At 35.9% G+C, this 65,276-nt stretch overlaps 1 protein-coding gene and 1 long non-coding RNA gene across 8 annotated transcripts; one reads left to right on the forward strand and one right to left on the reverse strand.

The window, feature by feature from the left end:
* Positions 1-9,248: 9,248 nt before the first annotated feature.
* On the reverse strand, positions 9,249-38,046 carry LOC105220001 (calsyntenin-1). 7 transcript variants are annotated; one of them, XM_054235345.1, is made up of 11 exons: positions 37,556-37,882; positions 24,491-24,742; positions 23,780-23,922; positions 23,207-23,707; positions 23,041-23,148; positions 15,517-16,702; positions 14,025-14,552; positions 13,887-13,970; positions 13,681-13,811; positions 13,503-13,626; positions 9,249-10,780 (listed from the first exon to the last, which is right to left on the reverse strand). In XM_054235345.1, exons 2-11 carry the CDS (start codon positions 24,648-24,650, stop codon positions 10,704-10,706), a joined length of 3,042 nt encoding a protein of 1,013 aa, XP_054091320.1. In that variant the 5' UTR covers positions 24,651-24,742; positions 37,556-37,882; the 3' UTR covers positions 9,249-10,703. The 7 variants fall into 7 exon arrangements, with proteins under 7 accessions (XP_054091320.1, XP_054091315.1, XP_054091316.1 ...); XM_054235340.1 differs by lacking the exon at positions 37,556-37,882 and adding an exon at positions 37,889-38,046 and having other exon boundaries at positions 23,207-23,922; XM_054235341.1 differs by having other exon boundaries at positions 23,207-23,922; positions 37,717-37,882.
* Positions 38,047-39,186: 1,140 nt separating this feature from the next.
* On the forward strand, positions 39,187-42,605 carry LOC128922960 (uncharacterized). Its single transcript, XR_008472124.1, has 4 exons — positions 39,187-39,918; positions 39,979-40,007; positions 40,076-40,119; positions 40,501-42,605. It is a non-coding gene; the product is annotated as an uncharacterized LOC128922960 (long non-coding RNA).
* The last annotated feature ends 22,671 nt before the right edge of the window (positions 42,606-65,276 follow it).

The following is a 65,276-nucleotide window of genomic DNA, read 5'->3' on the forward strand; positions in this document are numbered from 1 at the left end:
GTCCGAGTCGATGTTGGGCCCACGAAGCGTACGCATATCAAAAACACTGGAGACATATCGTCCATCTATCACAACTTGATCGATCTGGATGCGAGTGATTTGATCCGGGGACAGCAAAGTAGCTTGATGGATTTTCTTATGATGGAATCTAGTACTACAGACGACCATATTTCAGCCCCCGGCGAAGTCAATCAGCCTCAGACCGTTTGGCGATGTTTCGTCATGGAGACTGAATTTTCGGACTGTTGTGCGCGTTGAAATCGCCAAGCACGATTTTGACATCGTGGCGGGAGCAACGCTCATAGGTACGTTCTAGGCGCTCATATAAGGTACCTTTGATCACTTCGTCCTTCTCTTCCGTCGGGGCGTGGGCGCAAATCAGCGATATGTTGAAGAACCTCGCTTTGATGCGGATTGTGGCTAGACGTTCATCCACAGGGGTGAATGCCAGGACTCGGCGACGGAGTCTCTCTCCCACCACGAATTCCACACCGAATTTGCTCTCCTTTATATGGCCGCTGTAGTAGATGTCACAAGGACCCACATTCTTTCGTCCTTGTCCCGTCCATCGCATTTCTTGGATTGCGGTGATGTCAGCCTTTACTCTTACGAGGACATCAACCAGCTGGGCAGAGGCACCTTCCCAATTAAGGGTTCAGACATTCCATGTGCATGCCCTTAAATCATAGTCCTTTGTACGTTTGCTGTGGTCGTCATCAAAATGGGGTGTCTCATCCGAGGCTGTTGCTTCTTATTCATTGCTTATTAGTTTCTATGTGGTGGGTCCCAAACCCTACGCACAACCGCATAAGCGGGATTCGCCTTCTCACTTCAACTCACTTCCAGACGGATGTCTGTTGGCGACCCAGAGGATACTTGGTCTAAGACCGGAAGTCGTGAGCTGCTTGAGCCACATGCAAAAGAATCGTTCCTGGCCACTCCCAAGTGAATGGCAGTCAGAAACTTTCCTCACTTACGTGAACTTCTACATATGACTCCAGCCCACCGTATTTATGAAAAACCTAGAATTATGTATATGGGCGCTAGGGGAAGTTATGACCGGATTTTAACCATTTTTGGTACAGAGAAACACAATTCGAAGAAAAAGATTTCCTCTAAATTACATTAAAATATCCGATATCCGGAGTCTAGTCAAAGCAAGTTATAGTCTGATTTCGTAAAATTTACGCAATTCAAATACAGTTTTTGTATAAAATTTTATTCCGCTATCTTCATTGATTTTTGAAGTATGTGTTATAAATGGAATCCAAAATTGAGTTATATGGGTTGTAGGAGTGGTACTGAACCGATCCATCGGCAATATCACGATGTAGGAATCGGTCGTGTAGTTTCTGAGATATGATTTTTGAACCATACGTAGGCGATACCACGCCCATTGAAATATTTACTTATACACAACGGCGGTAGTGAATAGTAAACAAGTCTATGCACAGCCATACCATATATATTTGTCTCTTTTGTATTATTTATTTATTAAGAAATCACAAAAGCACATTATGCTAGATTTAAATTAAAATTATAGCAACAAGGTTTACAAATAATTATTATATGTATGTCTGTGTTATGAGTAAGCTCTGTTCACAAATTCAAATTATGCTACATATATAAATATATATATATATGTACGCACATACATACACACATGTTATAGATGAATCTTAAATGCAAAACAAATATATATATTTTTATATATATAATAATAGTATCATATGATTTGTATTATATTAAATTGATATGGTATTTAATTATTTTTATACGAAATCCGTTTCGTATACTTATGGATTTGTATTATTAAAACAGTCGTTAAATAAGCATTTATTTATTTACTGTTCGGGTATGAATGTTTACCTGTTAGTTACAAACAAATTTTATATACGCGGCAAGATCTTTAAAGCATGCAAATGCCAGCCATCAGTGAAATCAAAAATGTAATTCAAATCTCACATAAGTATGTTTGTTTTCTGTAGTTTTTATAGTAAACAACTTTACTATCAAGCCAGGTTATCGCTACATATTAACAGCGTCATATGCTGTTCGATTAACAAATTTGCTGTTTGTTAAATTTATTTCCCAAATACCAATATGCAATAGATAGCGTATAAATACCTGAATCGAAAGGGTTCACTACTGCAGCTAGTCGCATAATGGCTTCAATAACTAACCGTTAAATCTTGTTCCGTTAACCGAGTTGATAGTTTTTAAATGAAATGCACGTGTTTCGCCAAATCAAAATGATTCAATTAGAGCCTGCTCCTTTTCGCCATACCATATGCAAATATACTTTGTTCCTGAAGATATAAATTCAATAATTTAGATTTGTACGCAGTAGGATTATGTGGATTAATATCAGAAACGACTAATAAAGTGGTAATGACTTGTTCATCGATTAATAGCCTTTCGAGCATTAATAGCCTTTTCGCACAGTTGAATATTCCATCAACGATCAGCTCTTATACATTTCATGTTCATAAGAAGTTGTTAAGTTTCATCAGCTGATTGCTATTTTAGCAATAAACACAACCAAATTTACAGCGTGGACAACCACCTGCAGCGCTGCATTCCAGTTTCAACTCGATTTGAATTCGATTAAAAAGTAATGTAGTAAAATTAGATTCTTCTTTTGTATGGTAAATCGATCCAAATCAGCGCTTTAATCGAGCAAAGACCGGTTAATTGCTCAATTAACTACTTGGCGAAAAGGGTATAAGCAAGCAATAAAGAAAAATTTGTTAGTTTTTATAAAGAAAATGTTTGTTTCCTCGCTTATTGATACATTTTGGAGGAAAAAGCAAGCTTTATAATAATACAGGGTAAACCGTAACGGCTAATCGTAACTGTTGATTGTTGTGAATGTTATTCTATGTGTCAGTTAAGGCGATTAGTGAGAAAATAAATTGAAAAATTTTCTACCGGTAAACGAGAGGCTACTACTTATGAAGAGAGAGAGGCTACTACTTGTAAAATTGTGATATTAACACATTAGGATATTCAAAGTGAAACACTTATTTAAAATAATTGCAAGTCCCAAAAAAAATAAAAAATAAAAAAATTAGTACACAATCGCATTTCTAATAAATGCTATTAGTGGGTTTCTGGGAATATAAAAAAGTAAACGTGCTGTAGTTCTCCTAACTAAAGAAACACTGCTAAAATCTAGGTACATTGATCCATCAAAGCCTCAGACGTAATCATTTTCCTTAACAACAGTGCTGTTTAAAAACAAACCGTAATCCGAAGAGCTACGACCAATTTCATCAAATTTTTCGTTTTTAATGTATTTTTTATTTTTTGTCAGATTCTCAAAGTCAACTAAGATGACTCGAAAAAGCAAAACTGCATTAAACAATTACAGAATGTTTAACTTTTCGTTTTTCGGAAAGAGCTGAGTTTGTTATATTTCATTTAAGTAATTAATAGAAGTAATCGTAATCGCGTAAGGGCGAAAATGGGGAACGAAGTAGTAGCGGGGATAAACTGTCCGGAGTTAGGTGAAAGGCATCCTTTCAAACTCCCGCATCACTGCAGCATATTTCAAGCGGAGGTGTTTGCAATTATCATTATCCTTAAACGCACCACCAGGTTACTGTAAATTAAACATATGTATACGTAGACAGTCAGGCGGCAAACAAGGCAGTATCCTCTTTCTGCATATCGGCCAAAAGCGTTTTGTGTGTATTCACTTCTACCGGGTAACAGGCCACGAGGGTAAAGAGGTAGTGGACTAGATTACCAAGAGAGGCGTAAAACTGTCAACTGAAAACTTTACCGATAAACCCATGCACTGCCTATATGATGATCTAGTCAGAAACTTGGTAAGAAAGTTCAAAGCACGTTGGAAGGTTCTACCGAGTTGTAGAACCGTAAAAGTATAGCTCAAAAGTACACGATATTCCCACTAGCGTTCGTTAGAAAGAAATGTAGGATGTATGTGTCGGCATACTCACTGGTCAGAGACTGATGGTGGCGCACGCCTACAAGTTGCGTCTTTCAGTTCGAGAAGACTGCAGGAAATGTCAAGGGCAAGGCAATGTGTTCAGTATTTGGGTGCTTCACAGTACGATAATCTGGAAGAGATATAGTTAGTGAAGCCACATCATCTTTTGAAATTCGCGTCAAGCGCAGGCATCCTAAAGGATGACTACTCAATGTACTAAATGTCATTTGTCAATGTGTGACTTTCTGGCCTACCAGACTAACCTAACATACCTATTTTTTCAATTGCAGAATCCGTTAAAGAAAACTTTACAACGGGTCATTCGAAACTCCCTCTGTGCTCGTTTCAGAGATCCAAAAGAACTTAAAATAATGCTCGAGGTGTGATCCTTCGTAAGGAAATGCAATGTTAAAAAGTAGTATTAAATGCATGAGGCTTGCAGATTTGTGGCTTAATCGCAAATGAATCTTTTAACTTTGGTTAATCCGATTTTTTACTAGGAAGTGTGGATACAGTGTTTGGAACAAGTGTACTATAATGTATGTATGCGTGTCTGTGAACATGGTCTGCTACTTCTATGGCGTGTTGTCGTATACAATAAGTGTTATAATTATAATAGTTGTACGTAAAAGTGTGAGCTGCTTTGTTATTATGTTATATTGTCTTCACTGATATTACGTAAATATTTCATGTTAATGCAACGTGCCTATTGTTTCGTTAATCCTTATATACTTGTGCATTTTGTATTTATATTTTTTATTTTTATATTTATTCAATACTTATTTGTTTACAAATTTCTGCATTATTTCATTACTTCATACATACACATATTTTTTGTCTACGCATTTTATGTATATCCAAAAAAATAAGTATTTTCTTATATTATTTTTACTTTATGCATGTGCTTGCTTGTTGTTCGTTTAATATATTTTCTGAAGCATCTACCATAAATATATAGTATTCATCTCTAAATTGTTATAATTTTTACTTGCTTGTTCTTAGTTTAAGCATAAGCTTATCTTACAAATGTTTTGCGTTTCACTTCACTGCAATGCTGTTGGCTTTCGTATTATATATTTTTTTATATTTTATATTTATAGCATATATATAGTTTCAGTATTTTCAATGTTTAAGTTTATATTTTTAAGCTTAAGCATTAGTTAAATGGAAACACAAGCAGTGACATTACATTTCATACATAATAAGGTGCTGAATAACTAACTAAATAGTGTGAAAAAGCATTAGTGGTGCCTTATTATTTAAATACTTCCACCGTACGTCGCTCCGAAAGCGTTGACATATGTGATGTTTATTATTGAATATTGGAATTTTATTGCTTGGCTTATTTACATACAGTATACTCTCGAAAAGTAAATTCTCAGAAAGTAAATAATCGCGGAAAAGTTAATCACCTTTAAGATTACACATGCACCTCGAAAAAGTAAATTTTTTAATTTACTTTTCAGAGAGTGTGATAAAAAATTCGAAACGAAGCAAGCAGCGTTTTTTACGATGTTGCAAAAACACTTACTCTCTTGTTTATCGCGTCTTTTTAGTAAATAAACTCTCCTACTTGATCCACTGGTTTAAAAATGAAAACAATGCAAATCAGGTGTCAGACTTTTTGAATTGTCGTACAAAAATGGTCAGAAAATATATTGCAAAAGAAAAAAAAACAAAAGAATATTCAAGATTTTTTCTCTTCATAGTAAATACATATGCATGTATGTAAATGTAAATATGTTTTTCATGTAAATCCATATGTTTTATTGAAGCAAATAAATTTATGAATTCTTTAAGTTTAAAAATGCATTTAATATTATAAAAACAGATAATTATGTATATATTTGGAAAAGTAAATTATTCGAAAAAGTAAATTACCCAAAATACCAATCGATTTACTGTTTGAGAGTATACTGTACATGTTAAAAAACGAAAATTTTGCTTACAACAGCACATTAAACTCAAATTTACTATTTCTGAACACATTCCCTACACAACTTATGCAACTAGTTAGAATTTTCAAAAAATCATTTTTTTTAATTTCATTTTCGAAATGTACATTATTCAAGTAAACACCCTGAAAATTTCACGACGGTTATTTTTAAAGTTACACCCATTGGAAGTCAGCGCAGTAACTAGTAGGCCGATATGGCGCCTTGTTTTTCGGAAAACTTTTGAAAGTCGCTGACCATGATTTCCCAGAAATGGCGGAACCGTTTTGCGACTCAAAGTTTCAAACAGGCTTCTGAAATGTATTTTCTAGTGCTTAATCGCAGCTTGCAGCCGTCATTTTGAATTTTCAAAAAACCGACACCGGATTCGTAATCAGCTACTATGAAAAACCCCGAGTAGCGAGTTTCAAGCGAATCCGATGACGTTTTAAAAACGATATCCGTCATATTGGTTTTCTGGGGTTATGTCAAAACCCTGATCTGATGGGGTTAAATGTTAGGACATGGTTTTTTTTGTGTGCCTGTTTTATTAGTCACAACTATCAAAATTTTTATCGAACTTTTTCAATATAAACCAAATTTATCAGTGCACAATAATTCTCTATTTAACTATTGCAAAATCGAAAAAAAGTTTTAATAAAGGCTCCAATATCAAAGTGTCTTTTTAGTAAAATTTATTGCAGTTTTTTTAAATTAACTGTACGAAAGTTAAACTTAAACTGCAATTTTTTTCACGGCTTGAGTTGTAAGCGATAACACCGAATTGCAGAACTGCAATGCTGGTTACTTGTACTTAATTTACGAAGCAGTTTGACAAAACAAATAAAAAAGAATTCGTTGGTTCAAAATTTAAATTAATTAAGTAGTTTTTATTAAAGAAAGAAGATAAAATCGAAAGGCGGCATTTATGAGACTATTATACCCTATCTGCTTAGGATGACACGTGCATTTTGCTAAAACTTTGCTATTAGTCGACTTGAATTGGTTTCTTGCTTAAGGTGTATTAAGTAAGCAGGCATTTTTAGAAATTATCAACAGATTCATACCCTTAGTCAGAAAAACGTCTATAATGCTCGTTTCACGTGTAGTTGGAAGAGATACCGATATTGCTATGGGTAGAAGCACAGTATCAACAATTATTAATATTTTGTGTCATAAGTAGATAAAGCTTCAAATGTCAGTAGTGGATTCCAGAAAATCAAAACATTAATTTTGTGCAACAAATTGGAATACCAGCAGTGATAGTATGCATTACTGTAACTCATACAGCGCTGGTAAAATCCATTGTGAATGAACAATTTTTTTTACAGAAAAGGGCTTTTCAGCATATGCATATGCTTTGATTGTACAAGAGCATACTTATTGTGTTTCTAAACTTCTGTTAACTTTCTGACCCAAAACTGCGAGAAACTTGAATACTCTCAACAGCCGCGAAAATTCCACAAATCATGATTTGCTGATGTTCGAAAAAACAAACGGAACGATTTACAGAACATGTCAAACGATTTGAATACGAATAATGTGAAAATATTGCCCAATATCAAGAGAGATAAGATAAATAATAGGTTAGGTTAGGGCCGGCATAGACCAGTTATGGGCCTTAGCGACCATTAAGTAAATGTGTTTTGTTTAGCTCAACACTGAGCGTATTATTATGAGCTTTGTGGCGTACATGAAAATATAAAACAGCAATAAAAATAGCAACTATGTTACTTACAAATTTCTGTATAATTCAGCATTATTATGAGCTTTGTGGCGTACATGAAAATATAAAACAGCAATAAAAATAGCAACTATGTTACTTACAAATTTCTGTATAATTCAGCATTCAGCAAATAAATAGTTTTTACTACCACATCATTAATAGTTATTGTTAGTAATTTCATATTTGTTTTTTTTTTTTGGCATACATACATAAGTACACATGTATATCGATAAATGTCATATTAGCAACAAGTTTGCGACAGGTGACGCGGCAAAAGGGAGAATATAACAGAAATTTTTAAAAATAAAATATTCGGTTGTTTTTTTTTAATAAATGCTTTTTACTGTTGCCAGCAGAAATGCAAATTAAAATGTGCTGTGGTTGCGCTGTTCTCCTACTCGTGATGACGTCACAACAAACAAAAAATTATACTATACGACAAAAACACCTTTTTTTGGGTATAATAATATTTAATATTTCCGGCAGCGTGAGACATAAGTACATAATTAAAAAATTGCATTCTCCGATTTTCAAAGTTAGCCTGCAAAATCGAAAAAATTGGTTACAAATTTCGAAAGAAGGCTTGGTGTATAAAATTTTTCGTTCAAGCTTATATGACACATGTTATGAATGGTCAAAGTTTGTTCTTCGAAAAATATATAACAATTTTATATCGAAAAATACTGGACCCCTTATAACATCTGTCATATAATCTTAACGAAAAAGCTTTATACACCATTTAATTAAGCAGATATTTTAGATTATATCTATATTTGGGATTTTTAAGTAGCACATCCTGTAACTCCTTTTTTCGAACTTCGAATACAAATATTTCGAATCGATGAATACAATTATTTTACTTACGACGTAATCTCCCAGAAAAAACTTTCTTTGATATAATACCCAGCGGAGTGTTGTACAGGGCTATTATTTATACTGACATTCGTGGTTGTACGATTTTTATTTTTTTTTTAACTATACACAAATTAGTAGTGCTAATGCAAAAAAACTTTAGAAACCACAGTAAGTGCTATATGAATGCTTAAATGCAGTTGCGTACTCGTACCACAATATGACCTTCCATCTTGAATTGCACATATGTAAGTTTTATACATAAACCATAAATTGTTTTTGTTTGGTAAAAATTACGACATTAATTACATAAATGTATATACATAAATATGCGTGTTTTTTTTTAATTTTCCATATGCACTAATTAGGCTTCGTAGTACAACGAGTAGTCCTATACATATACGTCAGTACATACATACATGCATATGCACTTGTTAGTTGTACATATATAACGCTTAAGGACTCAACCAATATACATAAAGTTCTGCTATATATATTATATAGGGTAGTTATAGTATATATATGTATTACATATGTATATTGTAGCGATAACTACAGTTGCCTTGTTGGCTATAAGATGACGGCATCGTTTTATCATGTTTTGTTGTGTATTAGCGTGCATGTTTTTAAACTTGTTCAATTATATGTATGCAATATAATTTCTCTTTTGACTCTCAGCCATCTGTGTTGCTAGTTTAAAACAGAAAAATATTATTGGCGAAACCACTGTTCATCTTAACTATGTATGTAGGCCTTTTATTTTGAAATGAAACGAAATCTGTTTGTTACATAATCATCTTGAAGCAATATTTGTCTTTGTTTGTTTATTCATTTTTATTAGACTACTTATACACTTGTACGTACATACATGCACACAATCTTACGTATGTATATAGACTTGTTTATTTACCACATATGAATACAATTTAAATAAGTATCAATTATTGACCGTTATATGTACTTTCTCTAACACTCTTACTTTATTTCCTGTGCATCTTTTACATGTTAAATAATTATTATTATTATATATGTAATACAATTATTTTAATGTATATGTGTGTCTGCAATGATTACAACAAACATATGCGCTACACAATGATTTCATCGAACAACATAGCATTTTACCAACTGTGTAGTCTTTAAAAGTGCCACTGTGATATTCGCCCCTATTCCCGTTGTCGTTATCGTTTTAAAACGACTTAAGAACGCCTATTTGGCATTCCTGTTGGCGTTAACGAAAATAAATTGAGATTCCCCAATTTGCAACGACTATAGAAACGACATAGAAACAGTCGTTTTTTTGTCGTTGCTTTAATTGTGAGCGTCATAGAAACGACGCGGTTGTTTGAAGGAATATTTGAAGTAAAGATGAAAATTCCAAATCGGAAACAGTTTGAAATTTTAATTTCTGAAATGGAAAAATATCCTGCATATGCCAAGGACTTTAGAAAAGGGTTAAATCCTTTAAATTTCGATTTCTTGGGTGGGATATTTTTTTTCTCAAAAAAAAAAAAAAAAAAAAAACTAAATCCATTCCACCGCTTTCTCGCGTCGGAAATAGTTGGCATTAATAAAATTGCATTTTTATATCTAAGAGTATATTTAAGATATGAAAGGTCTAAAAATTCAAAACGAAGAAAAAAATAGTACTCCAACAAGACGAGGAGTTAATAAACACCTACCCATGTCTCCTTTGGCTGGACCACTAGGTAAAGTAGTCGGATTAGCCAGAAGCAAGGAGCATGAGACGCTGGAAGTATAACATATTTTAGAAGAAAGTTAGGAGGACGCAGATGTCACCACTACTTCTTTTAAAAAATCAAATAAAGATGGAAGACTAACATTGTTGTACGTAAGTACAATAATTACAGTGATAACGTTGTTTAGAGTAAATAGAGAATAGCATAAAATCCATTAAGGACTGCTTTAAAAATTTTTCTTGTTACATAAGAAAGAAATTTTTATATGGGAAAAGAGCGCCTTAAAGTATACTATATAAAATATGTAGACAAATTTCGATAACTTATCTTAGGCGTTACGATATACTTCAAGAATACCAATTTAGGAACGAAACGACGACTTAGAAACGACTATCAAAACGACACCGACAACGGGAATAGGGCCGATTGTTTTGCAATTCTTTCATTCAATTGGCTTTTTCGCTTTAATAACTATATATATTTATATGCCCAACCTGCCTTGGCATGCGTAAGCCACACAAAATTTAATTTTAGTTTTAGTTAACAGCCGAGGTAAACATGTTCGAATTATCCCACTCCAACTGGCTGACATTTGCAAACCGACCTTTTACCACTGAAAACAGTTAAGAAAGACCAATGTTAAAAATATATTTCAAACACAAACTGCAAAAAAAATTTAAAAATTTTGTTATTCTTGTTGTTATTCTTGTGAAGAAATATTTGGCAGGTTTCAATATATTTTTATGTTCTATTTGCTGGAAACCAAATCAAGCGTTAAACAACTCATTTATATTAGGTTGGCAAATATCTCCAACATTTAGTCTTTTAAAATTCGCGGTTATGTATAAAGCGCTACATATCTGGCAATACTATACATCTTTGAAAGGTCTTGACATAACCTACAAAACGACGCTATGCATGATTAGTTTGGATATTGCGTTCAACAGGTATTATAGTCGTGTAAACATGGAGTTCACTAACGCCACGCTATTTTAAAGTTTTCCTTCGTTAAAGGCAAATCCGCTAGAGAAACGTTCCGTGAGATTAATGGTGTTTTGGGGGATGGTACTCTATCACTTCGAACTGCGGAGGAATGTTTTCGACGATTCAGAGCGGGTGAAAACGACACCATGGATAAGCCAGTAGGCGAAAGACCTGTGACGGCGAATACCGATCAAATCATGAAAACATCGAGTTAGACCGCTAGGAAGATTTTGCTGTGTGTTTAGTGGGATTGGAAGGGAATCATACAGTATGATCGGCTCCCATATGGCCAGACCCTTAATTCTACCATCTACTGCGAACAACTGGACCGCTTGAAGTAGGCGATCGACCAGAAGCGTCCAGAATTGGCCAACAGGAAGGTTGTAGTATTCCATTAAGGCAACGCCAGACCACACACTTCGTTGATGACTTGTCAGATGCTACGGGAGCTCGGATAGGATAGCGCCAAGTGATTACCACCTGTTCCTGTTCAAACTGGCCGTCAGAGTTCTTCGCAAATAAGAAGGGGGGTTTCCACGAGGGGGGTATTATGAAGTTGCCGTCTAAATGGGAACAGATTATCGAACGAAACGGTACATATTTGAACTAAATCCGATCACTGTAACACTTTTTATAAAGCATTGAATAAAGAGCACAAATGCTGAAGGGAGATATTTGCCAACCTAATATGTAGTCTTCTCTGCGACAGATCTGTCGTAGCCGAGTGTGGTAGTGCACGTGCAATCCGTAAGGTAAATATGGGTACGCCGCAAGGGTTAAAGAAAGTGTTAAGAAGGCATCGGTATGCCTTATACTGTTGAAGAGGCGCTATTGGCGCCGCTCATCAAAGGTTGTGACCGGGCTTTAGTCAAGTCAATACTGTTTTACGGAGTATTAGTCTGACTCAGGAAGCCTGCACTTGCTAAGCAGTTAGGACTACACCGCTATTTGCACTCAATGCCATTCTATGAGGAGCATCTGTTGATATTGCGGGTAGGTGCATTGCCGCTAAGGTGGCTATTCGACTCAGAGATGCTGGTCCCAATAATGGACATTCTGAAATTCTTGATCACTTGGAATGCATCCCTCGAGATCTGGATTACTGTGTTGCGGAGCCTAATCTTCCCGGTCCTTCTCTGTCCGCATTCCTACGAAAGAGATGTGTGCGGAACGTAGCCGGTGAAGAATAGCCGCGGTGATGTCTTTCATTAAGTTCAGAGATCTTTGGATCTAAGTTCAGAGATAATTGGAGGAGAAATCGACGTCCTACCTCTGTCACTCGGATAGTAGAACGGTAATCCTGATCATGTGATCGCTGACTGCTTAAAGCTAGTCAATGAGTGATTAGCCCCACTATCAATAGCTTCCAGCTACTTGAATATGTGAATCGATAGGGTCCCATGCCATAGCGGTATCGCTGGAAGCTGCAAAGCATATGAGCTCTCGCGTAAGGGCATCCAAGCTGCAATTTCGTCAGATTGGGAACATGCCTCTTCGCGTTGAATCAGTGGTTGTCGAATGAACAGGGTAGGTATTGGACAACATCCAGTACCTGTGCGACTGCGAGATCAATCTCCCCAAAGGTGAATGGCAAGCGAACCACTGCGCTATTTGCTCTTAGTAAGGTTCAGCTGGCCGTAATGATAACAGTCATTACAAGCCACTGCCCGATGGTGTTAGATGCCATGAGGCTGAATATCCTGGCGGCTGTAAATTGCCAAAGATGCATGGAAGAAGGGGAGATTAAGACAACAAGACACTTTCTTCTTTATTGTCCAACTTTCACTAAACTCCGGCTGAAACATTTCGACAGGACAAACTACGGAGATCCAGCTGAACTGTCATGATCACAAATTAGTTGGCTTCTCAAATTCGTGAAAGGTTCAAAGTCGTCACTTGAGTGTCTTGAGGATCCATTTAGAGGAATTTGCGGCATCACAAAGGACTGGCTTGCTGTGGTACAGGAGATCAACTCCTTTTACCTAACCTAACATGATTTGCATTCTGTGAAGAAATATTATATTTTGTATATAGTTTCTTTTCTAATAGCCATCGAAACTTTGGTAGGCAATTACAAACATTGGCATGTATTTCTATTAACTTATCATGAAACCCATAAGCGCTTCCGAGTCGTTTTTTTTCAACTGGTTTGTAAACGAATTACATAGCTTATTATTTTAGGATGCATCTCTATTGCTGCACCCGTGTAAGGAACCAACAAAATCAACGATTTAGTGAGACTATGGTATTAAACTTAATTAAGAAAGCTGCAACGAGATATCTACATAATTTTAAATATAAAACATTTCATTTCAATATAATTTGTGAAATTGGCAGTGTAAATTCCATACCTTCTTCATCTTCAGATTCTGAGTTCTCCGAGTCAGAACTATCTTCCGATATGGCATCAGTTTGCATAGGATTTATTGTAATCGTTAACGCGGAATCGTCCCAGACCAAGCTCTCATCGGCAATCTAAGGAATAGTAATATTATGGAAACAGGAACGGTTAAAATGAAGAGTACCAACCTTTGGACACGGCTGTCTTTCTGTGTACTTGAGGCTGTTGTTTTTTAATCGTGCTATCGATACTCCGCATAGGAGGATCACCAAAAATACACAAACCAAAATGATTAGCATTGTGGGATGTGCACTCTCGGCTGTGTGTAAAATAAAATAATTATAATATAATATCCCGCTGTATATACATATTAACACTTTCAACTTTTATTTACCTTTGTGTATGATGGAATGGACATGTACTTTAGGTTCTTGTACATCGTGCGAATGTATCATAGCATGTGCAAAGAGTCTGTTATCTGTAACAAAAAATTATGTAACGATATAAGACTTTTGTATAATATGTAATTTACCCGATGACGTTGAGCCTACAGCACCGCCATTTACACCACTGATGCCATACAGCGGGTTTTCGCCGCCACCAAAGATCGACGCTGGTGCCGTTGTAGTCTTCGGTGCAAGTTTGGGATGCAATACCGTTAAAGTCAATGTAAATTCTTGACTCTTGAATTCAGAATTTAACTGTGTACAAGCCAATTTGAACACACGATTTAAATAGTAAGCCGGCTTTTTATTACTATAAAGCAGCGCCTTCAAGACGTCCAAATAATTTTCAATAGCATCGTTGCCAATCATTTCCACGCCGTCTTTATTGATATTGGTCTTTATGTCCAGTGTTGAGGATAGCGATTCATCACCGTCCACTTGTATTTCCTCATGATCCGGATTCAATGAAGGAAACACGATAACACTGCATGAGTCCAAGTTTTGCATATTCGGCACGATTTTATTGTTTGCGTTCACCACAGTTATGTTGATATTATCAAGTATGTGAACACCGCGTTTAATTTCCGGATATGAAACCAAGTTGTTTGTGTTACCTAAAATTAAATTATACTTTAGAACGGTAAATAAAACCAACTGAATAGAATCAATTTAAGACAAAGTAAAAGTACATTTGTGGTTGAAGACACTTTCCGAATTATAAAAGTATCGACATTGTACTGTGTTGCCACCTCTTGGTGCACCGAGTGTTTTTATACTTTAGCAACATGTTGCAACTGTGCTCTGGTTTAATACTTTTGTTTCCGTGACGGTTGTTTGTATGTCATAAAACTAAACGAGTTAGTTAGTATTTTATATCAAAATGATCAGAATGACGAGACTAGTTGTTGAGATCCGGATGCTTGTTCGTCCGTGCAATGGATAACTTGAGTAAATATTAAGATATCCTGGCGAAACATAGTACACAACTTCTTTGAAACTCTGGGAGGATTGCTATTGAAAATGGACGTAATCGTTTCACCACCTCCAAATAGGTTTTTTTATATATCTCCCATACCACTAACATATGTAGCTCAGAAATTACTCGACCGATTTCTAAGGAAATCGGTACATAATGTTTTTTGATATCCTGATATTACCAATGGAAATGGGCGAAATTCTTTCACTACCACGACTACATTATATATAACTCAATTTTGAATTCCATCTAGTTCCTTTATTTTATAATACATATATAAATCAAGAACCAATGAAGATAGCTGAATAAAACTTTACACACATACTGTATTTAAGGCATCACTTATGGAAAATTGTCGAAATCGGCCTATAACTTTTCAAGGCCCCGTACATCGAACATGCACTCAGTTCCTAAGCGTAATTCTTTCCCGAAAATATCTGTCAAATTGTGTGTTACCTATCTTAATAAAATGCCAACAATAAATTGCGAAAGTCTAAAATGTTCGGATGCATCCGAATTTTGCCCTTCCTTACAAGTTTACTTTATACCCGTGTTATTTAATTATTTAGTTACACATCCTTACGCACTATTTGGTCGCTTACCATTTATGATAATCTTTGCTTTTTCCTCACTATTCATGTTCGCTTGCTTGTGCTGCCCCTGTTCGATGCCTGGTTTACTGGTTATAGGAGAAGTTTTTGAGTATGGCGTATCTGTGGCTGTCTTTAACTTGTCTTTGAATTCACCGACATTCATCGCACTGTTGTCTGCAATACCTCCTGGCATGACCAATTGGCTGGGTTCATTAACCATGATGTACGTCTCAATGGTGGGTAAACGTGTGGCGCTTTGATTAATACACATCATGGTTGTGCGGACCTCAATATTGCGGCGGCCAATTGTTGGATAATCCTTGGTGTTAAGATATTGAATTTTTTGCAATAACAGTTCAACATTGCTTTTGCTTTGGCCTTCAATGTAAATTTCATTCATTTGCGCATTGGCTTGCACTTGCGAACCCGCTTCTAGCAAACTTTCAGGCGGCGGTAACAAGTGCTCGGCACAATTGGATCCGCAGCGGACATCTTCCCCTGAGAGTACCGTATTAAGCGAAATTTTTATTTCAGATATATCGCCGTTGAAACCATGTTTCAGACGATTCTCAGAACTTTGATAGCAGGCACCCACAGAGAGGGTAGTATTGACACCATGTGCGGCATGTAACGGCCAATCGTCGATGACTTCTGGGTTATTGTGGCGATCTTCGACCGAATTCTCAAAACGAATACCATCAATATATAATTCAACTTTAGATAATTGGTTAACGTTTAAAACATAGTGATGCCATTCGTTATCGCACACCTGTGGTATTTTCCAACGCCACTCAGCAGGACTGAAAATGTTCAAGTCACCTTCGTTGAAGTTCTTTCGTAACAGTAATATTAGACGACAGTTGCGTACAAATAATGCCATGTGATGACGATTCATTTTGTGATCATCGGCGCTGCAAATGATGTGCTCTTTAATGTGTTTGTTGGCTGTGGCCAAGCTGGAGTGTCTGAAAATTGTTATTATGCTGAAGGAACGTGTCGAAAAGTCATGGTGTGTAAGCAGTGTGTCCGGTACGATCACACCAGTAGAGCCATCGAAATGGAAAATCGGTTCAAAGCCTTCATCATAACTGAGATCTTTTGTCCATTCAGCATTACGTGGTAATAGATCGATTAAGGAAAGACCAGTCGAGCAATTGCTGATATCACGATCGCAACCGAAAGAAATATGTTTTGTCTGAAAGAATATGCAGTAAGAAACCATAATTGTATCCGTAATAGACGACATTAAACGCTTGATTGTGGCAATTGTATGAATTGTTCCTTACATTTTAAATGAACTTAAAATATGTATAACTACAATAACTTTTTAAAAATTCTACCAAGGGTTATAGGATTCTTAACTCTTACTCTTAAAGCATTTATACTTAAAACCTAGGAAATATCTTAATACTCATACTGTCAGATTTCTATTGCTGCTATTAACAAATTCCATTTATCATATATAATTATTATAACTTATTGTTGCAATTTAGTTAAACTTACTAAGTATACTTCTTTTGACTTTTGCCACATAAAAATTCAGTCTCCTCGGTTTTTAGAGTTGTACAATTCCCATACCATTATCAAAGACACTTAAACGTAGTAGCTTAGTTTGACTCGGTTGACCAGTGATGATGGGGTGGTGGGAATGAGGTAATGATAATGACACCAGCCAGAGGAAGAATTACACTTGACTGATGTGACATGACACACAAAACAGACGGTACGAGAACCAGGAGTTGCCTTGTGGTTCTCGTACGGGGATTGGAAGAAGGTTGGAGAGTGGTCTGAACAGACTGGGAGTCATGCTGCTTAGAGCTCCGGAGAACCGTAGAGGTCCCAAGTTGGCCACTCTCTGTGCGGCGCTGTGCCCAAATTCGTCGCCTCTATATGGTCGCCTGGGTGCAGTAGGACGCAGCTAGGGAAGCTTTAGATTTGTCAAAATAACGTTGAAACGTTTTCGTAGAAATCACCCCTGTAGTCACTTGCTGGCAGCCGAGTCACCTCCCAGAGCCATCAAGAGTACGTCGACGATTTACAGAACTATACCGACTGGACTTCGAATACGACAGACTTTTGACAAGCCAAGTGTCGACACCAAGCGCGAGTTGCCTCGCGAAACTAGAGGGACCCTCACGCAACTTCGTTTTGGATATTGTATTATATTATATGGTAGCAGGTTAAAGTCCTACCTATGAGGAAAATCACGGAGTCCCTGCATGATAGTGATGAGCGATATTTCACAACTGTCCAACAAACTGGAGATATATCACCAACTGTTGCCTCGCGGAACTAGAGGGACCCTCGCGCAACTTCGTTTTGGATATTGTATTATATATAATATTAGCAGGTTAAAGTCCTACCTATGAAGAAAATCACAGAGTCCCTGCATACTAGTGATGAGCGATATTTCAATACCGAAGTTCAGTTGTTGTTGTTGTTGTAGCGGTTATCTATCCCTGCCTGAAAAGAAGAGCTTAAGTCTAGTTGTCGTCGAAATCATCTAACGGGAGGCCCAGGAAACGTGCTGTTTCGACAGGGTTGGACCAAAGGGAAAGGGGTGTTAGATGAGTAGGGTTCATTGGGCATACAAAGAGGTAGTTAGAGTCATGCGGGGACTCGTTGCATACGGGACATGTATTTTGTATGTCGGGGTTCAGCCTGGATAAGTAGGAGTTTAACCTGCTACAATATCCAGATCGAAGCTGCGCAAGGGTCACTCTGGTTTCACGTGGCAACTCGAGCTCTTCGTCTGCTATAAGTGGTGGTTTGGTTCCAAGGACGCCATTCACCGGAAGGGAGTCAATGAAGGTGTTGATAGCTCCACTGTGAATGGCGTTAAGAGCGTGTCTAAAACTGTTTGCGTCCGCAGTTTGGTCGGTATAGGGGTTTAGTTCGTCGACGTATTGTAGGAGCGATCTCTTGATGCACCTAGGTGGCGGTTCTGCTTCAAACAAGTGACTACATGGGTCATTTCTACGAAAACACCCAAGTAGAAACTGCTTGGTAAGCAGTTCATTATGCTCCTTAATAGGCAGCATAATGGCCCCACTATGAAGGTGTGTCATTGGTGACATCAAGAGACATCCTGTTGCTGTTCGGAGTGCAGTGTTCTGGCACGTCTGTAGCTTCTTCAGCTGAGTGTCACTGCATCCAGGCGACCATACCGGTGCTGCGTAATTTACGACCGGCCGGTCGATAGCCTTGAAAGTGGCCAGCAACGTTTCTTTGTCTTTTCCCCAAGTGCTACCGGCTAGCGACTTGAGGATTTTGTTGCGGCTCTGTAGTGACTATCGCAGTCGTGTGTGGAGTGAAGGAGTGCAGACTGTCAAATGTAACACCCAAAATTTTGGGATTATGAACTGTCGGAATTGCTATGCCATCGACATGAATGTTAAGACTTAGTCTGTACTCCTTCGTCCAGTTGGTAAAAAGGGTCGCCGTGGATTTAGTGGGTGCGAGTGCCAGGCTCCTCGCAGAGAAGAAGCAAGAAAGTTCGGGGAGGTAGCTGTTCACTTTCGAACACATTTCATCGATGCCAGTGCCCGACGTCATTATCGTACACTAATCTGCGTAGGAGGTAACAGAAATTCTCTCTGGTGGTTTAGGAAGTTTGGAAATATAGAAATTAAACAGTAACGGGGAGAGGACACCGCCCTGTGGAACCCCTTGTTTAATTTTCCTAAGTTTTGATGTTTTACCTCGACCGCTCAGGTAGTTCATAATCCATCTCTTCAGCCCCGGAGAAAGTTTGTTTGTTCCACGTCTTCTAGAAGCGTTGTTAGGTTGACCGTGCTAAGATACGCACCCGCCTCTGTGTAGAAAAGCGCACACGTCAACAAACACAAGGAAGGTTCGACATCGAGAAGCTGCAATCACAACCGACAGCCGAACAATTTTCTACTCGACTAGCACTCCTGCTCTCTGAGAGCACTCATCAGCATCTCGGTATAATGGAGCTGTGGGACGGCATATCAAACTCCTTACGTACAGCTGCAACCGAAACCATTGCGATCGACCGCAACGCGAGCGGGATGGGAAAGATACCGAGAGCTGAAGAGGGAAGCGAGACGTATTTGCAGACAAAAAAAGAAACAGGCCGAAATGCGTGAGTATGAAGAGCTGGACAAGCTGGCCGACAGGGGTAATGCTCGAAAATTTTACGAAAACATCCGGCGACTAACTGAAGGTTTCAAGACCGGAGCACACTCCTGTAGGACCCCCAGAGGTGATCTAGTTATTGATGACCAGAGTTTGTGGAGGGAACACTTCTCTAGCCTGCGGAATGGCAGTGAAAGTACAACACCAGGAGATGGCGAACCCGGTTCCCCAATCGACGACGATGGAGCAGATGTTCCATTGTCCGACGATTGGAATCTCAGTGTACTCTGCCCAATACACAAAAAGGGAGACCCCACAATTTGCGCCAATTACCGTGGGATAAGCCTCCTCAACATCGCGTATAAGGTTCTGTCGAGCGTATTGTGTGAAAGACTAAAGCCCACCGTCCACAAACTGATTGGACCTTATCAGTGTGGCTTTAGACCTGGAAAATCAACAACAGACCAGATATTCACCATGCGCCAAATCTTGGAGAAGACCCGTGAAAAGAGGATCGACACACACCACCTTTTTGTCAATTTTAAAGCTGCTTTCGACAGCATGAAAAGGAGCTGCCTTTATGCCGCGATGTCTGAATTTGGTATCCCCGCAAAACTAATACGGCTGTGTAAGCTGACGTTGAGCAGCACCAAAAGCTCCGTCAGGATCGGGAAGGACCTATCCGAACCGTTCGATACCAGACGAGGTTTCAGACAAGGTGACTCACTATCGTGCGACTTCTTTAACTTGATGCTGGAGAAAATTATAAGAGCTGCAGAGCTAAATAGAGAAGGTACAATCTTCTACAAGAGTGTACAGCTACTGGCGTACGCCGATGATATCGATATCATTGGAAACAAAACCCGCGCCGTTAGTTCTGCTTTCTCCAGACTGGATAAGGAAGCGAAGCGTATGGGTCTGGTGGTGAACGAGGACAAGACGAAATATCTCCTGTCGTCAAACAAACAGTCAGCGCATTCGCGTCTTGGCTCCCACGTCACTGTTGACAGTCATAACTTTGAAGTTGTAGATAATTTCGTCTACCTGGGAACCAGCATTAACAGCAATAACAATGTCAGCCTGGAAATCCAACGCAGAATCACTCTTGCCAACAGGTGCTAGTATGGACTAAGTAGGCAATTGAAAAGTAAAGTCCTCTCTCGACGAACAACTCAAGCAAGTGGAAAGATTACAGGACTTCAAGTGCTCTACCCATTTCGTCCGCTTATAGTTATTTACCAGTTGTCGAATCTCCAAATTGAGATCCCTTATGCGGGGATCACAGGGATCGACCTGGCGTAAGGAGTCACGCTCATTAGCTAAAACTGCCGCTTCAGCCGGGAAATTAGGGCGCATGTTAGCAATTCTTCCGGCTGGTATGAAACGAGCAGTAGCATCGGTGATCACCTTGCGGAATTGACGTCCGTAGGAATGGGAAGAGCGGCGAAGGCATTCCCGGTGAATTCCGTGAAGCCGTCCCAGTTAGCTTTATTAAAGTTAACATAAGTGCGGTTGTCCGCGGAAATAAAGTCAGGAGGTTTCTCAATCGAGATAATTATTTGCAGGTGGTCTGATGCAAGAGTTAGCATAGGTCACCATGTTATGCCGTTTATCAGACCACCGCTAGCAATTGTGATGTCTGGCGAGCTGCTGCAGGTGCTCATAATTCTGGTGGGAGCTTCGTTATTCATTGTGCAGAATGTCGAATCGTCTATCTGTTCTGCCAGCTCCATCCCTCTCCGATCATTTGACAGGCAAGAATGCCAAAGATCGTGGTGCGCGTTAAATTCGCCAAATATCAGTCGGTTTTCACCACGAAGTAGCGCACTAATATTCGGGTGATATCCTGTTGGGCAACTTGTAACTGGGGGGATGTATATATTAAATATTTCGAGCTCGACATCGCCTGACCGGACAGCTATACCCTGACATTCTAGGATAGAGTCCCTGCGGTCGATGTCACCTTCGATAAGACGATATTGCACGGTGTTGTGTAATAGGAATGCTAGGCCACCACCACTATCTCGCTCGCGATCTTTACGTAAAACGTTGAAACCTGCACAACTCAGAAGGTCTGAGTGGCTGTTTAACTTGGTTTCTTGGACCGCAGCTATTGATATGCCTTCCCGACTCAAAAAATCAGTTATCTCCTCGATCTTGCTCTGGAGCCCGTTTCAGTTGAATTGTAAGAATCGGGTGTGTCTTGGTGTTGGTCAGATTGGGAGTCATACTGTCTACTTGAGCTCCTGGGGGCCGTAAGGCCCCTAAGTTGGCCACTCCCTGAGAGTGGCGGCGCGTTGCGCGAACTGGGTGCAGGTTGCACTGCCGTAGAGGCAACAGTCGCAGTATTGCGTTGACAGCAAGGGGCCACAAACGTGTGGTCCACTCGATATGGGTCTTAAGGCCTGAACAGGTCTTGAGATGGCTCCATCCATTGCATGTGTTGCACCTAACCGAGGTGGAATTTGGATGGAGCCTTTTAGCGCATAAGCAGCAGACGTACAACTAAACTTAAAACTAATCGATCCAAACAGGGTTAGATCGCCGAAAGGGCAGACCTTGACCGGATAAAATCCGGGTCAACTCCGGTGCGTAGAACCGGCTGCTGTGGAAGTTGACAAGTTCAGTGCTTTTGTTCGATCACAGTACAAATAGGAGTTCAGTAATTCAAATTCGATCACTGTAGCAATAGCAGTTCAGTACTTCTAATTCGATCACTGTAGCAATAGCAGTTCAGTGATTCTAATTCGATCATTGTAGCAAAAGCAGTTCGTAAAATAGCAATTACTGCTCAGTAGCTATCACAGTTCAGTAGAAATAGCAGTTCGGCGAGTAGCAATCACAGTTCAGTGATCACAGTATCAATTTTAGTTGCGATTTCGATCATTTTGAGTACGATGATTACAAAAGTTAAATGTACCCAAAATTATTAATTAGTTAATTGTGATTACAAAAGCAGGTAAATGTTGGATGTTGTTAAAATTAATAAAATTGTAAATGTAAAAAATTAAAAAAAAAAAAAAAACAAAATTGTGGAGTACAAATTCTCATAAATTCGTTTTTTTTTTGTTGCGATCGCTATAGCAATATATAATCACAGTGATTTAAAATTTGCAATCAATCAAATCACAGTGATTCAAAAATAGAAATATCACTCATCACAACTGCATGACACTAACGCACACCAAAATCCACTCATCTAACACCACTTTCCCTTTGGTCCGACCCTTTCGAAACAGCTCGTTTCTTGAGCTTCCCGTCAGATGAATTGAAATTACAATTGATCTAGGCTTGCGGGTTCAGACAGGTTTGGGTAACCGGTACATCAACAACAACGACAATTATCTAATAACGGTCGCTCTTCGACAGACTCACAACTTCTTCAAAGTCGTGGTATACTAACTATCATTAATTACATTTTTTGTGTCTTACCTTCAAAGCCACCGAAGTGTGAATGTTTAAGTTCTGATTACTGCAATACATGTCACAAAGTTCCAGGCGTGCATTTGGGAAAAGCGAAAGACTTTCTGTTGTTGTTGCCTATTGTATATATTCGATTTAGTTACTATATTAAACACTTGCATATTGTTCGTCTCACCGTATAGTCGATACGTTCGGGTATTCCTAGGAATCTTGCTTCACAAACGCGACGCACCTTAATGCTCACCATAATTGGCGACGATTCTTTCATTGCACAATCGTATGCCACCACCGACAAAATGTGGTTATGCGAGGCTTTGTGTGATAATGGATCCGTATTTTTGATTGATCCCTCGTTATCGATAACAAACGGTTGGTCATTGTTCAGTATTTCATATTTACAAACGTCGCCAAATAAAGGTGTGCAATCCTTATCGGTCGCTTCGACACGTATAATTTCCTTATATAAGCGCCCTTCATCCACTTCAGTTACATACGAAGGCTGTAGAAATGTTGGCGCGTATTCGTTAATATCAATAACGGTTATGTGTACATTCGCCGTGGCCGAGTGGGTGCCATCGCAAAAAACTGCCATAATTTCAAAATGATAACTCTTACGCTTCTCACAATTAAGTGTGCGACGAGCCTTCAAAATTCCCAAATTGTTTACTAATTCAATCTGAAACGCAATAACAAACGCGAGTTTATTAATGTTTTTTCTGTTTACAGTATGTAATATTAATATACGTACCTGGAATGGTATTTCATGGTATGGTTTCTTTAGTATTCGAAAATTGCATATTTTCTCCTCATCCACTTTAATGAGTGGCGTTATTTCAACTAAAGTCTCATTCTCCCGGATTAGTCCATGATAGGACTTTTCCAAAACGTTTTCTAAAAACGAAAATGATGATGATGAAAACGGAAACGGAAACGTATAAAGCACATACATATGTGTACATTTATTATTATCACATGTCAGGATAACCAGAAAAATTTATTTCAGGATTATCTGTAGCTCAGTGCAAAAAATTATTTGTTGATGAAACTTGGTGCACCTGTTGATCGCGGGACTCTGAGGAGGTTGATATTGCAGCATTCCTCTGTAGACAATTGACACGCCCAAAAAATACTGAATATGCCCTTTCCTAATGTGATACTTTGTTCCAAATACCACTTTCATAACTCTATTAATGGTCTAGTTATTGTAATGTATAGGTTTTCGGTTATCGCTATTTTGTGGGCGTGACAGTAGTCCGATTCCATCTACAATATCAATCTTCTTATGCTGCCAAGGTATATGTGTACCAAGCATTATCAAGATAGCTCAATTTTTACTCAAGTTATAGCTTGACAGACATCCGGATTTCAACTCATCTCGTCACCCTGTTCACTGTGGTGTATATAACTCTATCTCTAACTCTTTAGTTAATATGAAACTCTGTATGTGGAAGCCACTTACCTTTTTGTGACAAGTAATCATCGTCATTTTCACTAGAGGAGCTTATCTGATATTTAAGGGATGCCATGGACGAACCTGTTGCACTCGCTAACTGGCAACTCAACAGCAGAAGGCTGACTGCCAGCAATTTTATTATGCTATTCCGCAATGTGTTCAACATTTTTGCCTCCTCTCAGTATAATAAACTTTCTTTTAATTATAAGATTTGTTTTAGTTTTACTTATTTTAGTCGGGTACTTATCCGAAGTTTCACTAAAAATATTAACAAAGTAATTAATAATATTTTGTTTTAAAGTTCTCATGTACATGATATATAATATATAACGAAAATGGATATCAGAACCAACCATATTCGATAATCGAAATCAATAATTTCCTACATTTATGCAGATACCGAAATTCGTAGTTGCCATAATGTTCGAAACAAGGTCCAATCGAACGTACTGTGTGAAAGGCTAAAGCCCGCCGTCAACGAACTAATTGGAACTTATCAGTGTTGTGGAGAACGGCCAAACATTTATTTCATAGCGTTATGGTTGGAGGACCATGGCTTATCTGGAGTTGGACTTTTTTTACAGAGGGTACTAGTCTTCTATGATTATAAGAGTATATTGGCACACAATAACAACTCCGGATAATTTTGTTTTTGGAAAGCCTTGTATTTTTCAACAAAACAGCGATACAAAGTACACGGCACAGAAAGCCACTAAGCAGCTAAATTCACAATCACAGTCACCATATTTACATGCGATTGAACACATTTAGGAGATGCCATAACCCGTGTTTGGACCGAAATTTCTCACGATGTAACTGAAAATTTGGTCACTACTTCTATAAGCAGTGATGATACCAAACACGATGCCACGACAGTCGGTTCTAAGTAACCGGAACGGACCCGTCTAAACCTCAAAATTATTTACTAAGTTTAAAAACCAAAGAGTTTTGAAATAAATTTTTAAAATTTTGTGGCAGCTGAATGAAGATTTTTTTCTTGCTGATTTTTTTTTGTCTTTTGCCCGGTCTGAAGGTATGCGCATATATAGGCTGCCTTCACTTCACAAAACCTAAAGAGTGACAAAGCGCACAAACAACTGGAATAAAAGGAGATTGTGTTACTTCGACTTAATATCGTGTGTTGAATTTAACTTGATTGAATTTTATTTTCGCCTTCACACGGACATTTTTTATAGCAGAACTGCATTCGGGTGGGTAGGTAGACTGTAAAATTCCAAGTAAATAAATAAGTTTACACACATCACTACATGCCGCATGTCTATCTAAACATGAAACAACTTTTCAAGCTCATAAAGACTTTAGGCAGATACATACGTACATATATACAAAAAATATTTTCGGTTTTGTGTCATCCAGTCGCACAGTAGTATGTAAGTATGTGTATCAATCCCCAATGAAGTTCAACTTTTTAGAAACTGCACTATATTTACAACTCCACACATATAAAATATATGCATATGTGTGCGTGTTCTAACTTGCGTTTTTTGCCAAATATGTGTAAAACATCCTGCTGCGCTTTCGTTCGTTATTTCAACAATCAAATATCACTAACTTCATTCCTTTTTATTTGCTATTGTGTTTGCAGTTAAAAAATAATATTGCGAATATTTTTTTATTTTTATTTCACTAAAGTCGTATTCCTGCTGCATTTGCGTATTCTCACATATGGCATTCGTGTGCGTGGTTTTTATATACGCTTGTGTGTGCCTGTACTTATCGGACTTATTTGACGTTTTTGTATTTGACATTTATAACATTCTGTTTTGAGTATAAAACTGTTTGCACAGTATTCATTATCCTTGTTAATACTTATGTATGTATATACATATATATATATAGTTATGGCCAAAACAATAGTGTCACGCATGCAGATTTTGCAAAGGCCAATAGAATATATATATTAAAAGTAATTAACGCACATGTAATAATGAAACGAAGAATACGTTTTTGATATGAAATTTAAAGCTTAAATGAAAACTAAAAAAACAAGTTTTCTTCTTCTTCTTGACTGGCGTAGACACCGCTTACGCGGTTATAGCCGAGTCCAAAACAGCGCGCCACGCATCTCTCCTTCTGGCAGTTTGGCGCCAATTGGTTATTCCATGCGAAGCCAGGTCCCTCTCCACCTGGTCCTTCCATCGGAGTGGAGGTCTCCCTCTTCCTCTGCTTCCACCAGCGGGTACTGCATCGAATACTTTCAGAGCTGGAGCACCTTCATCCATTCGAACAACATGTCCTAGCCAGCGTAGCCGCTGTTTTTTTATTCGCTGGACTATGTCTATGTCGTCGAATAACACATACAGCTCATCGTTCCATCGTCTGCGGTATTCGCCGTTGCCAATTCTTAAGGGTAAGGGTAAAAAAGTTTTCACGTAACTTAAAAAAAAATTAAAATGTTTGCTCGCATCAAAACCGCATTGGACATAAAAATAGAGACAAAGCAGACAAACATTTGCTTAAACGCAGAAATTATTATTATTATTGAGTGGAATATGTTTTAAAATTAATATTTTTTGCATATCCTTTATTAGCAATTACATTGCTGAGATTCCACCAAATCGACGTGTATCTTTGAAAGCATCGTTTACCTGAACTTTTTGCCATAAATCAGTTTAGATTTTGGTATTTGTTTGTGCTATGTGATTATTGTAGATTTACCACAAATTTTCTGTAAGATTTATGTCTAGTAATTGCGCAGGCCAACCCTCAACAACATTCTCCGAAACGGATTCCGAGTGTGTGTTTGAGGCCATTGTCTTGCTGTCCAAAGTTCTTCAAGTATTTGAACTTAAAGTTGTTTGATCATATTATTTAAAATTCAAAACATTGACATAACGCCAGATCAGGAAAAAACCTATCCACCGTAATGGAACTATCTTTAGTGGTATATAAATATATTCTGTTTTCTCCCCGACTTATAACTGGTCTGCGTGTAATAGTTTGAGAAGACTATTGAAATTTTAATGCAGATGCTGACTGACTATTTTCTTTGTTTCGCCATTTTTAAATGATTTCACAATCCCTTCTATACATCGTCTTGCGTGTCCGGTATTTTTTGCTTTTAAGAACCACGAAGTCCACTAAATATTTCCCCAAATGAACTCAATAGTTTGCGACAAAGAATACTAAAGAATTTATGTCAATCTACATTTTTAAAAAGTGACCCTATTATTTTGTCCTTATATCGTATATACACAAATGGTCCAAATTAAAAGAATACACACCCGCGTTGCTTTCAATGGCTAAACAAATTCACTTTGATTAAGGCGATACGGTTACATGGGTTTATTTATATTAAAAATATTTTAAAAAAACAAAATGTCATGCAAATTTGACTGAAATTTTTATTTTTTGAAAAAAAAATGTCTGCCAAAATTCCAATTTTTAGTTGTTTTGCCTATCCTTCGTTCCAGCACAAGTTTATCGAATTGCCTTTATTTACCCGACAAACCCCATGTAACCCATTAATGTTTGGAGGAAAAGAATGTTACAATTAATTTCTTATATCCCTTAAAGAAATAAAAAACAAGTAAGGAAACACTATTTTATACTCTCGCAATTTGTAGATGAAATTTGACACATATAATCATCATAATTATTATATAAGGGTTGAGCAAATTCCAGAATTCAAAATTTAGTTATAAGGGAAATAGGCGTGATTGAGAACCGATTTCGACCACATTCCGTTCGTTTCATCAGGGTAATAAGAAAATATTATGTACCGAATTTCATTAAAATCGGTCGAGTAGTTTCTGAGATATAGTTTTTGACCCATAAGTGGGCGACGCCATGCCCATTTTCAAATTTATAAAAAAATCTGAGTTCAGCTTCCTTCTGCCAATTCTTCTGTAAAATTTAGTGTTTCTGATGTTTTCCGTTAGTAAGTTAACGCACGTTTAGTAATTTTCAACTTAACCTTAATATGGGAGGTGGGCGTGGTTATTATCCGATTTCAACTACTTTCATGGTGTGGAATGAGGTGCGTAACGGAAGCGACTGCAGAAAGTTTGGTTTATATATCTTTATTGATTTGTGACATATATACAAAAAACATATTTGGGAGCGGGGCCACGCTCACTTTCCAAAATAATTACATCCAAATATCCCCTTCCAGGAACGATCCTTTGTACCAAATTTCACTTTCATTGCTTAAGTTATGACACTTTATGTGTTTTCGGTTTTCGCCATTTTGTGGGCGTGGCAGTGGTCCGATTTTGCCCATATTCGAAAACAACCCTCTCACGGTCCCAAGGAACATGTGTTCTAAGTTTCATTAAGATATCTTAATTTTTACTCAAGTTATCCGTTGCACCCACGGACGGACAGACAGACATCCGGATTTGAACTCCACTCTACAATCTGATCACTTTGGTATATATTGCCCTATGTCTAACTCGTTTAGTTTTAGGCGCTACAAACAACCGTTATGTGAACAAAACTATAATATGATCTTAGCAACTTTTGTTGCGAGAGTATAGTAATAATATTAGCAAGAAAATTTAAATTGAAACTTAAATATCTAGCAGATAATTAAAGGACTGCAAAAAATGGATGAACAAAATAAGTAGTCAAGTCGGTGGGCTGACTTGGTCAATTAAGAGAACTCAGACCGTTGTGCAGGAACCAAGATTTTACCAAATAAAAGCTGTCATCGATTTGCTAAGCGTTATATAGAAGCCAAAAGAACGCACTATCCTGTAATTCAAACAGACAGGCAGCACTTATGGTGCAAGCCTGCACTAAATCGCATGATCAAGCGCAATAGTGCTGAACCATTTTCAGCATGTACATTAGGGTGGCCTTTAGTTGTATGGAGGATAAAAAAAGTTTCTGGGTTCTCGATCGCACCCCCTAGAAATCTGCGAATAGCCCAAAAACTAGTATATACAAAGTTTTAGGTCAATCAAAAAAGTTTTAGAGGTTGCGCAAAGAGCTTGAAATCCTAAAAAATTATGAATTTTTGCCATTTTTATGTCTCAGACTTCCATATTTCAAAGCCATACTATCAGGTTTCCATACCGTAATAAGATCTGCATTTTATTACCTTTCCAAAATTACCACAATCTTAAAAATCGATCGATTGATGATAGAGTTACATATATACAAATATGAAAGTAAATTTAATGAGGTGCACGTGCATTCTCAAGCGTCGCAAGCTCGTGATATACCGTTATAACGGTTCTAATGTTATTCTTATTATCTTATTACGGTATGGAAAACCAGATAGTATGGCTTTGAAATATGGAAGTCTGAGACATAAAAATGGCAAAAATTCTTAATTTTTCAGGATTTCAAGATCCTTGCGCAACCTCTAAAACTTTTTTGATTGACCTAAAACTTTGTATATACTAGTTTTTTGGCTATTCTCATATTTCTAGGGGGTGCGATCGAGAATCGGAATACTTTGGAAAATAAGGGCCACCCTAATGTACATACATACGAATTCAACTAGATAACTTTGTTGTTGTTTTCACATGTTTATTTTTTTTGGCAGACGAGCAGCGCCCAGATAGCGAGCAGAGAAGTGACCAATCGATGTCAGCTAAAGTATGCTTAGGGGATCGTTATCCTACTGAAATGTGCACATTAGTGGCATATTTTTCTCTGTATATGACAGTATCATGCTCTCCAAGATATCTTTATATTGGCACTTATTCATGGTATCTGTAATACGATATATTGTCCTACAACAGACCATTACGTTGCCGCTCCCATGTTTAACCGTCTTTCTTATAAACTGTACATGAAATTCTTTGCATTTTGAAAATGAGCACATTCTGTCTGACCTCATTCACGAACAAATAAATTTTTCTTTCGTCGCTGCACAAGTTATGGCGCCATTTGTTTTCATAATATTTCGAGAATTCTAAACTCAGCCTGAAATTTTTTTTGCAACTTTCTTTTTAATATTTTTACTGATATGGTAGAGTTATGCTGAAATATAGTGATGAGTAGAAATTGTTTCACGAGAACTCGCTGTCTGACAAAACTAAAATTTGTCACGAAAACAGTGCAATATCGAATAATGAATTTTGCGACGTTTTTTGCAAACTAGTTTTCTCAGAAAACTCATTGAAAACTAATTATTTCATAACGACATATTGCTCTGTAAAAATACGCAACAATCATGCAATAGTAACATGCATAGAAGGATATATCATAAACTGCAAGAATTGGTTAAGGGATATGAAATAGTTGTATTGCAGTCGTCCACCCACATAAGTACATTCATTTTAAAATCGATCATCATTGCCAAAGAGTGCTGCCTGACACGCATTCAATGGTTCTCAACAAATAAACATCGAATCATGAGTGCCACAAATAAACATAAACAACAACGATTCTTTAATGATGTCATTTACGAATGCTTTCCATTATAATCATATAATAGATAGAAGCTGTGATGACTTGTCTGCAAACATATACTAAATTATAATATACAGAAAACGTTGTGATTACTGCTTATGTACACAGCTTCCATATAAAAATAGGTTTATCATATTGCATGGAGCAAAATACTTATATCTATTAAACATTTGTTTTGAAAAAAAAAACATATAAAAATTAATGTATGCTGTAACGACTCGGGCACAATAATTTAGTAAAATTCCGATGTCTTTGAGAAATTTCTAAGAACCGTAGAGTGATTTCATTTTTTTTATTCAAAAATACAAAAATTACTTTGTTTCTACAAACAATTGAGCGAGGACTTAGGGTCAAATTAAACTATAATAGGTCAGCGCCAAACAAACCTTTTTTTGACAGATCGCACGTGAGTCTGTCAAGCTGTCATGTTATTTTTGTTCAGTATTGTTTGGCATTTAATCATGGACTTAGACTATTGAGAGTCGATTCGGCGCCGTTCGCAGCAACTCAGACTGACATATGAAACGACTTGGCGCATTTTACGTCGAGATCATAAATTGAAAGTGTACAAAATACAGCTTTTGCAAGAACAAAAGCCGCTCGACCTTTCCCTGCGACATCGCTTCGCCCTATGGACAGACAATTTCACGTTTTGGGTCGGTTGATTGGACATGTGATATCATACGGTTTGTACGATCCCTAGAATATTGTTCCTATTATCTTATTCAAATGAGAAAAGCAGTACAAAGAGACTTTAACACTTTATCCTTTCACTCATATACGGTTTAACGTTTATCATATCGATCCTTATCTGAGATAACTTAATAAAGTTTGCATTGAGCATGCTATAATATCATACAGTGATTTGTTACTAACATTAATGATAGCGGTCTATACTATCCACTAGCCTTAACATTCTAAGCAAAATTAATATTGTCGGTCAACTTGACTTTATGCTGTGTATATCGACCTAGGCTTGAATGTGAAATTGTGTCAAATATTTAATACATTCATCCTTTCCCCACAACAATAATAAAACTATTTCCTCATGCTAGCTGACTTTATATACAGTGTGGGAAAAATAATAGAATCAAATATGAATATTAATAAATTCGGCGTTTATATTAGAATTGAACGCTTGTGCTACTATATAGCTGTAGCACGGTATATTACAAATGTTTCGCTTAGTTTCTATATTCTTTGTTTCTATAATGTTTTCCAAGTAAGTGCAATGAATTAAAATGATTTGTTTTTGTTAATAAACATTTGGAAAAGGCGTCCTCCCGATTCAAAAATATATAGGGTAATAGGTACCGCAGACGCCTAGTTTTCGAGATATTCCGCTTTAAAGATAAAAAAATCAAAATTTTCAACTAGCTATTTCACACAATTTAATACACTTTCAACACATTTTACGCACTTTTTCGCCTTAAATATATTAAATAAAACTGTAGGCGTTGCATTAAATGTACATTTTACTTTTATTATATAATTTTAAAGTTAGAATTATATATTTCAAAAATCACTTTCCACTCTCAAATTTATGTGTTTACAATTATGCGGAAAACGATCGCTGCCACATTGTAGATACCCTTTAAAATTTAAATTTTTAAAAATCATATCGAGGACAGCCGTTTATTTTGCTAACACTTGTATTTTTTTAAATCGCGGCCGAAGGCCGCCAGTGCAGAAAGGAGTTCTACGCGAAAAAAACTTTAGACACCCCGGTTTTGGCTCTACCAGGGTTATTTTTTTAAAGCGCGGCCGAAGGCCGCCTGTGCAGAAAGGAGTTCTACGCGAAAAAAAACTTTGGACACCCCGGTTTTGGCTCGACCAGGGTAATTTTTTTGAAGCGCGTCCGAAGGCCGCTAGTGCAGAAAGGAGTTCTAAGCGAAAAAAAACTTTGGACATCCCTAGAAAGATTTTTTATATACATCCTTGATGCTGAAGAGTTCTACGACAAAAAATTATGATATGCTAATAAATAAAACACACTCATTAAAAAATCTATCATCTATGGTTTCTAACATGTGGCAACGCTCGTTTTCCACCTAATTGTAAACACAGAAACCTTTTCAGCTATTAGTGTGCTAAGTGATTTTTAAAATAAGTTATTTTTGCTTAAAAAATCTTAAATAAATCTATATTTTGAATTAAATTGAACGTTAATAGTGTAATTTTCAATATGTGAAAAATAGTGTGTGTAATGAAATTACCTGTGTTACTTATAGAAAAAATTGGACTTTTAAACTTGAATATTTTAAAAACTATAAGAATATACCAATCGAGAATATTTATATGTATTCCTGCTCTGGAGAGCCTCCTCTTTCACCCGATACCTTATTTATACCGATCCGAGTCAAACACCGACCGCCAAAGTAATCGGAATCGTGCCTTAAAAACAAATAAATACGTTAATATTTCTTATTTTCGTACTGTATGAAATATAGTTGAACACTTGAATTGGCAATAGCAGTCAAATTTTATACATATTACTTGCCATAACTCGAAGTCTCTCTAACTCGAAGTTTTTTTGTGAATTAAGGTGATTCGAGTTTGAGAAGTTCAACTGTATTTGAAGACAACGTATGCAACCATCGCAATAATTTTCCAATTCCATTATTTTTTCCAACACTGTATATAAGTCAGCTGGCAGGATGAAAGAATTCTATTAACGGTTAGTAGTAACTATCACTGCCATTTTAAGAATATGGGTTTTATTATCAATATATTTTTTTACACTTTTCCACAAAAGTCCACATTTAGATAGTCCCTTAAAGACACTGATGTTCTCCATGCAATAATTTTCTACTGCTTCTGCTTTGCAGCAGTGTCAACACAATAAAACATTTTAGAAAACACCATAACAAATTATCTATGCCATTAAATCCTGCGTTACAAACAACCGTTGTTATGTGAACAAAACTATAATATTCTCTTAGCAACTTTTGTTGCGAGAGTATAGTTATAATATTAGCAACAAAATTAAATTGAAACTTAAATATCTAGCAGATAATTAAAGGACTGCAAAAAATGGATGGACAAAATAAGTAGCCAAGTCGGTGGGCGGACTTGGTCAATTAAGAGAACTCACACCGTTGTGCAGGAACCAAGATTTTACCAAATAAAAGCTGTCATCGATTTGCTAAGCGTTATATAGAAGCCAAAAGAACGCACTATCCTGTAATTCAAACAGACAGGCAGCACTTATGGTGCAAGCCTGTACTAAATCGCATGATTAAGCGCAATAGTGCTGAACCATTTTCAGCATGTACATACATACAAATTCAACTAGATAACTTTGTTGTTGCTTTCACATGTTTATTTTTTTTGGCAGTCGAGCAGCGCCCAGATAGCGAGCAGAGAAGTGACCAATCGATGTCAGCTAAAGTATGCTTAGGATCATTATCCTACTGAAATTTGCACATTAGTGGCATACTTTTCTCTGTATATGACAGTATCATGCTCTCCAAGATATCTTTATATTGGCACTTATTCATGGTATCTGTAATACGATATATTGTCCTACTACAGAGCATTACGTTGCCGATCCCATGTTTAACCCGTTTTTCTTATAAACTGTACATGAAATTCTTTGTATTTGAAAATGAGCACATTCTGTCTGACCTCATTCACGAACAAATAAATTTTTCTTTTGTCGCTGCACAAGTTATGGCGCCATTTGTTTTCATAATATTTCGAGAATTCTAAACTCAGCCTGAAATTTTTTATGCAACTTTCTTTTTAATATTTTTACTAAGAGTAGAGTTATGCTGAAATATAGTGATGAGTAGAAATTGTTTCACGAGAACTGACTGCCTGACAAAACTAAAATTTGTCACGGAAACATGATACAGTGATATCGAATAGTGAGTTTTGCGACGTTTTTTGCAAACTAGTTTTCTCAGAAAACTCATTGAAAACTAATTATTTCATAACGACATATTGCTCTGTAAAAATACGCAACAATAGTATATCATAAACTGCAAGAATTGGTTAAGGGATATGAAATAGTTGTATTGCAGTCGTCACCCCACATAAGTACATTCATTTTAAAATCGATCATCATTGCCAAAGAGTGCTGCCTGACACGCATTCAATGGTTCTCAACAAATAAACATCGAATCATGAGTGCTACAAATAAACAAACAACAACGACTGAAAGATGAATCAATGATGTCATTTACGAATGCTTTCCATTATAATCATATAATGGATAGAAGCTGTGATGACTTGTCTGCAAACATATACTAAATTATAATATACAGAAAACGTTGTGATTACTGCTTATGTACACAGCTTCCATATAAAAATAGGTTTATCATTTTGCATGGAGCAAAATAGTTATATCTATTTAACATTTGTTTTGAAAAAAAAAAAAACATATAAAAATTAATGTATGCTGTAACTGTATTCCGATGTCTTTGAGAAATTTCTAAGAACCGTAGAGTGATTTCATTTTTTTTATTCAAAAATACAAAAATTACTTTGTTTCTACAACTATAATAAATAAACTATAATAGGTCAGCGCCAAACAAACCTTTTTTTGACAGATCGCACGTGAGTCTGTCAAGCTGTCATGTTATTTTTGTTCAGTATTGTTTGGCATTTAATCATGGACTTAGACTATTAAGAGTCGATTCGGCGCCGTTCGCAGCAACTCAGACTGACATATGAAACGACTTGGCGCATTTTACGTCGAGATCATAAATTGAAAGTGTACAAAATACAGCTTTTGCAAGAACAAAAGCCGCTCGACTATTCCATGCGACATCGCTTCGCCCTATGGACAGAAAATTTCACGTTTTGGGCCGGTTGATTGGCCATGTGATATCATACAGTTTTTTCTGTGGGGATATATACATTGACCGATTTGTACGATCCCTCGAATATTCTTCCTAATATCTTATTCAAATGAGAGAAATCAGTAAAAAGAGACTTTAACACTTTATCCTTTCACTCATATACGGTTTAACGTTTATCATATCGATCCTTATCTGAGATAACTTAATAAAGTTTGCATTGAGCATGCTATAATATCATACAGTGACTTGTTACTAACATTAATGATAGCGGTCTATACTATCCACTAGCCTTAACATTCTAAGCAAAATTAATATTGTCGGTCAACTTGACTTTATGCTGTGTATATCGACCTAGGCTTGAATGTGAAATTGTGTCAAATATTTAATACATTCATCCTTTCCCCACAACAATAATAAAACTATTTTCTCATGCTAGCTGACTTTATATACAGTGTGGCAAAAATAATAGAATCAAATATGAATATTATTAAATTCGGCGTTTATATTTAGAATTGAACGCTTGTGCAACTACATAGCTGTAGCACGGTATATTACAAATGTTTCGCTGTTTTGTTTCTATAATGTTTTCCAAGTAAGTGCAATGAATTAAAATGATTTGTTTTTGTTAATAAACATTTGGAAAATGTTTTTTTTTTCATATAATAAAGTCAACTCGTAAATGTTAAAAACAAAAAAATACGTTAATATTTCTTATTTTCGGACTGTATGAAATATAGTTGAACACTTGAATTGGCAAATAGCGGTCAAATTTCATACAAATTACTTGCCGTAACTCGAAGTCTCTCTAACTCGAAGTGTTTTTGTTAATTAAGGTGATTCGAGTTTGAGAAGTTCAACTGTATTTGAAGACAACGTATGCAACCATCGCAATAATTTTCCAATTCCATTATTTTTTCCAACACTGTATATAAGTCAGCTGGCAGGATGAAAGAATTCTATTAACGGTTAGTAGTAACTATCACTGCCATTTTAAGAATATGGATTTTATTATCAATATATTTTTTTAGCCAACTCGAAAATTTGCGTTTATTTCATTCGAGTCAAGCACTTTCTCATTTATAATTTCTCATAACGTGTAGAGCAAGTTATTTCATATTTATTATTTTAAAATTTGCGTTGTAAAGTATTAGTCGTTAGCGTTTCACTGGTGCTCCTTTAAAGGTTTCACACAGTGTTTCCATATGTATACATTGTTTCCACATACATACATAGTTACAACTTTTCCACAAAAGTCCACATTTAGATAGTCCCTTAAAGACACTGATATTCTCCATGCAATAATTTTCTACTGCTTCTGCTTTGCAGCAGTGTCAACACAACAAAACATTTTAGAAAAAAACCATAACAAATTATCTATGCCATTAAATCATGTGGCGGAACATCAATACAATTTTATAGCGCTTTATAACACACTTTTCCGAAGAGCAAAACTTAGAAAAGATTATTTATACTCGTATATGCACATGTGTATGTACATATATGTATAAAAAAGCATGTCCATGCAATTCAGGTCGCTTATTTTCTGTAAATTCAGCACATTTTATTCTAATAACTAATATGCATTTTTTCACAGTATTGCACACTTGCCACTTGCGTATATTTTCGTTGTTGTTGTTATTTATTGAATTTTCCTTGACACTGTTTTTCTTTTTTTTTTCTTATATGTAGGTAATTTTGGTTATTTTGTTGCAGTCACAGGCGCACACAGCAATTTCTTCGATTTCTTTAGACGCCCAATGATGCAAGTCTATACACACACACACACACACACATGTATGTATCTTTGAAATCCCTACAAATGTAGTATACATTTTTACATCATTCCATTTATGTGTATGTTTGCATGTGTGCTGCTTACCTTTTCTCACTTAATTTGCATACACAACTACACATGCAAAGCACAAAAAAGAGAATACAGTCGTAGAAGACTGTTTCGACAATGCACACGGCATGCTGTTATAGATCCTAATATTTCGTTAATACAGCAACAAACCGCTCATATTCTCTATGAATACATACATTTTTGTATATTTCAATATCCACATGCACAGCACAAAACAAAACGTTTAAGGGAATTTTGTACACTTTTTTTTATTTACTGCCAACACACTACGCAAATTATGAATATATGGCACAACGCACAATTTCCTGTTTTTACAATTTAAAGAACGTATACACAAAAGTAACGAACCTACTAACTGTGCATTGAACCAACTTTGAAACCCGTTTTTCTTCTAACGTTTACGGATAATATCGTTGTCCACACAGTAGAAAATCTTTGTTGTGTTTATAGTATTTTTCATCTTTTTACACACCATCGAGACGTACTTGGGTTGTGTGCTACGCTTTTTTTGCTACAATTGTGGTAATTAGGGTGTTGTGCTGGCATTTAATCTTCACAAAAATTTTAAAGTCTGATGAACAGCACTTAAATAAATATTAAATAATAATATTATAAATTATATTAATATTAAATAAACATATATTCATTATTATAAATTATTTCTTATGTTTGTTCAATTTTATTGTAGCATTAAATGGTATTTATTGCTAAGTTAGTAATATTTTAGATTCATATGTATAATGCGATTCAAATATTTCTTGAATCTTAAATTTAAAAAAATCATAGCTGTGTTGGTAATACTCCATTTGGCCCTTTAAATTTTTTGAAGATTGAATTTTACCAACCGTTATAGTATTTATATTAGTGGTTTGATGAGGGACATAGAACCATTTAATTACTGGGAAAATTCGCAACCCGATGTTTTGAAATACTTATTCATTAGGATCAGAACATATATTTCTTTAAACATTTTTAACAGGGAGGCGAATACCTCATTTTAAGCACAACGAGTTTTTGTGTATTTCCCATAGATAACTATTTCCCCTTATTTAGTTAATTTTTTTTATTTTTTTTTATGTTCGCAGTTTACAGTATTTTTTGGATGAATAATACTTAACAAACTGTATATGTATATGTAAAAATTAATGAGCTTAGAAATTTGTTTGCAATATTATTTTTATATATTTTTATGTTTATTTAAAGCAGTAAGAACTTATGAATTTAATTTTGCAAAATTGAAATATTTTTTTATAATATTTTGTGTATACTACATTTTTTATATCATGTTTTCCTTTTAAATTTAAGTTGTGAAGCTGAAAATATGCCCACAGAGGCCCCGAGTATCTCAAAAAAAGTCGATAACCCGCCTTATTGCATACCCCAGGGGTGGTGCGGAAAAGGCAAAATATTTTAAATATAAATATTTCTATATAATTTAAGTAAAAACTAGCAAAAATGCATTTTTTTTAATTTTGTGTCAGTAAATTTGAAATAACTGTGCCCAAAAATAATTTACCACAGAGAATTACTTGTATGAGAGCTGAATTTTATTCTCACCACTTATAAAATATCTCATCTGCATTAAATAAATATTTTGCATATAATATGGCACACATTGATGTTAAAATCTTCTATAAGTGAAATATAGTATAAATAAATAATTTCGCTTTATATAAGAGAACTATATATATTTGATATTTTATGACTAAAGTCTTAGAAAATTTAAGTACTGAATATATACAGCACTGTGCTTTACCAAGATGGCGGCTATCTTACCACCGAGAATTCCCCACGAAAAGTTTCTAATGTAAATGATGCATTTGTCCACACTATTGTCCAAGAGTAGATACACCGCATGCATCACAGTGCTGCAGTAAGAGGCCGCCGAGGTTTGTTTACATTATATTTACTCAGCACTGTGGGCTGCGTGCAACGCTTTGGTTTTAATACTATAGTGGCAATTAGGGTGTTGTGTTAAGCTGCAAAAATATTTTAAATTTTACCAAAATTTTAACTAATTTTAATTTAAGAACTTTAATTAGTTTAAATTTTATTTATTTAAGTATTCAGGTTAGAATTTTCAAAAAATCGATTTTTGTATTATTTTTGGTAATGTCCCTGCAAGACGGAGGTAACAAACTGCACAAACACAATCAAACTTTTTCAGATGTTTACTCATACAATTACAACACTTACATTTGTTTACAACTTTGAATTGAATTGGAGAAAGCTTTCGTTAGAAAGAGAAAAAATATTGCCACTGTAAGCATATTGATATAATAATATGCTAAAAGAAGACAGATATGACATTAAAAAAAGAAAAACTGAAATTGAAGCCGCAATTTGGCCATTTTATAAAAAAATTGGCGCTTGAAGAGGTAAGGTTATTTTTGGTTAAATTTTATTATTAATATTAATTGATTTTAATTTTTATGCAGGAGATATGTAAAAGTATTCAATTAAAAAGGTAAGTGTGATTTGTGTTTATCTAATAATTTGTGTGTTTTTACTAATACAGCTTTAATGAAATTGCAGGCAAAATCAACGCACAAAGACCGGGACTTGATACAAAAGAAAATGTAAGTTATTTTAAAATTATCTTAATTAATACCTAATTATTATTATATTTAAAGTGTGTAGTTCAAAAGTGAAAAAAAAATGAATTGGGTAAACAAGCGGTTGGTACCTAACTCATTTAAATAAGTGCTTTCGGATGTCAGGGTATCTGCTCGTTTGCAGAATTCTGAACATATTAACCTCAATGGTTAAATATAAGCTGATTAATTAATATTAAAAGCTATATAAATATATAAAGAAATATATAAAAATTCAGGTGCTAAATATAAGAAGAAAAATAAATATTAAAAGCTTTGTAAATACTAGTGGCCATTGTATAGCGTGTAGTTCTATTATGTACTATTTTACATATACTCATCCTTTGTTTTGTTTTTCTGTTTTAGGTGTTAGATGCCTGGATGCTGGGATGGAATTTCTTGATATGTTGTTAGCAGGTTTGCGTAAGGAGTATCCAGTCCCCACCCAACATTGTTAAAATATATACATATATTTAGAATAAGAATAAAATAAGATTATATATCATTTGAATTTTTGTAAAATTAGAACATAAATTGCATAAATATAATAATTTATATATAAATGTAATTTTTATATTAATAACTTGTAAATGTAAAAATTTAATAATAAGTTTAACTGTTTAAGTTTATATGATTGTATTATCTACATATTTGATTTTGTAATAATTAAAAATGTAATAAAATAAAATAAAAAACAAAAAGAAAATAATTATTTTTAACTGTTAGCGGAAAAAGATAACAAATATAGGTAACAAGCTGCTAACCAAAATAATGAACCGTACGGTAACAAATACATCTGTTCTGAATAACATAGGGATAACATATATGCTAACATTTGCTTCAGCAGAGGTAACATATATATAACATGCCAAATATGAAAATATATGAGGCCATTAACAGACTGTTAGTTGTCAAAACTTGACCAATAGGAGACAAGTATAAGTGTTATCGTAGAACGAGACCACTTACGCAAAATGTAATTGGATAGAGTGAGAAAACCGTTGAACGAGTAGGGGCATAGTGTTACTTCTTTCCCACGCTTCGAACAAAAGTAACACACAAATTAATTTTTGCTAATATTTAGAGTAACATAGCTGTAACATGTTAGCTGAAAATTACCCGTCTTGCAGGGGTATAGCTGTAATCGATTGGTCATTTATTTACTCATTAACTGTGTTTTGAAAGACGGTGAGCAAGATTTCTCGGAAATGGCTGAAAATGTTTGAAAACATAATTTTTTATGGCACCTAATTAGATTTATCCCCTTAAGTCGTGCTGAACAATACTCAAAAAAAGTATTAATTTTTGGGTTTATTTTCAAAATCGTAGATCATTGTATAGGAAATACCTTCAAGTTTAATAACTTTTTTGAATTTTTTTGTTTCAGCTGCTCATTAGAATGGGATCATGTCAGCAGTTGGGGAACTTTTTTTGCACCTTCGAAGACGTTATTTTTCAATATTTTTGTAAAAAAAATTGAAATATAGCTGAAAATATATATTACGTCAAAAATACTTTGAAACATTCGATCAAGTACTTTCTTAAAAAAAAAACTCACGAAAATCGCCTAATTCGTCATGGATTACACTGGTAAAGCCCCATAAATACAAACCTGTATTGTTATCACCGCATTTGACATTTCCAAAGTTTGAAAAATTTGATACAGCCAACCGTTATAATATTTATATTAGTTGTTTACCTAACACAAGCAGAAGTTTTTAAATAATGGTTGATGTGAAAGTATAAAATTATATATTTTGTAGTTTAAAAAAAATATGTGTTTAAATAATGATGCTGAAAATTTGCGTATGTCTCTTAATATACTTCTTCTTAATATATTCGCTTAAGTGCCCCTTCTTAACATGCAAGACTTTTGGGACACTTAAGCGAAAGTCACTTAAATGAATCCCTGTGTAATATTGGGGGGTGTGAGTACTGTAAGTGGGGATCACTGTAATAGAAAGCGATCTCCTCGATGTGTAAATATATTTATTATTGTAATACTGTGAACTTCCTTAACTAAAACTTCTATATCCCGAAGTTCTCCACAAGTAGCATTCTTGAATAGGCAATAGCAGTAAAATTTCATACAAATTATCTGTCATTACTCGGAAATCACTCTTACTCGAAATTTTTTTGGTGGATTATGGTGCTTCGAGAAATGGAAGTTCAATTGTATATTGTGAATACGGGAATTATTATTATAAGTAATAATATTAGTAAATAACTTAAGGAGTTGGAGTTTCAAAATTTTAATATTAGAAAAATGTTTTTGTCTTATTAAATAGTACAATTTGTTTAAAATATTATTTAAAAATAGCAAACAACCCGAGTGCAATTCTAAGATATATACCCTTTGGAAGTAATGCAAAACAGGCCACGTCGGTTTGAATGTAAAACTTTAAACCCGTTTAACTCAAAACTCAATTTTTCAAGTCGTCAAAAGTTATGAAGCGATTTCATTCAAATTTACACACATGACATTATCTAATTAATCAACCAAGGTTTTATTTTTATTACAACTAATTTTTTTTATAACTTGATTACACTTTACTTGACAACTCTCTCCTTAGAATTGTCCTCACTCGACAACTCTCTTATTAGAACGGTGTCTTGCTGTCAGTCCGGCAGCCCTTATATAGTCGATTGTAAGCGATACATTTGGCAAGTTATCGATTTCGATTGTCAATTCTAGTTTGTTCTGGTGCCATTTTCGTTACACTGCCCTCCACTTAAGTCTGATCGTCCCAATTAGACACACTTCCAGAACCAAACGCTTAGCATTTCTTCTTTTAATCTCGTCTTCTAAGTTATTGTTGTCCTCCTTAACATTCCTTTCTCCATTGGCATTAATCCTAAACCTTAAATCATTCAGTAACCAAAGATTATACTCGCAGTCGTGTACGCCGTTGATTCCTGGACAGCAGCGGATACCTGTCCACCAGTTTTCTAAAACGCTCTTCCAAATTTTGGATTAAACTTTCCACCATGATATCGGATCTTGGATGTGATGCAGCTTCAAATATTTTCCAGACACATAACTTCTGGCACATCTCTTCAACTTTTGATGTCCACGTGAACCATCTCGTCAGTCTCTTGGCTTAGAATTGGGTATTTCTCCGTCCTAGCCATCAAATCACTCCTGTTTCCTGATTTGCTGGTAGGTAATGGCCATCTACAACCATGGCGAATAGTTCAAATGGTACTCCCGAACTGTACTGCTTCATATGACTATGACGCTTGGAACTCGACACTTTAGCTGCAATGCAATCTCTCATTGATTGACGACAAGCAACCCAATAAAATTGATTCTTCAATTTTTCCATGGCATCCGTGATTCTCAAGAATCCTCGGTTGGGACCTTTGTGCATCTCATTGCGAACTTTATGTAACCTTTTATTCCGACCAACTATGAAAGAACGGGAGATTTGTCCTTCTTTACTTTTCCATACCCGATATAAGCAACCTTTTTTTCTTTCTCTGGACGTTTCACACCTGGAGCCTCATGTTGTTGAGAGTCGTCTTCCTTCAGATCATAATCTTACGTCTATGATACGTCTGTCTCCTCTGGGATCACCTGCATCGATATATGTACCTCCTGTTCCTTCAACTGTGTCGACACCGGAGCCGAAACCTGTGTGGGCATACACTTTCCATTCACATCCAGCTGTTTTGACACCTCTTCTCTTTGTAAGGTCACTTCCATCGACTCCTCCTCTTTCATCTGTAAGGACACCACATTCACTTCCAATTGTGTTAACAAAATCTCTCCATGCGCTTCCAAAGGCCTTGACATACAAGTCTCATTTGCTTCCAAATATGTGGACATATTCTCCTCATGCTCTTCCAGCTGTTTTAATATGTCTGTTCTATTTGAAGTCGCATCCATTGGCTTAAGTTCCTCCTGCTCTTTCAATTGGAAGGATACATCATGCATGCATTCCTTTCCTTTCAGCTGTGCTGATATTTGTGTTGACCGCTCTGATATTTTTAAGGACACTTGCGTTATTATTTGCGATTTCATCTGGGCTTGCTGAACCAAAATGTTTGCCTACATTGTGCTTATGTCCCTATTCTTTGATGAACATTGGGTTTCTTCCTTCTCTTCTATCTTCATTGTTGATTCCTCCAACACCGATTCGAAAACATATTCGTCAACGTTGATGTTTTCTTCCTCCATGGCCTCTCGCAACCGGGCTTGTAACTCAGCTTTCAACCCATTCGTTGCTAACCCTCGTTGTTCCAACTCCGTTTTGAGTTGTGGTATCCTTAATTCGTTTAACTTAGCCATTATTTCCGACGTTGTTTTATTTGTCAATCCCACTTCTGACACCAATTGTAACGGATTTCCAAAATCTGTCGTTTACGCTGAAACTCTACCCTGAGTTCGATCACTGGATTATCAAATAAAAGGCACAATTTAATGGCTATACACTAAATTTTGTAATCCTTATAACTTAACACTTTAGTACTTAATATTCTACTTTAAAACTCTAACTTATAATTTGATTACACTTTACTCGACAACTCTCTCCTTAGAATTGTCCTCACTCGACAAGTCTAGTGCTGAACACAAAGACGACGACACGACACGACGTAGCGACGGCTGATCACAAATGTCGCTTTGAAGCCAGCGTCTTGAACATTTTGAAGACGGCAGCGACATATCAAACAGCAATTTAATTTCAACACTTCAATAAAATTTACATATTTAGTTTAAAGTGAAAGTATTTACGCAAAAAATGTAAAAATGGTCGATTTATTTGTTTTAAATAATCGATTGTTATTATAAATGATATATCAAAAATATTTTACGTTTCTGCTGGCAAACTAACGTCATACTTGTGAGAACTTTGAATAATTTTCATTTCACATGTTAGTGGCAGCTCTACAGCGGACATTGTCGTCGGCAAAATTAGAAACATTTCTAATTTGGCGACAACGACAACTATAAGCCTGTTGTCGCGTAGTCGTGCTGTTGTCAAAAAATCTGTGCCCATAAGAACGCGTGTATTTTAACATTTGACAGATGTCGCTCGTCGCTTGTCGTCTTCTATGTGTTCAGCACATCTCTTATTAGAACTGTGTCCTTGCTGCCAGTCCGGCAGCCCTTATATAGTCGATTGTAAGCGATACATCGGCACTCGAACATTCTGGCAACTACGAAAATCGATGTCTAGTTACATCTGGCAAGTTATCGATTTCGATTGTCAATTCTAGTTTGTTCTGGTGCCATTTTCGTTACAATATTTTTGTTTTTTGATTTTGGCTGAAGCAATGAGTTATGCTAATACACGGCTAGCGCTTTTATTTTGAGATATCAAGGGAGATGAGTTACCAACTGCTGAGTTTTCGTAATTATTAAATAAAAGTTTCACAAATTACTTTTAAACTATGTACCCTGCTAGCTAAGCCTTACCACCTTCCCCATAGGTTTCAACACATTTACGCATTTTTTTGTAAAATACCAACACCAACGCACATGTGGACGTCATTTTTGAAAACTTAATTAGAATTTCCCAAACAAATAAAAACTAGTTATCTCATTTCTGGTTCTTATTGAATGAGTACGAATGAGAAAACATGATTATCATTAGGGCCAAAAGAAAATCACAAAATTGGATATAAAAAAATATTGAATAAAACGTCATTTGCGCTCATATTACAAAAAAGGTAAGTCGAATGTATTGATTGTTATTTTTAATTTCAATTTGTATTTAATTAATTAATGTAATGTTATTCAGCAGAAGCGGGAGCAGTTTTGGTCTTTCAACTCAGGAGCAGCACATACAAATTTTAAGTTAAGATAAGTTGTAAAGTGGTCTGCGCAGTGCAAAAATTGTATGAAAATAGATGTGTTTAAAGATTCCTGCGCGGTTGTAAAATTATTCAAAAACAAATATGTGCGGCCTGTGCAGTGCAAAAATTGTTTTTTTTTTTTTGTCGAAGGGGGAATCTTACACGATAATGCACGATTCGTACTGCCCGCTTTAGATTCACCTCATTCGGGACCACGCACAGTCAGTATTACCTACTGTTCTGGACTTGCGAGACGGTACGCTTACGTACTAAACCCTAACTCAGTCTCCTGTAGCTTTACTGAGGCCCTGTGGGACCGCCGTTAGGCATTTCATCGCAGGGCAAGCTTAGCCTGTGGGCTCACGTCATTAACGCGCTATTCGCTACTCTATGATATTTCCTTCTTTGCTGTTCTGCTCTCCTCAAATCATGGAGTACCACGACTGACATCTTCTCAATTATATTCCACACATTCCTTGAATGCAACATATAAGTCACTATATTCTCTGGTGTTATTCGGTCAGATACTTCCCTTTCCAAAGATAGTCTCTCATTTGTATATTTCCGACAGTAATAAAATAAAATAAAAAACAAAAAGAAAATAATTATTTTTAACTGTTAGCGGAAAAAGATAACAAATATAGGTAACAAGCTGCTAACCAAAATAATGAACCGTACGGTAACAAACACATCTGTTCTGAATAACATAGGGATAACATATATGCTAACATTTGCTTCAGCAGAGGTAACATATATATAACATGCCAAATATGAAAATATATGAGGCCATTAACAGACTGTTAGTTGTCAAAACTTGACCAATAGGAGACAAGTATAAGTGTTATCGTAGAACGAGACCACTTATGCAAAATGTAATTGGATAGAGTGAGAAAACCGTTGAACGAGTAGGGGCATAGTGTTACTTCTTTCCCACGCTTCGAACAAAAGTAACACACAAAATAATTTTTGCTAATATTTAGAGTAACATAGCTGTGACATGTTAGCTGAAAATTACCCGTCTTGCAGGGGTATAGCTGTAATCGATTGGTCATTTATTTACTCATTAACTGTGTTTTGAAAGACGGTGAGCAAGATTTCTCGGAAATGGCTGAAAATGTTTGAAAACATAATTTTTTATGGCACCTAATTAGATTTATCCCCTTAAGTCGTGCTGAACAATACTCAAAAAAAGTATTAAATAAAGCGAATTTTTACATAATTTTTGGGTTTATTTTCAAAATCGTAGATCATTGTATAGGAAATACCTTCAAGTTTAATAACTTTTTTGAATTTTTTTGTTTCAGCTGCTCATTAGAATGGGATCATGTCAGCAGTTGGGGAACTTTGTTTGCACCTTCGAAGACGTTATTTTTCAATATTTTTGTAAAAAAAATTGAAATATAGCTGAAAATATATATTACGTCAAAAACACTTTGAAACATTCGATCAAGTACTTTCTTAAAAAAAAACTCACGAAAATCGCCTAATTAGTCATGGATTACACTGGTAAAGCCCCATAAATACAAACCTGTATTGTTATCACCGCATTTGACATTTCCAAAGTTTGAAAAATATGATACAGCCAACCGTTATAATGTTTATATTAGTTGTTTACCTAACACAAGCAGAAGTTTTTAAATAATGGTTGATGTGAAAGTATAAAATTATATATTTTGTAGTTTAAAAAAAATATGTGTTTAAATAATGATGCTGAAAATTTGCGTATGTCTCTTAACATACTTCTTCTTAATATATTCGCATAAGTACACCTTCTTAACATGCAAGACTTTGGGGACACTTAAGCGAAAGTCACTTAAATGAATCCCTGTGTAATATTGGGGGGTGTGAGTACTTAAGTGGGGATCACTGTAATAGAAAGCGATCTCCTCGATGTGTAAATATATTTATTATTGTAATACTGTGAACTTCCTTAACTAAAACTTCTATATCCCGAAGTTCTCCACAAGTAGCATTCTTGAATAGGCAATAGCAGTAAAATTTCATACAAATTATCTGTCATTACTCGGAAATCACTCTTACTCGAAATTTTTTTGGTGGATTATGGTGCTTCGAGAAATGGAAGTTCAATTGTATATTGTGAATACGGGAATTATTATTATAAGTAATAATATTAGTAAATAACTTAAGGAGTTGGAGTTTCAAAATTTTAATATTAGAAAAATGTTTTTGTCTTATTAAATAGTACAATTTGTTTAAAATATTATTTAAAAATAGCAAACAACCCGAGTGCAATTCTAAGATATATACCCTTTGGAAGTAATGCAAAACAGGCCACGTCGGTTTGAATGTAAAACTTTAAACCCGTTTAACTCAAAACTCAATTTTTCAAGTCGTCAAAAGTTATGAAGCGATTTCATTCAAATTTACACACATGACATTATCTAATTAATCAACCAAGGTTTTATTTTTATTACAACTAATTTTTTTTATAACTTGTTTACACTTTACTTGACAACTCTCTCCTTAGAATTGTCCTCACTCGACAACTCTCTTATTAGAACGGTGTCTTGCTGTCAGTCCGGCAGCCCTTATATAGTCGATTGTAAGCGATACATTTGGCAAGTTATCGATTTCGATTGTCAATTCTAGTTTGTTCTGGTGCCATTTTCGTTACACTGCCCTCCACTTAAGTCTGATCGTCCCAATTAGACACACTTCCAGAACCAAACGCTTAGCATTTCTTCTTTTAATCTCGTCTTCTAAGTTATTGTTGTCCTCCTTAACATTCCTTTCTCCATTGGCATTAATCCTAAACCTTAAATCATTCAGTAACCAAAGATTATACTCGCAGTCGTGTACGCCGTTGATTCCTGGACAGCAGCGGATACCTGTCCACCAGTTTTCTAAAACGCTCTTCCAAATTTTGGATTAAACTTTCCACCATGATATCGGATCTTGGATGTGATGCAGCTTCAAATATTTTCCAGACACATAACTTCTGGCACATCTCTTCAACTTTTGATGTCCACGTGAACCATCTCGTCAGTCTCTTGGCTTAGAATTGGGTATTTCTCCGTCCTAGCCATCAAATCACTCCTGTTTCCTGATTTGCTGGTAGGTAATGGCCATCTACAACCATGGCGAATAGTTCAAATGGTACTCCCGAACTGTACTGCTTCATATGACTATGACGCTTGGAACTCGACACTTTAGCTGCAATGCAATCTCTCATTGATTGACGACAAGCAACCCAATAAAATTGATACTTCAATTTTTCCAAGGCATCCGTGATTCTCAAGAATCCTCGGTTGGGACCTTTGTGCATCTCATTGCGAACTTTATGTAACCTTTTATTCCGACCAACTATGAAAGAACGGGAGATTTGTCCTTCTTTACTTTTCCATACCCGATATAAGCAACCTTTTTTTCTTTCTCTGGACGTTTCACACCTGGAGCCTCATGTTGTTGAGAGTCGTCTTCCTTCAGATCATAATCTTACGTCTATGATACGTCTGTCTCCTCTGGGATCACCTGCATCGATATATGTACCTCCTGTTCCTTCAACTGTGTCGACACCGGAGCCGAAACCTGTGTGGGCATACACTTTCCATTCACATCCAGCTGTTTTGACACCTCTTCTCTTTGTAAGGTCACTTCCATCGACTCCTCCTCTTTCATCTGTAAGGACACCACATTCACTTCCAATTGTGTTAACAAAATCTCTCCATGCGCTTCCAAAGGCCTTGACATACAAGTCTCATTTGCTTCCAAATATGTGGACATATTCTCCTCATGCTCTTCCAGCTGTTTTAATATGTCTGTTCTATTTGAAGTCGCATCCATTGGCTTAAGTTCCTCCTGCTCTTTCAATTGGAAGGATACATCATGCATGCATTCCTTTCCTTTCAGCTGTGCTGATATTTGTGTTGACCGCTCTGATATTTTTAAGGACACTTGCGTTATTATTTGCGATTTCATCTGGGCTTGCTGAACCAAAATGTTTGCCTACATTGTGCTTATGTCCCTATTCTTTGATGAACATTGGGTTTCTTCCTTCTCTTCTATCTTCATTGTTGATTCCTCCAACACCGATTCGAAAACATATTCGTCAACGTTGATGTTTTCTTCCTCCATGGCCTCTCGCAACCGGGCTTGTAACTCAGCTTTCAACCCATTCGTTGCTAACCCTCGTTGTTCCAACTCCGTTTTGAGTTGTGATATCCTTAATTCGTTTAACTTAGCCATTATTTCCGACGTTGTTTTATTTGTCAATCCCACTTCTGACACCAATTGTAACGGATTTCCAAAATCTGTCGTTTACGCTGAAACTCTACCCTGAGTTCGATCACTGGATTATCAAATAAAAGGCACAATTTAATGGCTATACACTAAATTTTGTAATCCTTATAACTTAACACTTTAGTACTTAATATTCTACTTTAAAACTCTAACTTATAATTTGACTACACTTTACTCGACAACTCTCTCCTTAGAATTGTCCTCACTCGACAAGTCTAGTGCTGAACACAAAGACGACGACACGACACGACGTAGCGACGGCTGATCACAAATGTCGCTTTGAAGCCAGCGTCTTGAACATTTTGAAGACGGCAGCGACATATCAAACAGCAATTTAATTTCAACACTTCAATAAAATTTACATATTTAGTTTAAAGTGAAAGTATTTACGCAAAAAATGTAAAAATGGTCGATTTATTTGTTTTAAATAATCGATTGTTATTATAAATGATATATCAAAAATATTTTACGTTTCTGCTGGCAAACTAACGTCATACTTGTGAGAACTTTGAATAATTTTCATTTCACATGTTAGTGGCAGCTCTACAGCGGCCATTGTCGTCGGCAAAATTAGAAACATTTCTAATTTGGCGACAACGACAACTATAAGCCTGTTGTCGCGTAGTCGTGCTGTTGTCAAAAAATCTGTGCCCATAAGAACGCGTGTATTTTAACATTTGACAGATGTCGCTCGTCGCTTGTCGTCGATTGTAAGCGATACATCGGCACTCGAACATTCTGGCAACTACGAAAATCGATGTCTAGTTACATCTGGCAAGTTATCGATTTCGATTGTCAATTCTAGTTTGTTCTGGTGCCATTTTCGTTACAATATTTTTGTTTTTTGATTTTGGCTGAAGCAATGAGTTATGCTAATACACGGCTAGCGCTTTTATTTTGAGATATCAAGGGAGATGAGTTACCAACTGCTGAGTTTTCGTAATTATTAAATAAAAGTTTCACAAATTACTTTTAAACTATGTACCCTGCTAGCTAAGCCTTACCACCTTCCCCATAGGTTTCAACACATTTACGCATTTTTTTGTAAAATACCAACACCAACGCACATGTGGACGTCATTTTTGAAAACTTAATTAGAATTTCCCAAACAAATAAAAACTAGTTATCTCATTTCTGGTTCTTATTGAATGAGTACGAATGAGAAAACATGATTATCATTAGGGCCAAAAGAAAATCACAAAATTGGATATAAAAAAATATTGAATAAAACGTCATTTGCGCTCATATTACAAAAAAGGTAAGTCGAATGTATTGATTGTTATTTTTAATTTCAATTTGTATTTAATTAATTAATGTAATGTTATTCAGCAGAAGCGGGAGCAGTTTTGGTCTTTCAACTCAGGAGCAGCACATACAAATTTTAAGTTAAGATAAGTTGTAAAGTGGTCTGCGCAGTGCAAAAATTGTATGAAAATAGATGTGTTTAAAGATTCCTGCGCGGTTGTAAAATTATTCAAAAACAAATATGTGCGGCCTGTGCAGTGCAAAAATTGTTTTTTTTTTTGTCGAAGGGGGAATCTTACACGATAATGCACGATTCGTACTGCCCGCTTTAGATTCACCTCATTCGGGACCACGCTCAGTCAGTATTACCTACTGTTCTGGACTTGCGAGACGGTACGCTTACGTACTAAACCCTAACTCAGTCTCCTGTAGCTTTACTGAGGCCCTGTGGGACCGCCGTTAGGCATTTCATCGCAGGGCAAGCTTAGCCTGTGGGCTCACGTCATTAACGCGCTATTCGCTACTCTATGATATTTCCTTCTTTGCTGTTCTGCTCTCCTCAAATCATGGAGTACCATGACTGACATCTTCTCAATTATATTCCACACATTCCTTGAATGCAACATATAAGTCACTATATTCTCTGGTGTTATTCGGTCAGATACTTCCCTTTCCAAAGATAGTCTCTCATTTGTATATTTCCGACAGTAATAAAATAAAATAAAAAACAAAAAGAAAATAATTATTTTTAACTGTTAGCGGAAAAATATAACAAATATAGGTAACAAGCTGCTAACCAAAATAATGAACCGTACGGTAACAAATACATCTGTTCTGAATAACATAGGGATAACATATATGCTAACATTTGCTTCAGCAGAGGTAACATATATATAACATGCCAAATATGAAAATATATGAGGCCATTAACAGACTGTTAGTTGTCAAAACTTGACCAATAGGAGACAAGTATAAGTGTTATCGTAGAACGAGACCACTTATGCAAAATGTAATTGGATAGAGTGAGAAAACCGTTGAACGAGTAGGGGCATAGTGTTACTTCTTTCCCACGCTTCGAACAAAAGTAACACACAAATTAATTTTTGCTAATATTTAGAGTAACATAGCTGTAACATGTTAGCTGAAAATTACCCGTCTTGCAGGGGTATAGCTGTAATCGATTGGTCATTTATTTACTCATTAACTGTGTTTTGAAAGACGGTGAGCAAGATTTCTCGGAAATGGCTGAAAATGTTTGAAAACATAATTTTTTATGGCACCTAATTAGATTTATCCCCTTAAGTCGTGCTGAACAATACTCAAAAAAAGTATTAAATAAAGCGAATTTTTACATAATTTTTGGGTTTATTTTCAAAATCGTAGATCAATCGTTGAACTTCCATTTCTCGAAGCACCATAATCCACCAAAAAAATTTCGAGTAAGAGTGATTTCCGAGTAATGACAGATAATTTGTATGAAATTTTACTGCTATTGCCTATTCAAGAATGCTACTTGTGGAGAACTTCGGGATATAGAAGTTTTAGTTAAGGAAGTTCACAGTATTACAATAATAAATATATTTACACATCGAGGAGATCGCTTTCTATTACAGTGATCCCCACTTACAGTACTCACACCCCCCAATATTACACAGGGATTCATTTAAGTGACTTTCGCTTAAGTGTCCCAAAAGTCTTGCATGTTAAGAAGGGGCACTTAAGCGAATATATTAAGAAGAAGTATATTAAGAGACATACACAAATTTTCAGCATCATTATTTAAACACATATTTTTTTTAAACTACAAAATATATAATTTTATACTTTCACATCAACCATTATTTAAAAACTTCTGCTTGTGTTAGGTAAACAACTAATATAAACATTATAACGGTTGGCTGTATCAAATTTTTCAAACTTTGGAAATGTCAAATGCGGTGATAACAATACAGGTTTGTATTTATGGGGCTTTACCAGTGTAATCCATGACGAATTAGGCGATTTTCGTGAGTTTTTTTTTTAAGAAAGTACTTGATCGAATGTTTCAAAGTGTTTTTGACGTAATATATATTTTCAGCTATATTTCAATTTTTTTTACAAAAATATTGAAAAATAACGTCTTCGAAGGTGCAAAAAAAGTTCCCCAACTGCTGACATGATCCCATTCTAATGAGCAGCTGAAACAAAAAAATTCAAAAAAGTTATTAAACTTGAAGGTATTTCCTATACAATTGTATCAATTGTATATTGTGAATACGGGAATTATTATTATAAGTAATAATATTAGTAAATAACTTAAGGAGTTGGAGTTTCAAAATTTTAATATTAGAAAAATGTTTTTGTCTTATTAAATAGTACAATTTGTTTAAAATATTATTTAAAAATAGCAAACAACCCGAGTGCAATTCTAAGATATATACCCTTTGGAAGTAATGCAAAACAGGCCACGTCGGTTTGAATGTAAAACTTTAAACCCGTTTAACTCAAAACTCAATTTTTCAAGTCGTCAAAAGTTATGAAGCGATTTCATTCAAATTTACACACATGACATTATCTAATTAATCAACCAAGGTTTTATTTTTATTACAACTAATTTTTTTTATAACTTGTTTACACTTTACTTGACAACTCTCTCCTTAGAATTGTCCTCACTCGACAACTCTCTTATTAGAACGGTGTCTTGCTGTCAGTCCGGCAGCCCTTATATAGTCGATTGTAAGCGATACATTTGGCAAGTTATCGATTTCGATTGTCAATTCTAGTTTGTTCTGGTGCCATTTTCGTTACACTGCCCTCCACTTAAGTCTGATCGTCCCAATTAGACACACTTCCAGAACCAAACGCTTAGCATTTCTTCTTTTAATCTCGTCTTCTAAGTTATTGTTGTCCTCCTTAACATTCCTTTCTCCATTGGCATTAATCCTAAACCTTAAATCATTCAGTAACCAAAGATTATACTCGCAGTCGTGTACGCCGTTGATTCCTGGACAGCAGCGGATACCTGTCCACCAGTTTTCTAAAACGCTCTTCCAAATTTTGGATTAAACTTTCCACCATGATATCGGATCTTGGATGTGATGCAGCTTCAAATATTTTCCAGACACATAACTTCTGGCACATCTCTTCAACTTTTGATGTCCACGTGAACCATCTCGTCAGTCTCTTGGCTTAGAATTGGGTATTTCTCCGTCCTAGCCATCAAATCACTCCTGTTTCCTGATTTGCTGGTAGGTAATGGCCATCTACAACCATGGCGAATAGTTCAAATGGTACTCCCGAACTGTACTGCTTCATATGACTATGACGCTTGGAACTCGACACTTTAGCTGCAATGCAATCTCTCATTGATTGACGACAAGCAACCCAATAAAATTGATTCTTCAATTTTTCCAAGGCATCCGTGATTCTCAAGAATCCTCGGTTGGGACCTTTGTGCATCTCATTGCGAACTTTATGTAATCTTTTATTCCGACCAACTATGAAAGAACGGGAGATTTGTCCTTCTTTACTTTTGCATACCCGATATAAGCAACCTTTTTTTCTTTCTCTGGACGTTTCACACCTGGAGCCTCATGTTGTTGAGAGTCGTCTTCCTTCAGATCATAATCTTACGTCTATGATACGTCTGTCTCCTCTGGGATCACCTGCATCGATATATGTACCTCCTGTTCCTTCAACTGTGTCGACACCGGAGCCGAAACCTGTGTGGGCATACACTTTCCATTCACATCCAGCTGTTTTGACACCTCTTCTCTTTGTAAGGTCACTTCCATCGACTCCTCCTCTTTCATCTGTAAGGACACCACATTCACTTCCAATTGTGTTAACAAAATCTCTCCATGCGCTTCCAAAGGCCTTGACATACAAGTCTCATTTGCTTCCAAATATGTGGACATATTCTCCTCATGCTCTTCCAGCTGTTTTAATATGTCTGTTCTATTTGAAGTCGCATCCATTGACTTAAGTTCCTCCTGCTCTTTCAATTGGAAGGATACATCATGCATGCACTCCTTTCCTTTCAGCTGTGCTGATATTTGTGTTGACCGCTCTGATATTTTTAAGGACACTTGCGTTATTATTTGCGATTTCATCTGGGCTTGCTGAACCAAAATGTTTGCCTACATTGTGCTTATGTCCCTATTCTTTGATGAACATTGGGTTTCTTCCTTCTCTTCTATCTTCATTGTTGATTCCTCCAACACCGATTCGAAAACATATTCGTCAACGTTGATGTTTTCTTCCTCCATGGCCTCTCGCAACCGGGCTTGTAACTCAGCTTTCAACCCATTCGTTGCTAACCCTCGTTGTTCCAACTCCGTTTTGAGTTGTGGTATCCTTAATTCGTTTAACTTAGCCATTATTTCCGACGTTGTTTTATTTGTCAATCCCACTTCTGACACCAATTGTAACGGATTTCCAAAATCTGTCGTTTACGCTGAAACTCTACCCTGAGTTCGATCACTGGATTATCAAATAAAAGGCACAATTTAATGGCTATACACTAAATTTTGTAATCCTTATAACTTAACACTTTAGTACTTAATATTCTACTTTAAAACTCTAACTTATAATTTGATTACACTTTACTCGACAACTCTCTCCTTAGAATTGTCCTCACTCGACAAGTCTAGTGCTGAACACAAAGACGACGACACGACACGACGTAGCGACGGCTGATCATAAATGTCGCTTTGAAGCCAGCGTCTTGAACATTTTGAAGACGGCAGCGACATATCAAACAGCAATTTAATTTCAACACTTCAATAAAATTTACATATTTAGTTTAAAGTGAAAGTATTTACGCAAAAAATGTAAAAATGGTCGATTTATTTGTTTTAAATAATCGATTGTTATTATAAATGATATATCAAAAATAGTTTACGTTTCTGCTGGCAAACTAACGTCATACTTGTGAGAACTTTGAATAATTTTCATTTCACATGTTAGTGGCAGCTCTACAGCGGCCATTGTCGTCGGCAAAATTAGAAACATTTCTAATTTGGCGACAACGACAACTATAAGCCTGTTGTCGCGTAGTCGTGCTGTTGTCAAAAAATCTGTGCCCATAAGAACGCGTGTATTTTAACATTTGACAGATGTCGCTCGTCGCTTGTCGTCGATTGTAAGCGATACATCGGCACTCGAACATTCTGGCAACTACGAAAATCGATGTCTAGTTACATCTGGCAAGTTATCGATTTCGATTGTCAATTCTAGTTTGTTCTGGTGCCATTTTCGTTACAATATTTTTGTTTTTTGATTTTGGCTGAAGCAATGAGTTATGCTAATACACGGCTAGCGCTTTTATTTTGAGATATCAAGGGAGATGAGTTACCAACTGCTGAGTTTTCGTAATTATTAAATAAAAGTTTCACAAATTACTTTTAAACTATGTACCTTGCTAGCTAAGCCTTACCACCTTCCCCATAGGTTTCAACACATTTACGCATTTTTTTGTAAAATACCAACACCAACGCACATGTGGACGTCATTTTTGAAAACTTAATTAGAATTTCCCAAACAAATAAAAACTAGTTATCTCATTTCTGGTTCTTATTGAATGAGTACGAATGAGAAAACATGATTATCATTAGGGCCAAAAGAAAATCACAAAATTGGATATAAAAAAATATTGAATAAAACGTCATTTGCGCTCATATTACAAAAAAGGTAAGTCGAATGTATTGATTGTTATTTTTAATTTCAATTTGTATTTAATTAATTAATGTAATGTTATTCAGCAGAAGCGGGAGCAGTTTTGGTCTTTCAACTCAGGAGCAGCACATACAAATTTTAAGTTAAGATAAGTTGTAAAGTGGTCTGCGCAGTGCAAAAATTGTATGAAAATAGATGTGTTTAAAGATTCCTGCGCGGTTGTAAAATTATTCAAAAACAAATATGTGCGGCCTGTGCAGTGCAAAAATTGTTTTTTTTGTCGAAGGGGGAATCTTACACGATAATGCACGATTCGTACTGCCCGCTTTAGATTCACCTCATTCGGGACCACGCTCAGTCAGTATTACCTACTGTTCTGGACTTGCGAGACGGTACGCTTACGTACTAAACCCTAACTCAGTCTCCTGTAGCTTTACTGAGGCCCTGTGGGACCGCCGTTAGGCATTTCATCGCAGGGCAAGCTTAGCCTGTGGGCTCACGTCATTAACGCGCTATTCGCTACTCTATGATATTTCCTTCTTTGCTGTTCTGCTCTCCTCAAATCATGGAGTACCATGACTGACATCTTCTCAATTATATTCCACACATTCCTTGAATGCAACATATAAGTCACTATATTCTCTGGTGTTATTCGGTCAGATACTTCCCTTTCCAAAGATAGTCTCTCATTTGTATATTTCCGACAGTAATAAAATAAAATAAAAAACAAAAAGAAAATAATTATTTTTAACTGTTAGCGGAAAAATATAACAAATATAGGTAACAAGCTGCTAACCAAAATAATGAACCGTACGGTAACAAATACATCTGTTCTGAATAACATAGGGATAACATATATGCTAACATTTGCTTCAGCAGAGGTAACATATATATAACATGCCAAATATGAAAATATATGAGGCCATTAACAGACTGTTAGTTGTCAAAACTTGACCAATAGGAGACAAGTATAAGTGTTATCGTAGAACGAGACCACTTATGCAAAATGTAATTGGATAGAGTGAGAAAACCGTTGAACGAGTAGGGGCATAGTGTTACTTCTTTCCCACGCTTCGAACAAAAGTAACACACAAATTAATTTTTGCTAATATTTAGAGTAACATAGCTGTAACATGTTAGCTGAAAATTACCCGTCTTGCAGGGGTATAGCTGTAATCGATTGGTCATTTATTTACTCATTAACTGTGTTTTGAAAGACGGTGAGCAAGATTTCTCGGAAATGGCTGAAAATGTTTGAAAACATAATTTTTTATGGCACCTAATTAGATTTATCCCCTTAAGTCGTGCTGAACAATACTCAAAAAAAGTATTAATTTTTGGGTTTATTTTCAAAATCGTAGATCATTGTATAGGAAATACCTTCAAGTTTAATAACTTTTTTGAATTTTTTTGTTTCAGCTGCTCATTAGAATGGGATCATGTCAGCAGTTGGGGAACTTTTTTTGCACCTTCGAAGACGTTATTTTTCAATATTTTTGTAAAAAAAATTGAAATATAGCTGAAAATATATATTACGTCAAAAATACTTTGAAACATTCGATCAAGTACTTTCTTAAAAAAAAAACTCACGAAAATCGCCTAATTCGTCATGGATTACACTGGTAAAGCCCCATAAATACAAACCTGTATTGTTATCACCGCATTTGACATTTCCAAAGTTTGAAAAATTTGATACAGCCAACCGTTATAATATTTATATTAGTTGTTTACCTAACACAAGCAGAAGTTTTTAAATAATGGTTGATGTGAAAGTATAAAATTATATATTTTGTAGTTTAAAAAAAATATGTGTTTAAATAATGATGCTGAAAATTTGCGTATGTCTCTTAATATACTTCTTCTTAATATATTCGCTTAAGTGCCCCTTCTTAACATGCAAGACTTTTGGGACACTTAAGCGAAAGTCACTTAAATGAATCCCTGTGTAATATTGGGGGGTGTGAGTACTGTAAGTGGGGATCACTGTAATAGAAAGCGATCTCCTCGATGTGTAAATATATTTATTATTGTAATACTGTGAACTTCCTTAACTAAAACTTCTATATCCCGAAGTTCTCCACAAGTAGCATTCTTGAATAGGCAATAGCAGTAAAATTTCATACAAATTATCTGTCATTACTCGGAAATCACTCTTACTCGAAATTTTTTTGGTGGATTATGGTGCTTCGAGAAATGGAAGTTCAATTGTATATTGTGAATACGGGAATTATTATTATAAGTAATAATATTAGTAAATAACTTAAGGAGTTGGAGTTTCAAAATTTTAATATTAGAAAAATGTTTTTGTCTTATTAAATAGTACAATTTGTTTAAAATATTATTTAAAAATAGCAAACAACCCGAGTGCAATTCTAAGATATATACCCTTTGGAAGTAATGCAAAACAGGCCACGTCGGTTTGAATGTAAAACTTTAAACCCGTTTAACTCAAAACTCAATTTTTCAAGTCGTCAAAAGTTATGAAGCGATTTCATTCAAATTTACACACATGACATTATCTAATTAATCAACCAAGGTTTTATTTTTATTACAACTAATTTTTTTTATAACTTGTTTACACTTTACTTGACAACTCTCTCCTTAGAATTGTCCTCACTCGACAACTCTCTTATTAGAACGGTGTCTTGCTGTCAGTCCGGCAGCCCTTATATAGTCGATTGTAAGCGATACATTTGGCAAGTTATCGATTTCGATTGTCAATTCTAGTTTGTTCTGGTGCCATTTTCGTTACACTGCCCTCCACTTAAGTCTGATCGTCCCAATTAGACACACTTCCAGAACCAAACGCTTAGCATTTCTTCTTTTAATCTCGTCTTCTAAGTTATTGTTGTCCTCCTTAACATTCCTTTCTCCATTGGCATTAATCCTAAACCTTAAATCATTCAGTAACCAAAGATTATACTCGCAGTCGTGTTCGCCGTTGATTCCTGGACAGCAGCGGATACCTGTCCACCAGTTTTCTAAAACGCTCTTCCAAATTTTGGATTAAACTTTCCACCATGATATCGGATCTTGGATGTGATGCAGCTTCAAATATTTTCCAGACACATAACTTCTGGCACATCTCTTCAACTTTTGATGTCCACGTGAACCATCTCGTCAGTCTCTTGGCTTAGAATTGGGTATTTCTCCGTCACTCCTGTTTCCTGATTTGCTGGTAGGTAATGGCCATCTACAACCATGGCGAATAGTTCAAATGGTACTCCCGAACTGTACTGCTTCATATGACTATGACGCTTGGAACTCGACACTTTAGCTGCAATGCAATCTCTCATTGATTGACGACAAGCAACCCAATAAAATTGATTCTTCAATTTTTCCAAGGCATCCGTGATTCTCAAGAATCCTCGGTTGGGACCTTTGTGCATCTCATTGCGAACTTTATGTAACCTTTTATTCCGACCAACTATGAAAGAACGGGAGATTTGTCCTTCTTTACTTTTGCATACCCGATATAAGCAACCTTTTTTTCTTTCTCTGGACGTTTCACACCTGGAGCCTCATGTTGTTGAGAGTCGTCTTCCTTCAGATCATAATCTTACGTCTATGATACGTCTGTCTCCTCTGGGATCACCTGCATCGATATATGTACCTCCTGTTCCTTCAACTGTGTCGACACCGGAGCCGAAACCTGTGTGGGCATACACTTTCCATTCACATCCAGCTGTTTTGACACCTCTTCTCTTTGTAAGGTCACTTCCATCGACTCCTCCTCTTTCATCTGTAAGGACACCACATTCACTTCCAATTGTGTTAACAAAATCTCTCCATGCGCTTCCAAAGGCCTTGACATACAAGTCTCATTTGCTTCCAAATATGTGGACATATTCTCCTCATGCTCTTCCAGCTGTTTTAATATGTCTGTTCTATTTGAAGTCGCATCCATTGACTTAAGTTCCTCCTGCTCTTTCAATTGGAAGGATACATCATGCATGCATTCCTTTCCTTTCAGCTGTGCTGATATTTGTGTTGACCGCTCTGATATTTTTAAGGACACTTGCGTTATTATTTGCGATTTCATCTGGGCTTGCTGAACCAAAATGTTTGCCTACATTGTGCTTATGCCCCTATTCTTTGATGAACATTGGGTTTCTTCCTTCTCTTCTATCTTCATTGTTGATTCCTCCAACACCGATTCGAAAACATATTCGTCAACGTTGATGTTTTCTTCCTCCATGGCCTCTCGCAACCGGGCTTGTAACTCAGCTTTCAACCCATTCGTTGCTAACCCTCGTTGTTCCAACTCCGTTTTGAGTTGTGGTATCCTTAATTCGTTTAACTTAGCCATTATTTCCGACGTTGTTTTATTTGTCAATCCCACTTCTGACACCAATTGTAACGGATTTCCAAAATCTGTCGTTTACGCTGAAACTCTACCCTGAGTTCGATCACTGGATTATCAAATAAAAGGCACAATTTAATGGCTATACACTAAATTTTGTAATCCTTATAACTTAACACTTTAGTACTTAATATTCTACTTTAAAACTCTAACTTATAATTTGATTACACTTTACTCGACAACTCTCTCCTTAGAATTGTCCTCACTCGACAAGTCTAGTGCTGAACACAAAGACGACGACACGACACGACGTAGCGACGGCTGATCATAAATGTCGCTTTGAAGCCAGCGTCTTGAACATTTTGAAGACGGCAGCGACATATCAAACAGCAATTTAATTTCAACACTTCAATAAAATTTACATATTTAGTTTAAAGTGAAAGTATTTACGCAAAAAATGTAAAAATGGTCGATTTATTTGTTTTAAATAATCGATTGTTATTATAAATGATATATCAAAAATAGTTTACGTTTCTGCTGGCAAACTAACGTCATACTTGTGAGAACTTTGAATAATTTTCATTTCACATGTTAGTGGCAGCTCTACAGCTGCCATTGTCGTCGGCAAAATTAGAAACATTTCTAATTTGGCGACAACGACAACTATAAGCCTGTTGTCGCGTAGTCGTGCTGTTGTCAAAAAATCTGTGCCCATAAGAACGCGTGTATTTTAACATTTGACAGATGTCGCTCGTCGCTTGTCGTCTTCTATGTGTTCAGCACATCTCTTATTAGAACTGTGTCCTTGCTGCCAGTCCGGCAGCCCTTATATAGTTGATTGTAAGCGATACATCGGCACTCGAACATTCTGGCAACTACGAAAATCGATGTCTAGTTACATCTGGCAAGTTATCGATTTCGATTGTCAATTCTAGTTTGTTCTGGTGCCATTTTCGTTACAATATTTTTGTTTTTTGATTTTGGCTGAAGCAATGAGTTATGCTAATACACGGCTAGCGCTTTTATTTTGAGATATCAAGGGAGATGAGTTACCAACTGCTGAGTTTTCGTAATTATTAAATAAAAGTTTCACAAATTACTTTTAAACTATGTACCCTGCTAGCTAAGCCTTACCACCTTCCCCATAGGTTTCAATACATTTACGCATTTTTTTGTAAAATACCAACACCAACGCACATGTGGACGTCATTTTTGAAAACTTAATTAGAATTTCCCAAACAAATAAAAACTAGTTATCTCATTTCTGGTTCTTATTGAATGAGTACGAATGAGAAAACATGATTATCATTAGGGCCAAAAGAAAATCACAAAATTGGATATAAAAAAATATTGAATAAAACGTCAAGTCGAATGTATTGATTGTTATTTTTAATTTCAATTTGTATTTAATTAATTAATGTAATGTTATTCAGCAGAAGCGGGAGCAGTTTTGGTCTTTCAACTCAGGAGCAGCACATACAAATTTTAAGTTAAGATAAGTTGTAAAGTGGTCTGCGCAGTGCAAAAATTGTATGAAAATAGATGTGTTTAAAGATTCCTGCGCAGTTGTAAAATTATTCAAAAACAAATATGTGCGGCCTGTGCAGTGCAAAAATTGTTTTTTTTTTTTTTGTCGAAGGGGGAATCTTACACGATAATGCACGATTCGTACTGCCCGCTTTAGATTCACCTCATTCGGGACCACGCTCAGTCAGTATTACCTACTGTTCTGGACTTGCGAGACGGTACGCTTACGTACTAAACCCTAACTCAGTCTCCTGTAGCTTTACTGAGGCCCTGTGGGACCGCCGTTAGGCATTTCATCGCAGGGCAAGCTTAGCCTGTGGGCTCACGTCATTAACGCGCTATTCGCTACTCTATGATATTTCCTTCTTTGCTGTTCTGCTCTCCTCAAATCCTGGAGTACCATGAAAACATAATTTTTTATGGCACCTAATTAGATTTATCCCCTTAAGTCGTGCTGAACAATACTCAAAAAAAGTATTAAATAAAGCGAATTTTTACATAATTTTTGGGTTTATTTTCAAAATCGTAGATCATTGTATAGGAAATACCTTCAAGTTTAATAACTTTTTTGAATTTTTTTGTTTCAGCTGCTCATTAGAATGGGATCATGTCAGCAGTTGGGGAACTTTTTTTGCACCTTCGAAGACGTTATTTTTCAATATTTTTGTAAAAAAAATTGAAATATAGCTGAAAATATATATTACGTCAAAAACACTTTGAAACATTCGATCAAGTACTTTCTTAAAAAAAAAACTCACGAAAATCGCCTAATTCGTCATGGATTACACTGGTAAAGCCCCATAAATACAAACCTGTATTGTTATCACCGCATTTGACATTTCCAAAGTTTGAAAAATATGATACAGCCAACCGTTATAATGTTTATATTAGTTGTTTACCTAACACAAGCAGAAGTTTTTAAATAATGGTTGATGTGAAAGTATAAAATTATATATTTTGTAGTTTAAAAAAAAATATGTGTTTAAATAATGATGCTGAAAATTTGCGTATGTCTCTTAATATACTTCTTCTTAATATATTCGCTTAAGTGCCCCTTCTTAACATGCAAGACTTTTGGGACACTTAAGCGAAAGTCACTTAAATGAATCCCTGTGTAATATTGGGGGGTGTGAGTACTGTAAGTGGGGATCACTGTAATAGAAAGCGATCTCCTCGATGTGTAAATATATTTATTATTGTAATACTGTGAACTTCCTTAACTAAAACTTCTATATCCCGAAGTTCTCCACAAGTAGCATTCTTGAATAGGCAATAGCAGTAAAATTTCATACAAATTATCTGTCATTACTCGGAAATCACTCTTACTCGAAATTTTTTTGGTGGATTATGGTGCTTCGAGAAATGGAAGTTCAATTGTATATTGTGAATACGGGAATTATTATTATAAGTAATAATATTAGTAAATAACTTAAGGAGTTGGAGTTTCAAAATTTTAATATTAGAAAAATGTTTTTGTCTTATTAAATAGTACAATTTGTTTAAAATATTATTTAAAAATAGCAAACAACCCGAGTGCAATTCTAAGATATATACCCTTTGGAAGTAATGCAAAACAGGCCACGTCGGTTTGAATGTAAAACTTTAAACCCGTTTAACTCAAAACTCAATTTTTCAAGTCGTCAAAAGTTATGAAGCGATTTCATTCAAATTTACACACATGACATTATCTAATTAATCAACCAAGGTTTTATTTTTATTACAACTAATTTTTTTTATAACTTGTTTACACTTTACTTGACAACTCTCTCCTTAGAATTGTCCTCACTCGACAACTCTCTTATTAGAACGGTGTCTTGCTGTCAGTCCGGCAGCCCTTATATAGTCGATTGTAAGCGATACATTTGGCAAGTTATCGATTTCGATTGTCAATTCTAGTTTGTTCTGGTGCCATTTTCGTTACACTGCCCTCCACTTAAGTCTGATCGTCCCAATTAGACACACTTCCAGAACCAAACGCTTAGCATTTCTTCTTTTAATCTCGTCTTCTAAGTTATTGTTGTCCTCCTTAACATTCCTTTCTCCATTGGCATTAATCCTAAACCTTAAATCATTCAGTAACCAAAGATTATACTCGCAGTCGTGTACGCCGTTGATTCCTGGACAGCAGCGGATACCTGTCCACCAGTTTTCTAAAACGCTCTTCCAAATTTTGGATTAAACTTTCCACCATGATATCGGATCTTGGATGTGATGCAGCTTCAAATATTTTCCAGACACATAACTTCTGGCACATCTCTTCAACTTTTGATGTCCACGTGAACCATCTCGTCAGTCTCTTGGCTTAGAATTGGGTATTTCTCCGTCCTAGCCATCAAATCACTCCTGTTTCCTG

Source organism: Zeugodacus cucurbitae, chromosome X (genome assembly GCF_028554725.1).
Source record: "Zeugodacus cucurbitae isolate PBARC_wt_2022May chromosome X, idZeuCucr1.2, whole genome shotgun sequence".
Classification (NCBI taxonomy): Eukaryota; Metazoa; Arthropoda; class Insecta; order Diptera; family Tephritidae; genus Zeugodacus; species Zeugodacus cucurbitae.

Bases quoted from the DNA above. Each gene is read 5' to 3' on its own strand.
- LOC105220001 (XM_054235340.1), bottom strand. From the start codon at position 24,650: ATGTTGAACACATTGCGGAATAGCATAATAAAATTGCTGGCAGTCAGC. The intron at 13,971-14,024 runs GTAAATTACATA...TTTTTGTTACAG, and splicing joins TGTAGGCTCAACGTCATCGG to ATAACAGACTCTTTGCACAT. The intron at 10,781-13,502 runs GTATGGAATTTA...AACTGTTTTCAG, and splicing joins AGAATCTGAAGATGAAGAAG to TGGTAAAAGGTCGGTTTGCA.